The sequence below is a fragment of the Chenopodium album genome, chromosome 14 (genome assembly GCF_948465745.1).
Source record: "Chenopodium album chromosome 14, dcCheAlbu1.1, whole genome shotgun sequence".
Lineage (NCBI taxonomy): Eukaryota > Viridiplantae > Streptophyta > Magnoliopsida > Caryophyllales > Amaranthaceae > Chenopodium > Chenopodium album.
Window position 1 is genome coordinate 14,593,453 of NC_137847.1, and position 72,089 is coordinate 14,665,541.

General features: G+C 36.1%; 3 protein-coding genes and 2 long non-coding RNA genes across 6 annotated transcripts; 2 read left to right on the top strand and 3 right to left on the bottom strand.

Annotated features, from left to right (window-relative positions):
- Positions 1–6,962: 6,962 nt before the first annotated feature.
- LOC145578985 (uncharacterized) lies at positions 6,963–10,029 on the bottom strand. Its single transcript, XR_014098958.1, has 3 exons — positions 9,828–10,029; positions 9,582–9,659; positions 6,963–7,261 (listed from the first exon to the last, which is right to left on the bottom strand). It is a non-coding gene; the product is annotated as an uncharacterized LOC145578985 (long non-coding RNA).
- Positions 10,030–18,202: 8,173 nt separating this feature from the next.
- On the top strand, positions 18,203–29,125 carry LOC145580088 (fatty acid hydroperoxide lyase, chloroplastic-like). The gene is made up of 2 exons (XM_081637429.1): positions 18,203–18,765; positions 28,003–29,125. Exons 1-2 carry the CDS (start codon positions 18,334–18,336, stop codon positions 29,041–29,043), a joined length of 1,473 nt encoding a protein of 490 aa, XP_081493555.1. The 5' UTR covers positions 18,203–18,333; the 3' UTR covers positions 29,044–29,125.
- Positions 29,126–43,625: 14,500 nt separating this feature from the next.
- On the bottom strand, positions 43,626–44,117 carry LOC145577826 (uncharacterized). The gene has a single exon (XM_081635262.1). The coding sequence runs from the start codon at positions 44,115–44,117 to the stop codon at positions 43,626–43,628; it is 492 nt and encodes a 163-aa protein (XP_081491388.1).
- Positions 44,118–47,127: 3,010 nt separating this feature from the next.
- LOC145580089 (uncharacterized) lies at positions 47,128–60,563 on the top strand. Its single transcript, XM_081637430.1, has 3 exons — positions 47,128–48,167; positions 49,611–50,858; positions 59,862–60,563. Exons 1-3 carry the CDS (start codon positions 47,680–47,682, stop codon positions 60,451–60,453), a joined length of 2,328 nt encoding a protein of 775 aa, XP_081493556.1. The 5' UTR covers positions 47,128–47,679; the 3' UTR covers positions 60,454–60,563.
- A 229-nt stretch (positions 60,564–60,792) lies between these two features.
- LOC145580090 (uncharacterized) lies at positions 60,793–61,751 on the bottom strand. Of its 2 annotated transcripts, XR_014099279.1 has the most exons (3): positions 61,407–61,751; positions 61,165–61,250; positions 60,793–61,059 (listed from the first exon to the last, which is right to left on the bottom strand). It is a non-coding gene; the product is annotated as an uncharacterized LOC145580090 (long non-coding RNA). The 2 variants fall into 2 exon arrangements; XR_014099277.1 differs by lacking the exon at positions 61,407–61,751 and having other exon boundaries at positions 61,165–61,400.
- Between the last annotated feature and the right edge of the window lie 10,338 nt (positions 61,752–72,089).

Below are 72,089 nucleotides of genomic sequence, written 5' to 3' on the forward strand. Positions count from 1 at the left end.
AAATAGGTCTTAAAAATTTAGTGAATAATTGCTTTATTTGGGATAACTTTAGGTTACTTTATCTCTCTTTCCTTTGACTTTTAGTAATTAATTTTTTTTTTCAATTTTGATGGAGTTGATCGCTTTTGAATTTTTTTCTTAAATTGATTTTGTTTGTTTTCTGAAAGATATTGGTTTTTTATTTTATTTTATTTTATTTTATTTTTTATTTTTTTTTTATTTTTTATGGTTTTTATTCATTGAAATTTGCTAAAATTAAAATGAAGAGATGTAGAATACTGTTTAATTTTGGAATTCTAATTCCTATTTAGAAAAGAAAAATAAAATTGGAATGCTAATTCAAGTTCCATTGGTTTAATTTTAAAATTTATGTGTAAAAATTGGTGGTAATGATTGATATTCGTTCCAACTATTTTAGGTTGATAATATTAATAAAAAGTGTGCATGGTTAGATTTCCCATAAGTATGGTAACAATTTAGTGAATAATTGTTTTTTAGGATAGTGAAAAGAGCGGGAAATTTTTTAATATCAAGGTGACACCTGGAGCTTTTGCTTGAGTGCCCTCTTTTTTTAGTATAGTTATAGATTTTACAATGAAAAAGTTAATGAAAATTACAAACGAGTGTTAGAACATTCACATTAATAAAAATGCAATAAGATATATATATATATTCCTTATGGATTAGTATACATATAATGTGAAACTTTAGTCAGATAAGGAAAAAAGATCTGATCAAAAAAAAGTTAATTCAAATAAAATAAACAAGAATTAAATAAGGTGAACTAAACAACATAACATTACTCTCTCTCTCTCTCTCTCTCTCTCTCTCTCTCTCTCTCTCTCTCTCTCTCTCTCTCTCTCTCTCTCTCTCTCTCTCTCTGTGTGTCTCTTTTTATATTGGTTTATCCACTTTTTTTTTTTGAACCACCCACTTTCTTTACATACTCTTTCATGCTTTAGGTATTTTTTTTCAGTACACGTTGAAAAGAATGGTGTCCTTCGAACAAGTGTATTATTCCGATAGAAGGTTCAGAATTAATTACGGAGATAATTATTCAGTGAAGTCAAGTGATCGGAGTGACCATCTCTGATCAGTGAGATCAATTATATTAATCTCACAACTTTCCTTTAACTGAACCCAACGGATCACGCCTAAGCGTGCAACTAAACTAAGGCGATGAATTAAGCCTAAGGCCTTAATACATCAAACAAGAGGATACGTAATCTGATGTCGGATTTCGAGCTTAGAGCGTCGAAGATGAACGTCGAGTTAAATTCTAAGAATTAACGAGACGTATAGAATTTAACTCGACGTACAAATAATTCAAACAACAATTAGAAAGCCAAAGTACATAGCCCTTGTGTCACGGCCTGGGATTTTGAGCCCTAAAACGTGCAACCCGCTCTAGCCTTTTGGCGGTAACAACTAGGGCTGAGCAAAACTAACCGAAAAACCGAAAACCCGAAAAACCGATCCGTAACCGTTCCGAAAATTAGGGTACCCGATCCGATAACCATAACGGTTCGGGTACCCGTTTCGATAATTTGTTATCGGGTATGGCTATTGGGTATCATTTTAAAATTAACGGTTACCCGATCCGTTTCGATTAGCATTTTTTTGCTTTTTTCCCTACTTAAATCTATTTTTAAAAAATCTAAACTCTTACTTTACTTTATAATTACTTTATAATATCAATGATTAGTAATATTATTAATAATTTGGTCAAAATCATAAGATATTGTGTGTTAATTAATGGTAAATTATATCATAATAACTACATAATTAAGTTTAATTATCATTATTGGATATCTTATTGGGTACCTGATAACCGATCCGAAAATCCGGGTACCCAAACTTATTGGTTCAGGTTATGGATATCACTTTTAGGAATTTTGGTTATCGGGTACCCGAACTGTTAGTACTAACGGTACAGGTACCCGTCCCATGCTCACCCCTAGTAACAACGCTAGCTTGTGCGGAAGAAGGGCTCGTGAGCACAAAGCAACGCAAGTGGGAAATTAAATGTAATACCCCGTATTTTTATACGTATTTTATTTAAAATAAGTATTTTGAGAAGTATTTAAATAAATTTAAATATTTTATTTAAAGTATTTTAATTATTCCTTTTAATAAATTTAGAAATATTGTATAAAAGGAAAGTTTATTTAATTAATTATTTTATTTAAGTTGGGGTTTAATTTAAGAAAGTTTTATTTTAGTAAAGTTTTATTAGAGAAGGGATTAGGAAAGATTAAAAAGAGAAAGTTTAGGAGGAAGGGTTTCTAGAGAAGGGGTATAAATATTCAACACTTGAAGCAAATCAAACTTTGCCCATAGTGGAAAAAACCCAAGGTAAACTTCTCTCCCTTTTTCCTTATTTTTCTTTTTCTTTTCTTTCTTTTTCCCCCTCCCCTTTTGGCCTAACCCTCACCGCCGGTCACCACCACCACTGGTGGGCCGCCGGCAGCAGGCAGCAGCCGTGGTGGCTGTCGGCTGCCCTTCTTCTTCGAACAAAAAAAAAAAATTTAATCTTTTGTTTTTAAAAACTAATTTAATCCTAGATCTAATTATTAATTATTAGTTTTGTGATTAGATTATGATGTTTGATTATTAGTAGCATGTAATTTAATTTTCAGATTTTAATTTTAATTAAAAAGCCCCAATTTTAAAACCCTAAATTCATAAATTATTAATTATTAAAGGATTATGATATACAATGGTTTAAACCTTTGATTTAAGTGTTTTGAGGCCTAATTACAGCAAGTTTTCATTAAAATATAATGCTGGAATTTTTGGTAGTGCATTAAAAATCAAGTTTCTTTAAGGAATTTTAATTACCCATTAATTGGGATTAAAGTATGGTGTTTTAAATATAATTTCAGCTTATTTTAATTAAATTATGAGGGGTTTAATAACAGTATACATTCTTGGAAATTTGTGTAGAGAGGGTTTTAATACTCTTCTATCATTTTAAATTGTAGGAGACTTTGAAGTGAGTGATTTCTATTAGTCGTGGCGATATTGAGATCGTATTCAAGGTACGTTCGCGTATTTAGCATAATTTGTTGATGTAGTAGCATGCTAAATGGGTTTAATTGATTACAAGTAGTATCATGCTAGATTTGGAATGGAAATTATGACTTGGTTGTTATTGGCGATTGAATATTGAAGCATGAATTATTTGTGATAGATAAATGGTTGGAAAATTATAGTTTGGAATATTGTATATGAACCACACTTTTATTTATGGCATGATAGAGAGCATGTTTAATTAAACTAAATGTTTAATTTGGTTTGGAATATCAAAAGAGAATTTTATTATGGTTCATATAATTTTTATTGATGCTTTAAGCATGGGATAAGAGCTATGTAAGTGTCTATGTACACGAGGAATAAATTGTATGTTGGTGCCTTAGTGCACTTAAGGTGTTTATAACACCGAGGAATAGGATTTTTGGCGCATTAAGCGTTTAAGGTGTCATTGACACTAAGGTAGATTAATAAAGAGTTCAACATTAAATATTATGTAGTCACTAATTATTCAAGAATTATATTAGTATGTTTGATTGTCTGAATAATTATTGTTGATTGAATGGTTATGGTTTGAGAGTCATCACCAAGTTTAATAATATGTAAATAACGTAAAGTGAAAGAGATGACACACCAAAACTCTTGGAACGTATGTACCTTGAGTATGAACATATGGGGGGAGTTATGGGGTTTTATATTTAACAATAACTTCTACTAGAGTACAGGACACAGTACATTCCTTTTATTATTATTATGCGCAGGAATTCCGCCACTTACGAGTGGTTATTGATGCTGGCACGGTTAGCTCCCGTAGTCCCGTGTCAGTAGCCTCATTTATTGGGGGAGGTTAGTTGGAAAACCCGTTCGATGCGTAATCAACGCTAAACAAATTATGTAGTTGTCTAGTTGAAAGGTTTTGTTGAATGTTGTATGCTTGAAAAAAAAAACAGGTGCAACAAGGTAAGTTGAGTATTGATAGGTAAATGCATGTTAGTGTGTTTAGTTACGCTTATGTACTTAGCTTTGCTGATTGTGTGTTTTGTGTGTTTATTGGTCTTGTCTTTACCTTGGCCCTATGATGACCCATTTTTAATGGAGAGTAGTGGAAACAAGTAGAGAAAAGCTTTTCAGGTGATGAAGCATATTCATGATGGGCATAAGCGAAGAGCGAATCATGCTAGTTTTCATAACTTTATGATGTGTTTAATGCTTTAATTATTTATGATATTATTATTCATGAGACTAACGCAAAGTTTTGAAGTTGGTTTGGTTTTAATAAGGGCTTACAATGATTCCAAGTTGTAGGTTGATTTCATTTTACTTTGTTTGACTTTGGTTTTGACTTTACTTTCATGAGTTGACTTGTTAAGTTGGGTCGTTTTAGATTATTTTAAAGGAGAGTCTTCCGCTGTGTGTCTTTGATAGTTGCCTTAGCCGTTTCCACTGTGGCGGTAATATCTTAAATGTTCCTATTTAAAGTTTTAAGCAGGGCAAAACAAGTAATTTAAAATAAAGGAATTTCTAGGGTGTTACATTAAATCTCAAGAGCACTCACGTCTTTTTGGGCGACGGAGTGTGGGTGGTCGGGGCTTGTGACGATCAATACTTCAAGGCAGGCACAAGTGGGTCCGAGCCACTAGTTCTTAGTGTATCAAGTTGGTGTGGAGGGGAGCTAATATGCAAGTAAGACACAATATCTATAAAGGTATAACAACAGACAAGCATAAAAGCAAGGGCACATTTGGTAGAACGTTTAAGATTTCGTTCAATCATTCATCCTCTAAAGAGCTTTAATTCGATTACAAGCAGAATTCCTAGTGAACGCTACACTGACATTAACACAATAATGGGATCTCATGCCTACAAAAACATAAAGTAAACTCTAGAAAAGCGTCTTAAGGGCATCTAATTGTAACACCCCCAAATTTCCCTCTACGGAAATACCAGTATAATACGTATAATTATATCGTAGAGATAGACTTGGGCGTATTACCGCCGTGTGATTACGCAAGGCTACTCAAAACTTACTAAATAAAAACCAATACTTTGCACTTTCAAAGTTCAACCACGAATACACCTTGCAAATAACATAACCATAAGGTTATCACAACATAAACTCAAATCTAATGTGCATGGACTATAAAACTCTTTTAAAATAATACTTTAATACAAAATTATAGCTTATTTGTATTTTAGAAAATTAACCATGTAGAAGATAAAGGATTAGGATTAAAGAGAATTGAATTTTCGTAGGAAAGAATTGGCAGAACTTGCAGAGGCCATAACTCCTTCAATGTAACTCCGAATTGGGTGATTCTTGAGCCTAACCTCAAGAATTTTTCGATAGGAACAATCTTTTGTGAAACATCAATACCCCAAAAACTGACCAGAAGTGCCTGAAAACTGGCTTCAAATGTATACAGGATAATATTTGTATGAAAAGAGGAGAAGAAAAGTATGAAAAGGTTTAGGGAAAAGAAGAATAAGAGAGAAGAAGAGAATTGAGTTTTGGTGTGAAGAATATGAGAGGTATGAAGGGGTATTTATAGGCTAGCTCATGCAAGAATTATGGCAAGAGAATGTGGGAAGAATTATGACAAGTAGGGTTTAAGAGATTACTTGGAGAAGTGAGTAAAAGAATTAAGGAAAGTTTGAATATTAAGGTAATTGTGTATAATTGAATATGGAATGTATGTATGTCATGAAAAATAATAAGGAAATTGGAATTACTTGGGGAATAATTAAGAAGAATGAATGGCAAGAAAATATGATGATTAAATATTAAAAAGATGGAGAAATAGAATTAAGGAAAATAAGAGAATTTAAGGAGATAATTAAAAATATAATTTACCAAAATAAGTCACCCAAAAATCCATCATGGTGGCTTTAGATATTTAGGGAATTAATTTGCTAGTTTTAAGGAATTAAAAATGATTGCGTAAATAATATATTTTGTATAAAATAATTAATTAGGAAAATACCAATTATTCACTAAATAAAATAACTAAGAAAATCAGATTTTCTACACATAGAAAATCCGAAAATCATAGTTAATAATTTAGGAATTTTCGGCCCTTTTAAATAAATAATAAAATATAATTTTGTTTAATAAAATATCCGGAATAATAAAATCCGATTTTTAAAATAAAATAAATGGATAATAAATCTTATCTAAAATCAAAAAATAATAATTCAGTTTTAAAATACTTTTGGCGCCGAAATTCAAATATCATTTTGGCTCTAAAATTCAAATAGTAAAATAAATTACTAAAATACCCTTTTTAAGAGAATACTAATTAAAAAAAACGTTTAAAAAATACGGGGTATTACAGTCTACCCCCCTTAAAAGAAGTTTCATCCTGAAACTTAGCAAAAATAAAAAGAAATCAATTTTAAATTCTTAGACTCATGCACATCCTAACTAGACTCAAGATCATAACTAACTCACACTACTACAAAAAGCGTGTTTTTTGGACGTTTTTTAAGCCTTTTTTCGACGCTAAAAAGCGTCGAAAAATTATTTCTCGACGCTGCAAAAAAGCGTCGCAAATCCATGAGTCGAAAATTTTTCGGGGACACTAAAAAGTGTCGAGATTCTCGACGCTTTTTATTGTCTAAAATAATATACGAAGCGTCGAAAATTACGTATTTCGTGCATTATCCCAAATGTATGTAGTTTTTTAGCGACGCTTTTTCCTGTCCACATAATCAAATTTAGCGACGCTTTTTGTTGTCTTGCGTTTATTCGTGTCAGCCTATGGTATGGCGGGAAAGTCTTTAAAATTTGAAAATGTGCAATTATGTAGACATTAAAAAGCGTCTAGATTTATATTTTAAGCTTTTTTTTTCTTTTATCAAATTATTATCATCATACATACATTATAATTATTTAAATTTATCATAAATTAAATTAATTAATAACAATAAAATAAAAATAAACAAAAATTCTATATAACTAGATTAAAAAAAACAATAATTAATCAACAATAAAAAGAGTACGTAGTTAATTACCAAATTTAGAAAAGAAAACATCAACACAGTACAATCATTAAAAAAAAAAAATGGTCGCATATTATAGTATGTAGCTTGTCCCTAAATAAATACATCACTAATATAAGACTAAAAACCAAAATAGATAGATGATGGCCACATTGATCAATATAGTCGCTTGTTGATGCTCAAGTGTCCCGGCCTATTCTTTTGTTGCACCTACATTGCCTTTTCCAATCTTCAAAAAAAAAAAAAAAATACAAAGTATAAATTAGTCTAAATCATTTTTTACCAGAGCAACCACCATTACACATATGAATAACTTGATCACAATCAGTTTATACTTAATATAGATATATGTACATCAGCTTTGTTAGAATTAATCTCACTTTCATTTTACTTGTCTTATTTATTCATCCATCTTTTATGAGAAATTTTGTATTTTTTTTTTTTTTTTTGTAAAAATTAGAGCAAGTAAAATCATCAGACCTCAACAATCACATAACAAATTCAAAATGGGGGAGGTAACAACCCTAACAACAAAGGCATTTTTATCCCCAAACTTCAGCCATAATAAAGCTCATAGTCAAATTATATTGATGATAGCTAAAAGCAAACAGCAACAACACTTAAGAACAACAAACATCAATGCATCATAGTTGAATGTAAGGTTATTTGTTAGGTTATTTGTGGGGTTGAATGTAAAGCATTATCAAAGGCAATAATGCAATAAGGCAATAATGCAACATATCGCTAGTGTGAATATATAGCAGTAAGACAAAGCATCCCTTCTTCGAAAATAAACGAAGGTACACATTATAGGAGTCACCAACTTAGTCCACCCTTGTCTATGCATTTTTCATGAAATTTTCTGAGAAAAATCAAAGCCATAAGAAGCTCTACACAAGGGCAGAAAAGCAAGCAGAGATAAAAGGATTTTCTTACAACACCATGATAACACTCAACAGTGAAGACATACAGCACTACACACTCACGATAAATAAATTGATTTAACGAAGTCTGACCACGATGAATGTCCTTAAATAAACTTGTACCAAACCCGAGCACAATGGCCAAAAACAGAACACAATAACCAGAACAGAACAACACAGAAGATATCACAACATGCCAAAAATTACAAACAACAAAACAATAACCAGAATTTGCAGCCATTCTAGCAGGTTAAAAGTAATCTATTCTAGCAGGTTGTGTTAGATCATTTTTCTAAATTCTTTTTTTTTTTTTTTTTGAAATGCAACTACTCTAATACATCCTTTGTTGCTGACTCGAACCCTGCGATTCCATGTGTTACATGGCTCAAATTAGTTGTTTGTATGGCTATTTTAGTGAGTGTATGTGCTGCTGTAAATATTAATCCGGTTTGTGTGGCTGTTATAGTGAACGTATGTGTGGCTGTACGTGGCTGGTGTTGCACTTTGCTGCTGCTGCTGCTGTTGTTGTTGTTGCTGCACGATGTATTGGTTCTGCTGCTGCTGATGTCTGCTCTTGATGCTCATTTTGCTCTGCTCTTGCTGATGTATCCTCCTGATGCTGATGTTGCTATGCCCCTGCTATTGTGGTTATGCTCCCATTGTAATTTTTTTTCTTGTATGTTTTATTAAAGTGTAAAACATTATAGCTATTTATTAATGGAAATATCTGAGTTTTTATATGTGCAAGTCTTTGTATTAATTTAATGGAAAAAATGCAAAACTTATTTTATTTTTTGGCGTAAAAGGCACTGGTTCAGAGGCAAAACGGGTACCCTTTACTTCACTTCCATTACTCATCACCAAAGTTTGAGAATCTATTATCAATTGAACACCTTATTAATTCCATTACTCATCACCAAAGTTTGAGAATCAATATCCAATATCAGAAATTTGATATCCAATACATAAATCAAAAGTCACGCAACAACATATTGGTGCTATTATAAAAGCAGCAGGGGAGCAGGACAAGCAGTATAAAAGCAGCAGGGGAGCAGGACAAGCAGTAGCAGGGCGCACACACACACACATCACAAGCAAGCAGGGGAGCAGGATAAGCAGTAGCAGGGGAGCAGGGCACACACACACACACACACATCACAAGCAAGCATTCACACAAGCTCTAAATGTCACCTGATGTTTTGCCTTTCCTAAAAAAAATTATAATTCCAGATTTGATGAATTCGAAGAGCATCTTTCAGTTTAACATAGATATTAAGGACAGAAACGAAAGATTAAGGGATGAAGAAGAACAATCAGATATATAGGTGTATGAATGCTAAGCAATAAGAACCCTAAATTGAAGCAAAACACCCAAAATGTATTTCTCATAGAATACCTCCTATGGTAGAGTTGAGGAATTTTTACAAAAATCAAAAATCGATCCTCAGATCGTTATACAATTAGTTCAATCAGATCTAGGAACTCATAAATCATCAAATTGAATTGCAAATTACAAACAAAAAACCGCAACAATTACAAAGCACAAACATGGAAGAACAACAAATCAAATCAGATCAGAAAATCAGGAAAGAAAATTGAAATCAAAGAAGATCGAAGAAAGCGTACCCGTTCACCAACGAAAGCGCCGGCGATGATGAAGGTGACATAAACGGAGTTAAACTAAAACCAGCGAAATTGGAGTTTCTGGGTAATGGAATGTGAAAATGAGAAATTTGTTTCAGTGGATGAAAATATTGAATATAATAACAAGAAATTCAATGCTATTTCACAACAATCAAATATAACAAATTAGATCTAAACGGTATTTTAGCACGAAATCCTGGAAATTGATGAGGAGAAGAATGAGATTACCTTATATTGAAGAAATTAACAAGGACAGGAAGGAAATTATATCATGGCTTCCACTTAATCCGCTAAATTTCAAGTGATTTAATCTACATATTAACTGAGATCGTATAAAAATGAAGGAAAAAAAACAATTAGGTTTAATTTGTGTTGAAGTACCAAGATCTGACTCATCTGAGTGAGAGAGAGAGAGTGAGTTATGCACTTATGCGTGTGGGACTGTGGGTAATTGGGTATACTCATGGGTATAAGGCGGTTTCTAATACTTGAGTCACGTGCAAATCATATGAAGTTATCGATGCTTTTTAACGCCAAGAAATTTAATCGACACATAAAAGCGTCGAAAAAAAGCGGAAATTTATTTTTACACTACCACCCCATATACAGCGTCAAACCAATAGCGTCCAAAAAGCAAGGGATTTGTAGTAGTGTCAAGAAAGACTCAAATTTACTCATAAATGACTCAAAAAGCAAACGCGCAAAACTCTATCGCCCTCTACCCCCCTTAAAAGGAGTTACGCCCTCGTAACTTCACCAACACATTAACTCATTAAATCAACACTTTTTTAGCAATCATCAATCAAAGTAAGGAAAACTAGCAAGTTTCAAACATCCAAAAGAGCTTAGGTTTTAAAATGGTTTGTTTACAAAAGTAGTGGGAAAACTCGTAAAATATTTGTATGAGTCATTCGAAAAAATTTAAAATACTTACATTAGGAGAAATCATTGAAAACACTATAAAAGTTTCATATATATTTAATTATAAGGTATTAATAGAAATCAAAATACTTAATAGAAGATTTTAAAAGATCTATGAAAGTTTTCAATCTAAACAATTATTTAAAAACAAGGAATACAAAACTTTATTTTGAAAACTGTATATTTGAAAATTCATTTTGCATACTTGTAGTAAAATACTTGTTTCAATTAAAGTCTTACTTTTTCATAAAGAAACTCAATAATCACATAGGTACCAAGCATAAAAGGAACACATCTTATCTTGACCTTCTTATCGGCTATAGATTAGTAACTTGTCTCAAGGTATCCTCCAAAGTATTTACAATTTCCCCAACACATTCATAAATCCTGGTAATAAATCCTTAAATCGTAATCATTAACTCTTGGTTACTTCATAATACTTCGTTTTAAACATTCAAAAACTCGATCATCTTTTTTCATAACTTCAAATTCCTCAATCTGGTTGCTATAGTCCATAACTCATCTTTAAGGCAATTCATTAATATCTCAATGCAATCATTGATTATTCCATCATTAATAACTTCTCTATATCAATTAACTTTGTTGTCAATCCCTTAGAGTAAAATCCTTTAAGTAACCATCCAAACAATCATTCCTTTAACTAACTTCAATAAGTCCCTTCACAAGGTATTATTTCTTTAAAATAAACTTCGATTTAAAACAAATACCTTCATCTCAAATACATCCTTTCACTTGAACTGACTCAAAATCCTCTAACTTTTGTATTAAGTTTCTTCAAGGATTCAACAATCAACAATTTTGCTTTAAATAATCACTACAATACTCATCCTCACACAATATGGAATACTTTCTACCTTTAGATACAAACAATCATGAATTAATGCTAATATCCAATTCGTATCTCCCAAAAATACATACCTTACTCCAACACTTATATAGAACTAATCCAACTCATCATTACCACAAATAATATTTCCTTGCTCAACGTAAATCATATTCCTAAAATTAGGAAAGACTTGATAGCACAAATCCTCCAAATATTCATGATAACAATTCAAAATAACTTCTCATTTATCCCATAGTAATCATCAAATCCTTTAATCTCAAAATAACAACTCAACCATATTGACCACATGTAAAACTCATATGATCCAAATACTTGCCACATATCACATATCCAGATTATACTTCTCATAAAGGGTTAAGGCTAGAGTGACAATTTCAGTTATGAACTCACTAACTGTGACTCCATTATCTTTCAAGTAATGCAAGTTAAAGTAATTCTGTCTCATTTCATCAATCCTTTCCATCTGTTTCACACACACATGCAAAACAATTAATTCAATGCTAAATCACATAAACAATTCAATTCAAAATCCATTTGCAATAAGCAATTCATTTCTCAATCAACCAAGCATAACTCAAGATCACCCAACCACAGGTAATAACCCAAAAATTTCGGACCCTAGACCATACTCTAAGGTGTTTTAACACCAACTTTAATGCACACATAATTGCATACTCAAGTTTCAAATAATTTCAATTGTTTTTATTTTCGAAAATAATAATAATAATGTACTTGAATCAAGATATAGGATGGTCGAGCCCACATCTCCCAGGAAAGTTACCTACGACGTTGAGGCGAGCCTTTCCTAGACAGAGAGTCGTACCCATTATAGGCCTCCGTAGAGAACTCGAGAATCCTTTTCTCCTTCATCTTTCCACAAATAGGAAAATAGTTTTTATGTAAAAATAAAGTTTTTGACTCTCACACAAATGCGAAACTCTATCTATCCTATATGTCCTCTTAAGTCTACCCACAATTTTTATTATTCCCAATTTTAATCTTTTTAGGACCGTTAAAACTGATACCACTTTGTAACATGCCCAAGCCTATCTCTACGGTATAATTATACGTATTATACTAGTATTTCCGCAGAGGGAGATTTAGGGGTGTTACACTAATACATCAAAGAGAGTCGGATTCTAATATCCTACCCCACTTAAGCTGTCAACGACATCGTCGACTTACAAGAGTTACAATCAAAATTAGAAAATCCTAATCTATTTGGAGTCTCTGGTTTGCCGTTGATGCGGTTGGCTTGTTGAATCTTCGTCGACTCTGGATCTGGATCTTTGTTATTTCCGAGGAGCTTGTCCTTGGGGTGGCTCTGTTCGAACAACTTGTTGAGAGATTCATCTCTGAATTTCCTCCTGGGAGCTGTATTTGTGGAGTTCTGGTGGAGAGCTGCTTCCTCGATCATATGTTGGGGAGCTGCTTCCTTGAGATTGTGGCGGTGAGTTTCCAGCTATGGCTGGTGCCTCTTGGGTATCCATTCTCTTTGTGATCCCCTGCACATGACCTCTGTTGTTTGCTCGACCACTGTATTCCCTTTCTCTTGGGAGGTTCCTCTTTTGTGTCTCCTCAGTGACTCTAAGCTCGTCTCTGCTAGCTTCGAGCTGTGTATCTGATTCTAGTTTTGGTAGGGGTGTATGGTGTATCTTTGATGTTGCCGAATCAATAGGCTTCATCTCCCGCTTATCAGGGTCTCTGGTGCGAGCTTGTTTCTTCGATGTTGCATCCTTCTCTGGCTCCATCACTCGCATTGCCGACAAGTGTCGAACTTTTGGTTCTTCCTCGGGCGCTATCATTATTATAGCACCCATTTGGTAATGGAACCCATCTTGGATGTGGGCTCCTCATAGCTTCTGGTCTCTTTGTTTTTCCCTTTCTCCATTAGGGCCTCTTGTACGGACATGGATGGCAATCTCTTCTGAAGCTTGTCGATCTCGTCTTTGTGCTTGCACTCCAACCATTTGTGTGGGCCTCGACAAAGTAGACAGTTGAGAAACTTTGTGTTTGCCAAGGGCACGCCGGCCTTGGAGTTTCCGGAGTTGTAGGAGGGGGTCGATGTTAATCTCTAGGCATCACCTCCTCCACTTCTTCTTTGATATGTATCAACGGTGTTGGACGATACTCGAGAGCCATTCTTCGTACCCTTTGGAGAGCTTGGAGCCTGGCTATCGTAGCGTGTGGATGTCCCACTTGAATCATTTTCGGATTAACGACCCTTCTTGACTGAGTAGCCCATCAATCTCTCAGCTGCACACATGGCAGCAGAAGGGTGTCGATCTAGTTTCTAGCTTAAAATCTCTCGCTGCGCCCATTCCTTTAACCCATTGAAAAAGTTGAACACACGATCTTTCTCATTCATGTCTGTGATGTCCACGTTATCGCCAAGTATTCCTTCACATACTCGCGAAGAGAGCCCTTCTGGCGACACTCTTGCAACTTCATCCGAGGAACAAAGTCAGTGTTGTCGGGGAAGAATTGTTCCTTGAGTTCCTCCTTAAACTCCGCCCATCATGTTTCTATCTTTGTTCTTCTTGATTCGATGTCGGCATGCTTGATGCGCCACAAAAATTTGGCATCATCCGACAATTACATGATGGCCATCCACCTTCTAATCATCACTTAATTGACATAATCAGAAATACTGCTCTGTGTCGAAGAGGAAGTTATCAACTTCTTTTGCATCTCTAGCGCCACTGTAGTCGTGAGGTTTGGGTGGTTTGATTTTTACCGCACTAACACCATGTCTCTGCCTACAGTGTGCATTAGTGCAGCACATTTCTCAAGTGCTTCATCAACGTGTCCTTGAGCAAGGTTCAATTGCTCGCGGAGCCCATCTCGATCATCCATCAATTTCACAATTTGTGCGGCTTACTCGTGCACGATGACTTGGAGCTCGAACCGTTGATTCGCCTTGACCTCGAGCCTAGAAAGCCTTTCTTCTACGAATTCCATCTTTGTGTAGCCCTCCTTGGTGGCTACAAAGGTTCATTGAAATGAGGTTTGGACCTCGGCTCTGATACAAACTATCATGGTCCGAGATTTTGAGTCCCGAAAGGTGCGGCGCGCTCTAGCCTTTTGGCGGCAAGAACGCTAGACTTGTGCGGAAGAGGGGCTTGTGAGCACAAAGCAACACAAGCTGGCAATTAAATCTCAAAAGTACTCACGTCTATTTGGGCGACGGAGTGCGGGTGGTTGGGGCTTGTGAAGGTCGATACTTCAAGGCGGCCACAAGCGGTTTCGAACCACGAGTTCTTAGTTAATCAAGTAGGTGTGGAGGGGAGCTAATATGCAATTAAGACACAATATCTATAAAGGTCTAACAATAAATAAGAATAAAAGCAAGACAACACTTGGTACACGGTTTAAGATTTCATTCAATCATTCACCCTCTAAAGAGCTTTAATTCGATTACAAGGAGAATTCCTATTGAACACTACATTGACAATATCACACTAATGGGATCTCAGGCCTAGAAAACATAAAGTAAACTCTAGATAACATTTAAAGGACATCTAATACATCAAAGGGAGTCGGATTCTAACACTTAGCCTCACAATGGCCTAGCCATGTGAGGGCTAGGTTTGCACATGTTGCCACAAAGCAAGCACTGACCGCAAGCCTAGCTTGGTGTGCGCACGCACTAGCTAGGCCTACTGACCGAGTGCGTGCTGCAAGCTAGCGCTAGCCGCAAGCCCAGTAAGCCATACGCATGGGTGAGCTAGGCACTTTGGCCGAGTGCAGAATGTGCCAGCACAGCCTAGTAAGGCCAACAACTACGTGTGTAGTGTGTGTTGGGCCTCGCTAGCACCTGCTGCAGCTAGCAAGCACTAGCAGCCGGTAAGGGCGTGCGGGCTTGCAATAGCAGCAGCTGCGCCAAGTAATATAGCAAGCCGCATGCTTGCGAGGCTTGCCGAGATGTTCCTAAGCCGGCAGGCCCAACAAAGAGCACAAAGCTTCCAGCAACGGCAGGCCTTGTTGCTTAAGGCAATCCGCCAACTGGGCTGCCACTTGGCCCGCGCATAAGCGATTCGGTTTTGCTTAGGGAGAAAGGAGGGCCTTGTGGTCCTGACCTAACCCTCCCATGTGAGTACCACTTATTGTTTGATTATTTGTTATTTGTTTTTAATTTATTTTAGAATTAAGTTAAATGCATTTATTTTTCAACTTTGTAACGTCCCACATTGTTGAAATATCAAAAAGGAGGGGTTGTTTTTCCTTTGCCTTGGGATCGGAATTGATTGCAAGAGTTGAGCTCTAAAAAAAGGCATCTGCATTGAAAAAACTTTAAACAAGATCCTCTTGTTAATAGTGTTAACATTACCCTAGCCGGTAATATTGACCAAGTTTGGGCGTTTGGGTGGACTACGTTGGAGGAGTCGCGTTTGAGGCTCTAGCTCCGTTCGTGAGTTCGTGTTTGTGCTAAGTGGAAAACACACTTCAAGGGTATGAACATCTTTTCCCTTCTCTCTCTATCTCCCTCCCTCCTCTATGTGTTTATTGCTTTATTAATTATATGCATGTTTTGTTTTAGTCGCTTTAATTTGTGTATCTGGTCCAAGGGCAGATTATGGTTCCGAGTGGTGTTCGCACACCGTAAAACCCAGCACACTTACTCACCCCATCAACTCTCTCTTCTATCTTCTTATTATTTTGTGCAAATTAAAGGGAATTGGTGGTTGTATTAAGGTTAAATGTGATCATGGGCTGGGCCTTGCCTAAAAGCTTCGCCCATTTTAGGCTGGCAAGGCTGAAGTTCAGGCAAAAAAACTTTTGCCCAATGCCCGAGCCCATTGAGATGACCCAAGAATTTCGCTAAGTATTTCAAACCAAACAAATTGGGCTTTTTGGGCTAAAATTTTAATTAGAAATTAGTTTTTCAGGTTGTCTAAACCCGTATATTTTTTTGAAAATCAAGTTAGACTTAGCCTGAATTTCAAGCCAAAAATTCTCCCAACCCCAAGTATTTTCGGGCTAGGAAATCTAATTGACGTGTGCTTTATCATTTTTTTTTTTTTTGGAACATAGAGTGTCTCATTGTATCTCATATGTGATATGCCTATTTACTCCCCATATCCCTTTTTTTTATTACCCCATGGAGTAAAGTTCATTTATTAGAAATAATACAAAAATTATACACATAAGATTGGAAGTGAGGTTGATGAGATGAGAGAGGACATGTGGGTTGTAAGAAATTTAACCAAATAGAGCAATGAAGAAATCTCAAAAGTACACTTCAATATGGGACAAATAAAAAGAAATTGTATGAATTATTGAATACTTGTCGATTGAAATGTAGAGGTTTTTTGTAAATAGGCTGAAGAATGAACTTGGTTGGAGCTCTTAACCTTCACAACTTTTATAGTCTAGTATTTCCAATGGAGACATTTGAGAGTAAAGGGGAAAGATAAGGGAATTTTCACACCCGAGCACTTCACTTAGCAAAATTTAAATCCTAGACCTCAAGAATATCTATGAGCTAGGTAAGAGTTTTTTTTTTTTTTTTTTTTTTTTTTTTTTTTTTTTTTTTTTTTTTTTTTTTTTTTTTTTTTTTTTTTTTTTTTACCAAATGAGCAGATTTTGCTTACTATTGTGCTCCTTTATTTTGCAATAACTTAACTAATGCACCTCTCAGTATTGTCCATTCCTTAATATATTATGCACTCATAAATATAGTAAGGGACCGTTAATATTTTACTTCCTCTATGTTTTTAGATGCATGCATGCATCACTTTCTATAAATGAAAGTTTTAATTAAGATGCATCACTTTCCTTTTACCTAGTTAATTCTCGCCTACCTCACTTAACATTAAGGCTCCATTTAGGCGCTTTTTGGTTCAACTTATTTACTTATATCAGAAGAAATAAGTTCGGATCAAATCATCGTTTTATTCGATATTTTTTATCGCTATAGACAAAATTATGAAAATTACATATTAATACATTACATATTATTACGAATCTAATAAGACCCCACTTGATATATATTTTAATTATACATATAAGTTCAAAGCTTGGTCAAATCAGATAATTAAACCAGATCAGATCAAATCATATAAGTAAAATAAGGTGAACTAAACAAGCCCTTATTTTGAGGAAAAGCATTATCAATGAAATATATATGAATTTATGTGGAAAACATATTTTCAAGGAAAATTACAATTTCAACTTAGTTCGTTTTCTTACTAAAATAATTCAAAGAGAAATTGAATAGAAGGGATTAAAAGGTCAAAATGAATAAAAGGAAAGAAAAAAGAGATGAGGAGAGGGTAGCGAAATGTACTATATCTTCCCTTATTTTGTAAATGAAAATGTTTTACTGTCGAGAGTGTAACTTTTCTCTATTGATAGTATCCACTCCTTCACAAATCAAATGTCATTTTCATCAACAGTGACAATATGACCGGCCATTTTAGGGGTTATTACTTTGTTAATGTTATAGGGTTATTTCGTCAGTATTATAAGGGATACTTTGTTATTTTACAGACAATTTGACTAGTTGCACACAAACGCGTTATTACGTCAACCCATACACGCCCTAGATAATTTAGTAAATTGATTAACTCATTCAATTTTTTTAAAAACTTGTGTTTAATATATTGTGTGAATTATTGCGGAATGGAATGAATAATGAAGAGTAATGAATAATGCAGAGTACAACTCGCGGAAGTACAACTCGCTAGAAAACTTGTAGCTTCCCACGTTCTTGTCCAATCATATCTTTCCATGCCTTATCACTTAAGATCTCATTAACTTAACTCGGACACCTACACATAACATTATTATAACCTATCCCATGCTATGCATATATTCGTGTTACACCATAATACAAATACAAAAAATTAGCCAAAACCCAAAAAACAACAAACTCCACTACTCCTTCACAATAACAAACGATACAACAAGCTAAGCTAAGGCAAACCACCTTAAGGGTCCAAAATGCTGACCATATCAACCATGTCAGCCCCAAACCCAATCCCCACCACCATAACACCAACATCTCCACCGAGTGGTGGCAACCTCACCCTCCGGTCCATCCCCGGAAGCTACGGGTTGCCGCTACTCGGGCCGATTGGTGATAGGCTAAACTACTTTTGGTTCCAAGGGCAAGACACTTTCTTTAAGAAAAAAAGGGAGAAACATAATAGTAGTGTGTTTAGGACAAATATACCTCCTTGCTTCCCTTTCTTTGTTGATGTTAATCCAAAAGTAATTGCTGTCTTAGATGTTCCATCTTTCTCTCATCTATTTGATATGAACATTATTGAAAAGAAGGACATTCTTGTTGGAGATTATATGCCTAGTACAAAGTTTACGGGAGATATGAGGGTTGGTGTTTATCTTGATACAACTGAGGAAAAACATGCTAAGGTATGGAATTAAACTATATTATATGATAATTTACATTTTGTTTCATACTTTATTTTTAATTGTATCATATTATCATCTACTTGATTTACATATTAATTAACTATGTTAGATGAATTGAATTGCGTTTGAACATATTCTTTCAAAAATATAAGCTTGGTTGAAAAGGCTAGTTTTAGAGCTGATAAATAATCAAAACTTAAGATCAAATTTCGTCTACATACATTATACACTGATCTTTATAAACCAAAGACTATGAGGTCTCATGGTCTTAAGATTGCCAAAGTAACTCTTTCATAGTTCTTATTTAAAAGTTATGATTGTGTATGTTGACATGTTGTGAACTTGTGATCAATAGAAAGGTTCTAAATTGAAACTATTGTAAGAACATTTTTTGTTGGTATTATTATATTGCAAATTTACAATCATAATTAATTTCATAATGTTACATCATTATGCAACCGAAAATAAATGGAGTTCTTGGTTTGCTCCATACCTTTGAATAGTTTGAGCTCAAAGACTCAATTTCAAATCTTTAATCATTCCTATGGCTTTAAGTACTTTCCTCCATTCTTTCTAATTAAGATAAAGTACGGCTACATATAATTATATTCACAATAAATTACATGTAAAAAAATCTCCCTTTTCAAATAAAATGCAATTTCTCCTTTAAATAAGAAATATCAAATAAGAATTTGTCTTGTTTGAAATTTTGTCATTTACAGTTCTTCCGTTTTTCAATAATTACATTATTTGAAAACGACTCAAAATTTAAAATAAATAAATAAATAAAAATAAAAGGGAAAATAGGAATTTTTTTTTTCAGTATAAACATTTATTTTGAAAAAAGTAGGAGAAAGCAATAAAACAGTGGTTTAACATTATATTTTAATTTTTCATGCGTACAATATTTCCCTAAAATGAAATTGACCCATTGCAAGGTATGTATCGGAATTTTATCGTAAAAGAGCAACTGATACGGAGTTCTCCATAACGAAAAAAAATAAAAAATAAATATAGTTTTATTTTATTCTATTCAAATAATACGGGGTAATAATAATAACAGGTTTATAAAATATCTGTGGATCACCCCCGGCCACATGCACACACCAACCGATATAATACCTTCATAAAATATCTTGAAATGATTTGTGGAATCCATATTATCTTCATTAAATAATTTGTGGAATTCATATTATCTTCATATTTTTCATTAAATAATTTGTGGAATTCATATTATCTTCATATTTTTCATTAAATAATTTGCGGTATATAAAATAGATATTGAATCATTAAATATCTCAATAATATACATATAGTAGTAGCAAAATCGTGCAAGAAAATCTTGTTACATTTAAAGCTGGAAAAGCACGTTCTTTTCTTTTAACAAGCTAGCTGTCCTAATTGTCTACATTTGAAAAATAATAGAACTGAGATAAATTAGAGTTTATTGATAAATTTGATAGCCACTCTACTGTGCAATAAAACACGAAACACGTTTATGGTCCTCCACTTTCAAGTTTGAACTATCTTTAAAAAAAAAATGTACTCATTCAGTTTTTTTTTTGCTTTTGGAATGTTGCATAAAATTGTTTTATATGGTTAGGTTCCAAATATTTGGTCCCACAAATCTACACACTCCGTTTGCTCTACCTAATCAAAACTTAGATGTATTAAACCCCTACCCAAAATTAAAACTACATCTCCGTTAGAGTATGAGATAGCTCAAGTGCTTACAGTTCATCTTCTGATTTCAAGAGATTTTGGGATCGATTCTCATTATTTGTCCTTGTGTCTCTCTAAGCATCAAAATAAAAAATAAAAAAATAAAAAAACCTCCAAATTTTTTTTTTTTTTTGGTGGTTAATAAGAAATGATGGTAGTTATAAAGATAACAAAAGCAATATGATTTTTTGTACTTATAAAGTGAAATAGCTAGTTTCATATAGAGTATAGAATAGATCACAATTTTTTGGCACTTGACCTTAATACTTTGTGTGTGAATTGAAAATATAGGCGCAAGTACACAGCACATGCACCTATAACTACTCCTTTCATTTATATGAATCACAACTAGAACTGTCAAAAATCGACCCGAACTGGTGAATCCGAACCGTTTCGAACTGTTCCGAAAAGGAACCGAACTGCTATAAACCGGTTATTTTAAAACCGTAAACCGACCCGACTCGACCCGATTATTTAAAACCTGAAACTGAACCGATCCGAATGTTTGAGAACCGTTAATGAACCGTACCCGTTATCAAACCGAACTGATACAACCCGAAACCGAGAACAACCCGAACCGAGTACTTCCGAACCCGATAGCAACCCGACCCATTGTAAACCGAAACCGATTAAACCCAACAAAAACCTGATAAACCCAAATCGTTTACAACTTGTAACTTAAAGACGAACACTATATTGTATTAAAAAAATCTGAATCAAAAGCTAACTCTAGATTTGTTATTATTATTTGATCCTGAAAATCTTTAAACAGAAAAGGGACTTAATTAAAGCAAACAACTAATTCATACTCCGTGTGATCTATTGGAATAACTAATTATAGATTGGTGAGGATATACTAGGATATATACGTTAACGTAACCCGTTTAAAACTGGCAAAACCAGTTGTCAAATCGACTATGTTCAACTCGAGCCAATTATGACCTGAACCGATTACAACCCGACCCGATATGTTTTGACTAAAAACCCGCTTTAAACTGACAAACACCGTTTTTAAACCGACCGACTTTAACTCGAACCGATTATGACCCGAACCAATTATAACCCGACCCGATTAGAATCCGACCCGAAAAGAAACTGTAATAAAAATAAACCTAACCTAACCGAACCGACCCGAAATTATTTAAAACCGATCCGAACTGACCCGATAATAATTCCAACCCGTTAAAAACCGATCCGTTGTAAACCGAAAACCGATAAACCGAACCAAAAACCGAACCGCAAAACCGATTGACACCCCTAATCACAACACTTTTTATTAATGTCCATTACATAATAAATGAACATTTTCTTATTTGGTAATGACCCATTATTATTTTATGAAATATTATTTCTCTCTTCCTCTACTGCACAAATATTTTATTTATGGAATCTCTCTCCTACTAAGTACTAACCTTACTATCCTTCCTTTTTTAAAACTTCGTTCGCTCTTCTTCTAACAATTAAATATATTCTCACCAACTACACATCATATTATAAAAATTTTCATCTGGTCTCAGGTCTCACCTTATAATTTTCCTAAAAGATTGGGCAATACCTAGTGTTTTAAACACTGTAATATACTTTTAAAATAGTTTTGTTATAAAATTTGAGAAAATTGTGTTACGTACTAGGTACTCCATAAGAGCACTCACATCAGTGAGCATTTTTTTGATCATGAGCAAAATTGATGAGCAAAATTGGGTAAAAAGTTACAACATCAATGAGTAAAGTGTAAAATGCTCATGAGCAACTTAGAAATTGCTCATAGGATGAGCAAAATTAAGAATGAATAGTGACAGCGTGGGCCCCACTCATCTTTAGCAACTGACGCCATTTTTTTTGCTTCCCACGCCCCAAAACGACACGTTTTGGGAAGCGAACTGAAGACCCCATCATCAAAATGCGTCGTTTTGATGGTTGAGAAGCAAAAAAAAATTAACTCCCAAAACTGACAGAGGCGCGTCAGTCCAGCCAGTGGGGAGCTGACACGCGTCCCTGTCAGCCACAACACCCAATCACAATAATATTACCGTTTTAAAACGGTAATTAATGTAAACGGCTATTTTGGCCGAGTTATAATTAAAAAAAAATCATCAACGGTTATAATTTTTTTTTTCTCTACAAATAGAGGTCTATTTTGACATATTTTGGTATACTTTCAAAAATCACAAAAACACTCTATATTATTTTTACTCTTAATTCTAGTAAGATTTATTTTATATTTTCTAATATAAAGTTCAAAAAGGTTATCTTTTTTGTTTATTATTGTTGATTAATTTTTTTAGTACTCTAATATTTTTTTAAAACGTTATTAACGATATTTTAATTATAATATCCGTGCTTTTTAAGTATTTATTATTGTTGTTGTTTTATTATACAATTTAATGGATCCCAACAACCCTAATTACTATCAACTTGCTCAGCATTTTTCTGATTTAGGTGATGATTTCATCACTAGTCCCAATTTTCAATTATTCCTAGAAAGATTAGGAAATCCGTCTTCGCAAAATTCTGTTCATCAACAAACTCCACAAATTCCTAATGAAAACACTTATATTGAGCAACAAACTCCTCCCGTTACTGAAGGGAGCAACTCTGAGTATGACGTAAGCCAAGAAGAAATTGTTCCGGAGACACCACAATACCCTCCACCACGCACCTCCAAGGATTCCGATCAATCAACCACTCGCTAAAGCAATTCGCATTTGGTTAGTTGCTGAGGATGAAGCTCTAATTGGGTTATACCTAGAAATAAGTGATGATGCGCTTCGTAGTACAAACCAAAAGGCATCCGAACTTTGGTGAAAAGTTCATGCAGCTTACTGTAAAGTTCAAGCGGAGAAACCGCATATACTCCCGCCAAGACCTATGAAGAGTTTGGAGACACATTGGAGAAGAATGGAAGCTGATTTGCTATAGTGGACTAGTTGCTATGAGGAGGCGGGATAACTTCCTGAAAGTGAAAGTGGTTACAACGAAGCTGATCGAATTAAAAATGCTTCCAAGTTGTTTTATATCTCCTCTAATCCACAACATAATTTTGCATTTCCGCATGGAGTGGAAATGGTTAATAAAGACCCGAAGTGGAGGACAAAACTAAGATGGAGTCTGTCAAAGGAGGAAAGAAAGGGTTGTGGTGCCGATGATGAGGAAGATAGTAGTGGAAGTGGGAAGAGGTCTAGGGCGGAGAGTGAGAATGAAATCCGTACTTTTAGAATTATGTCCGGAGGTCTACCACGACCTGACGGTGTCAAAAAAACGAAGGCTAAGCGCAAGGGAAAAGCAGTTGCTTCCGATAGTGAAATTTTGAGCATCGGTGAATAGATAAAGGCGTGTACTGAAGTTAGAGAAAGGGAGGCAAATTTAAGACAACAACGGTTGGAACTTGATAGAGAAAAGGAAAAGAGGAAACAAAAATAAGTTGATTTAGCAGAGAAGAAGATGAATTTTGATATGCTGCAATCTCTTTTAGGAAGGAAAACACCACTCACTCCTGCTGAAGAGGCCCACAAGGAAGAGTTACTTCAACTAGCCTACGGTAGAAAATGATTGTATGTCTTTAAGTATTGTGATATAATTCTAAATTTAAGTTTTAACTAAAATTTAGGTTTTATTTTAGTGGTGTGTGAAGTTTGTTTTTAATTAGTTGTATTTTGAGGTTAGATTTTTCTAATTTATGTAATGAAAGTTGAATTGTTGTAAGCAAAGACTAGTCATAATCACTTGTGGTCATGTCTCATTCATGTCCCTTGTGTTACTGTATTTTGAGTAGTCATGTGTCATTCATGTCAATTGTCTTGTTGCATTTTGAATAGTCAAGATTCTTTTCTGTCAAAAAGTATATTTAATCACTCATCGAATTGTCATTCACATTTTTGACCTCCCATTGAGAGTTCATGCTTATAAATACTACTGAAACCATTTACACAAACACAATATAATCCAACTGCTCAAAATTATCAAAAATATCATAAGTATCAAGCAAACACAATGTTTTTCATTAGCTCAACCTCCAGCTCATCTGATTCTGATCAATACGTAGAATTTGATCATTTAGTTGACGAATTTTTCAGAACCCATCTACCAACTTTTTTGTATAACCAAACACAAGCCCAACCCGTATCTGAAGTTGAATGTGTTTCGGAGCTTAAAGGGGATACAGATAGAAGAGATAGGGAAAAGGGGCATGTACAATTATTTAATGATTACTTTGCGAGTAGTTTAGTTTATAGCGACAAACAATTTCGGCGTAGATTTCGAATGAAACGACCTATGTTTTGTAGGATTATGAACAAGGTGGTCGAGGGGGATCAATTCTTCCAGCAGCATAGGAATGCAGCTGGAAGGCTTGGGTTAACACCGTTGCAGAAATGCACCACTGCGATTAGAATGTTGGCGTACGGTACCTCTCCGGATGCCGTGGATGAGTATCAGCGCATTGGCGAAACAACCTCTCGGAAGGCATTGCAACATTTTTGTCAAGGGGTTATTACACATTTTGAAGCCGAATATCTCAGAAGTCCCACAGATGAAGATTTAAGGAGAATCTTGTATCAAAATAAAATGCGAGGTTTTCCCGGTATGATAGGTAGCATTGACTGCATGCATTGGGAGTGGAAGAATTGTCCTATGGCTTGGAAAGCGCAATACGCAGGCCAGAATAAAAATGCAACCCTCATTCTGGAGGCCGTTGCAGATCAAGATTTATGGATTTGGCATGCATTCTTTGGAATCCATGGATCTTGTAATGATCTTAATGTCCTTTACCGTTCTTCGGTATTTGATGATGTTCTTCATGGCCGGGCACCTTCAATTCACTTTTCCGTGAACAACTATGAATACAAGTTGGGCTATTACTTAGCAAACGACATTTACCCAAAATGGGCTACTTTTATTCAAGGTATACCACTTCCTCAACTTCAGAAGGATAAATTATTTGCTGATCAACAAGCTGCGGCTCGGAAGGACGTTGAACGAGCTTTTGGGGTTTTACAGGCTAGGTTTGCCATTCTACAACCCTCCCTTGCGTTTAACGAAACATTTTGTGTGACATAATGAAAGCTTGTATCATTATGCACAACATGATTGTCGAAGATGAACGACACAACTATACTCGGGCCGAAGTTTTAAGAAGGTACTATGAACAAGATCGCCCGCAAATTACAAGACCAACTATAATTGCTACAGTTAACAACAACGAGCCTTTTGAATTCAATGTTGGCCGTCCGCTTAACGCTGATTTCGACACGTATGTCCAGAGAAGAATGTCCGTATGTGATAGAAACACTCATGTTCAATTAAAAGCGGTTTAGTGGAACACATTTGGCAAAAATATGGTGATACTAATCAAGTAAATAAAGTATACAATCATTACAAAAAATGCAAATATGCCCAAATTGCTAAAAGATTAAAAGGAAATACATTAATTGAAGAATCGTGACTGGTGACTTGATAGATGATGTGTGTTTAATTGTTTATTTTAATTATGTATGATTAGGGGTTTTTTTTACTCAAACAAGTTAAGAAACTCAATCACATATAGAAAAGTATAGTGACGCTAACCTCTTCACTTCCCAAAAAAAAAAAAAAAAAAAAAAAAAGTTAAGTTTAGTAAAACTTATTTTAGTTTAATATAAATTTCAAAATAAATAATTTTTAATAATGAATAAAATTCAGTAACTTTAAAAAATAAATATCAAAGAGAAAATAAGAATAATTTAAATCCAGTAAAGTTATTTTAATTTAATAAAAATTAATTTCAGTTTAGTATAAATATTTTCATTTAGCAAAAGAAAAAATTCAATGCAGCAAAAATAATTTAAATTCAACAAAAATAAGGTGAATACATAGCCTAATAATTCAACCTCAAATATACTAAAGAATCTATAATTTTCTTAAAAAAAATAAATAACTTCAATAAACTCAAGGATAGTTAGAACATAAATGCTTAGAGAAGTTTGTCACATGATTAGCCATGAGCTTATTTAATATTTGATTGCGAGATAGTGAAGTAAAAGTAGAGAAGATGGATAATTTATACCTTCGTACACCAAAAGAGAGAAATAATCAAATTTACAAGTATATTTTAAAAAGTTCATGAGATAATTACTAATTTGTAAATACTAAGATTGATAAATGAAGATATGATCTTGCCCTTTTTATTCAATATTACAGTACTTGTATAAGCTTAGAAGGATATTAAGATTTTTTTTTTTTTATTTTTTATTTTTTATTTATTTTTTTTTTTTTTAATTGCACACTACAGGCTTATATAATAGAGATAAAATGTGCGACTAAACGAAACTACAAACGTTTCAATTTAAAATTAACGTTGTACGTTGTGTGCATGTTACGTTTTTTTCATGTGGTACAAAATGTTTTGATATGGATTATGGCCAATAAATCAATAATGTTGGGGTGAATGTTACTCCAAAAAATGGGCTGACTTTTCATATGGATGTGGCCCTTGTGTTTTGTTACTATCATGCTTTAGCGAAAAGCTAAAAAGGTATTTGTACTTATTTAAACTTATCTTATTTTATGTGAATTTATTTGAACTTATTTAAATTTATCTGAACTTATCAGATCTTATAAAAAACTTACTTTAATTGTAATTTATACTTGAAATAAATAAAACAGTCTTTTACAATACTAAAAGTTTTTATAAATTTTTTTAACCTGCGGGCCTGTTCACATTTACTTAATTTCAGTTCAGTTCAGCTCTAATCAGTTCAGTTTAGTTCAGCTCCTAATTTCCCTCTTTCATAAAATATTCATTTCAACTCAGTTCAGTTCAGTTCCAATCAGTTCAGTTCAATTCAGCTTCAATCAATTCAATTCAGCTCAGTTCAGTAAATGTGAACATGCCCTACTTTTAATTATGAAAAAAAGATAAACATAGCCCTAAGTGCTATTTATAAGAAGCTAAAAAGGAAATATATTAGGATAAACTAACATTAATTACACCGATCTGCAAGTAATTTTGTCATAATTCCCAACTTAATTCCATTTTAAAAAGTATATTTACTGCTTATATATAACCCGCTATCTTTTATTTATTATTATCCACTCCACATTTTTAATTTAAGTTTCAATATGAATGTATCCACTCCACATTTTTAATTTAAGTTTCAAAATGTTACTCGTGTACGAGAAATATTTAATTTTTTATTTTTATTTTTTTTAATTAAAAAAAAAGAACTATTTAAATAATTTACTACATTCCTTTTTATTTGTTTCATGGCACTCTTTATATATTTATTTATTAAACTCGTGATACAACTTATTAAAGATGTCATCGTATAAACTGAAAATTATAACGAGATATTTGTATCCTTAAGTAGTGAAGTATCTTACTTTGTATTAGTTTAAGTCATTAAAAGTCTAGTTACTACTCCCTTTATGTGATAGCTTTTTGGGTCAAATGGTGTAAACATTAAGAGACAGAGTGATTAACAAATTAAAACATTTACTTACATGTTGCTGATATATTTAATATTTTGTTGATGTGAACAGATTAAGAACTTTACAACAGATATTCTAAGGAAAAGCTCAGGAGTATGGGTGTCTTCACTGTTATCAAACTTAGAAATCATGTGGAACACGGTCGAACAATCGATCTCCAAAGATGGCAATGCCAACGTGTTAAACCCGTTACAGAAGTGCCTATTCAACTTCCTTGCACAAGGAATGCTTAGAGCCGACCCTGCAAACTACTCACCAGAACTCGCCGAAACAGGCCATGTTATGATTGATAAATGGCTTGCTATACAACTCCTTCCGATAGTCAACATAAACTTATTCCAACCTCTTGAAGAAATCTTCTTACATTCTTGGACATACCCTTTTTTCTTGGTTAAAGGGGACTATAACAAGCTCGTAAGCTTCGTGTCTAAGGAAGCGCAAGAAGTTATTCAACGAGGCAAGACGGAGTTTGGGTTGACTGAACAAGAAGCAATACATAACTTGTTATTCATTATAGGGTTTAATGCATTTGGTGGATTTTCGCGGTTTTTACCTGCCTTGGTTAACAATCTAGGGTTAAACAACGGCGAAATTCAAAATACCCTAAGGAAAGAAGTAAGGGAAAAATGTACCTCCCCTTCATTGTTGAGCTTTAGTGCAGTCCAAGACATGCCTAACGTGGCATCATTCGTGTACGAAACACTACGATTTCAGCCACCCGTACCACTACAGTTTGGACGTGCTAGGAAGGATTTTGAATTACAAACATACGATTCAAGGTTCGCGGTTAAGAAGGGTGAGTTACTTTGTGGGTATCAAACGATTGTAATGAGGGATCCGAAGATCTTCGATGACCCGGAAACATTCGTACCGGATCGATTTACGGGTGACAAAGGTGCTGAATTGTTGAACTACTTGTTTTGGTCAAATGGACCACAAACAGGGAAATCTGATGCAAGTAATAAGCAATGTGCTGCTAGAGATTATGTTCCTCTAACAGCATGCCTGTTTTTGGCACACTTTTTCTTACGATACGATTCGATATCGATCGATTCATCGGGCTCGATTACTGGGGTAGAGAAAGCTAAGTGAAAATATAAAAGAACAAAGTATTACATGTGAATTTGGTGTTGGAATCACCAGTATAAATAAGAGCTTCAAAAGTTCAAGCCATGCATAGACAAGTTGTTTTTATTATTGATTTGTAACTTGTAGCACTTCATTTAATGTGTTTGTGTGAAAAAGTGTATTTACCTAGTTGTGAGAATAAGGGGTGAGCATAACTAGTACCCGGTCAAATATCTAGGAAAGGGAACTAGAACTTGAATCGGTCAAATTGGTTCCTAATCTTTAGAATTAAAATGGGTTTAGTATCATATGTATCTGATTATATATTTAATTTGTTCAAAACACATCATTGTATATATTTTAGGCATTTTCATATTGGGACATTTAATAAACGTTTCATTAGGTCATTTAATATGTTATTTTGGACTTTTAGTCATAAATATGCCATCTTAAAAAACAATACTCCGTAGTATTTTGTATTTATCTACCATAGTTATTTTTTTTTTTAAATTATATTTTACTTGCTTTAATTTTTTATTTTTTTTTTACCACTATTTCATAGATAGTTTCAGTTAAGGAAAATTGTTTGTGGGTCCACTCATTACTTTTTTTAAATCTTTCTTGATTTAACGTCAGGAACATTACTTGACTAAAGTTTTAGGGGGTCTTTTGTATACTTGGATCGGGTCATTTTGGGTCAACTATTACTTGGGTTAATTTGGGTCAATATATGATCATGTCGGGTCAGGTCAAGTTTGGGTATAGTTGGATCAATTGGGTCGGGTTAGTTCAAGTCGGGTGAATTTTTGGGTTCATATAGCGGGTCATGTTTGGGTCGGGTCAAGATCGGATCGGGTACAGTTGAGCCAACTTTGGGTATCAAGTCAAGATTGGGTCAAGTCCACTTCGGGTTGGGTAGATTTCAGGTTTTGAGTCAATTTTGGGTCGATTTCGGGTCATAGGTTGGGTCATATATGTTGGGTCATCGGTTTTAGGTTAGGATTGTCTGGTCTAGTATTTTGGCCCTTGAGAATCCAATATAATCTGAGGTCAAAATAACAAATCATCAATCAATTATTCAATCAATCAATCATTGATAACTATGTACTAAAAGATACACCAGCAAAGACATGTGTCATCTTCCGATACGTTCCTTAGTATTTTTTTTTTATTGTTTTTTTGTAATACCTATATAGGAAATAAATCTTATACAAAAGATTTTCCTTTAAAATAAAAAGTTTAAAAAAGATTTAATGTATCCTTCCAAATATATATTGATATCATAACCTCTTAACATAATTTATGACATACATAGACTTACGTACTACTCTACCATTAATAAAACAAAGTTTCTTTTCTTTTTTTTTTTTTTTTTTTTTAAAAAAAAAAAAGATTTATGTATTTAATCATGTATGAAAAGCTTGCAAAGAGAGATGTGAAAAACATATTTTAAGTCAATCGATTATTGAGAAAAAAAAAAGCAACATACATAAGAGAGAATGAATATAATAATAGTGTGCAAAAAAAAAAATCTATTTATGGATTAAATATAAGTTGTTAAGATTTTTATTTAGTTAACAAGAAGAAACGATATCAATTTGTTGGTAAAATATATATAAATATGCATACATACGCATTTTAAAATATCTATTTCGCTAATAATAGACTTTCATAATAAATTCATTAAACAAATTAATAACTTAGCCATATTTAATTTTTTTATAATTAAATATAATGTTAATTAAAGAATAGTTATTTAAAGTTACCGTGCATGGCACGGAACCTAACCTAGTAATTACTAGAAATGAGTCAGTTTCCAAAAAAATACCTTAGTATATGAAATATCTCAATTTGTGTGTCACAATTGTCAATTCAAGAAAATTTCTTAGTTAAGATTTTGGAGTCATTTTGGCTCTTAACAGTCAAATATAAGGTAAATAGACAAAATAAAAATATCGAAAACACTTTAGTACTGAAACTTGGATATACGAACTAGTTAACATATAAGGACTTCTAAGAAGACTACTACAAACTCTTAGAGCATCCACAATGGTGGGGTGGCTCACAACTTTCTCTTCCCTACTTTTTCCCCTCCCATCATATTCCACTATCTTGAGTCACTCCTTTATTTTTCCTACAATGGTGAGTAACCCCATGTAGACACCCAAATGTGTCTCCCCAAAACAAAACCCAGTGATGAATGCTTTTCGCGTCGAATCATAACCGAATGAGGTGAAAGTGTGGAAAGTCTAATGTTGTGGTTAGTTTTTATTAAAAAATCTTTCTTTCTGTTTACAAAAACCTGCTCTATTTTATGAAAATACCCAATCCAGTTTAGTTTGGTCCATGAAAAGGGTCCAATAATGGTGTAGTTGGATTGGACTCGAAAAGAACTTTCAAACGATATATTATAAGCCCAATTCCGATGAGTAATGAGGAAGTTATGGCTAAAATACTAAACTGGGCCCGATTTGGTTCTTATATGCAGCCCAATGATCTAGAGGAGAGCCTATTATGAATTATCATTCCTAATGCAATTAGGATTGATTATAGTCTTCTAGAATCTTCTAGGAGGTTCTTTTGAATCCTAAAGGAATTAGGATTGATAATTATGTTTTATGAGTTTTATTTGGAATAAAAGAAGTGTTTTAAATGAAATTACGATTTTACTCTTCGTACGGATTTTACGACTTGATTTTATCAAAAAATAGATTCGACGTTGAAAACGTGTGGAAAACCTTCTGTATCGCCAAACGACAGTTTCGTCGCCTGGCGACAAGCCCTGTCGTTGGCGACAGAAGCGTGTTTTATTCCTTTTCGAACTCTGATTTGTTTCTATCAATTCCGAACTATTTTCGTATAAATAGGGTCCCTGGACCTCCGTTTTCAATCATCTACAAACAACAATCATTCCTCTCTCTCTCTAAGCTAGAAGCATTCCTTCTCTCTATTCTTTTTTCTAAGCCTTCTCTCAAACACAATTCCTCATACATTAGTTCTAGACACACCTAGCCAAGTTCGAAGTTGCCTTCGCCCTAGACGTGAAAGGTTTGATATTTCTGAGGGTTTGGTCCCAAATCTCTATTTCAATTATTTAATTTAATTGTTTGTTTTAATACTGTACCTTGAAGTTACTAACTTGTGTATTTTGTTATTAGAAAGAGATACGAGGCATCCAAGTAAGTAATTTAATTGTTTAATTGATATTATGATATAGAAATTATGCTTAGATTATTATTTTGATTCCTAGTATCATGTGAGGATGTTTTATTGCTTCCTAGTATCATGTTTAGGGTAATTTCTAATATCAATTATGATTTCTACGGTGCTTCCTATTTTCTTTCTTAATATCATGGTAGTATCATGTTAGGGTTAAAGCTTTGATCTTTGATGTTTAGTGACATGGTAGGGTTTGTTATTAATCTTGTTAGTATCATGCCTAGGATCTTGCTAATATTATAATGCTTTGAGATTGAGATTATGATGATGATTGTTATTATGTTGCTTGATATTATGTTTATATTATTGTTATTGCTTGATCACCCCCTCTCTTGCAAGATTAAAGGGAATTTGTACTTGTAATCGCGCTTAATAAGATAATTAATAATCTTGTTTAGGCTAATATGATTATAATTCAAGTGATCGCCAATAATAGATTTGTTTGTGCATTAATGTTCAACCAACATAGATAAGCAGGTTTAGGGTTAATCTAATGGTTGTATGTTAGTCAGAAAGCGCACATGAATACGAGAAGAATAAAGTAGAGGCTTATTATTAGGGCGAGTTCTTTCTCTTTTAGATTGGATTCGTATCTTCATCCCTGAACTTCCAGTCTTGGTTCCAGACCTATTGGAGTTAACGATCTCCTGGATCGTTAAGGGGTGTAACCTTCACTCTGTGAACGGTTTACAAGTTCCTAAAAATTGTTGGCGACTCTTTTGCTCTAGCTTCCTTCTCTTTGGTCGCCACCATGCTTAAGTGTATGATCATAGTGGGGCTCAAGTGTGGGATGGCTTGAAATATTCCCTACAGTTTTTGGCGACTCCACTGGGGATGATTTCTATTTTAATTCCTGAAATTTATTTTGGCAATGATTTAGAATGAGTGGATGAGACTCGAAAAGTTCTAAGTATTTCATGTGCGTAATTTTGATTGACATTATTGGCATAAGCATAAAAAAGGTTCTCATTGGAAAGATCATCCGTAATGAGTTAAAAACATAAGATTTTTACACGTAGGAAATTTGAGAAATATCTTTCACAACTAGAATCGAAATAATACTGCGAAAACTAGAAAATTCTAAGAACACAAAAAGTTGTTGAGGCATGTAGGAACTAGAGTCTAGAAAACAGAGTGCGTCGCCTGAAAAATGGCCTCGTCGCCTGGCGACAACCTTTTCGTCTGGCGACGGAGTTATTTTCTGGCGACAGACTCTGTTGTCTGGCGCCAAGTTCTTCCAATACCGAGCCAAAACTCTGCCTTCTTGTTTTGACTGGTTCTAGCACTGTTGGCTCGATTCTACTTCCTGATTGAGTTTTTTTCTCTTTTCTGAAACCCATATGTGTTCTACATATGGACATAACCCTCTGGGAATTCATGCTCCATCTACCCGATTGAACGCTCTGAGCAAAAAAGGGTACATCCGAGAATGTTGAATTCACCAAACCATGGAAGCGAGTTTAACTCGGGGGGTCCCATCCACACGCGCCAACCCTTCCAAAGTTAAGGCTTCCGCGCGGTGCATCCGGACTCATAAACATGGACCCTCTTTGACTAACCTATATCCTTGAATTTTAGTGAACTAGAGCCATGGTTAGGTTGCAAACTCATTGCATCATATTGTGACTACTTGACTACTTGTGCATTCTTTGCTGGTGCATAATCTATGTGTGTTTACACTAACTGTTTGTTTGACTTGTGATTAAGACTAAATGAACTAATTAAGGACTAAAAGACTTTGCTTAATTAATTTGAGCTAATAAATATGTCTAAAATTGAGTCATAGTTCCTTTGAGTCAACCCGGAATTTTATTCCCGCATACTGCACAAGGGTCAACTTGTTTTGGTCATAACCGGAGTTCTAGGAAGAGCTACGAGTCGTACAACCTATGGATGTGTAGCCCCGAGTTTTATCTTTAATTTGGCATTGGTTTCGTCCCAATCAGAGTCACAGATCAAGAGTTATGACTAAAATACTACAACCTGTCTAGTTTAATGCACATACATGAGGTTTTAACTTAGTCTTTGTTCGAGTCTAGTCACATGGTCATGATACAAGTCTTAACATGTCACCTACACTCACTATTCTTAGCACACACTTTGTATATGTCACCATGACCATGTCTTAGGTTCATGCATGAGTCGTTTTTCCGTCATTCGAGTGGGGGGTCCAATCTATTCCCATTCTCTTCCACATTCTCTTCCATGATGAACAGAGTTTGAGTCAAAATAAATAAAAATAAAAAAAACTTATCCCTAATTTCCCTTTCCACAGTACTTGGTCAAGGATAGAAGGGCGATTAATCAAGGAAAACACCTTTGTTCAAGTTCAACTTTTTGATAAACCGATTCGTCAAAAGAGAAAAGCTAAGAAGACAATGGCAAGTCAAGAAGAAGTCAATGAGCTTAAGAAGCAAATGGCTAATGTGACTGAGGTGTTGAAGGCTTTAACCCTTCAAATTAATGACCCTGTGAAACAACAACAAATGGAGCTCATGCAAGAAAGCTTGAGCAAAATATCCAATGACTATAGATTCCAGGGCATTAGCTCACAAGGGGTCTCAGTGGACAAGGAGCTTCTTCCGCAGAAGTTCAATGCCAATGACATCCCTAAGTTCCAGCCAACGGACAATCCTTACTTTCACTTAAGGGCCTTTGAAACTATAATGAACATTAAGGGGATTGATAAGAATATTTTTCACTCTTTATTCTCAATGTCTTTAGAAACCGTTTGTCAACATTGGTTCTTTTCTCTTGATAAAGAGAAAACCTCCACTTGGGATGGAATAAAAAACGCTTTCATTGACAGATATAAGTGTAATATTCAAGTCAAAACCGACTATAGAAAACTTGAGATGTTAAGACAAAAAGAGAATGAAGGCTTTACTTCTTTCTTTAATAAGTGGAGGGAAACTTCCGCTAAGATGATTGAGGTGCCCACCGAAAAAGAATCTGTAAGGATGTTTATCAAGAATCTCCAAGAGAAGTATTCGAAGGATTTAAAATATCAACATAATTTGAATACTTTCAAGGCCGTCTATGACATCGGTATCGAAATCGAAGATGACCTCGCAAAGCAAAAAGCTACTAACAATAGTAACCACAGTGGCTGGAAAGGAAAGAAGAACGACAATCCTTCTTCTTCCGAAAACGCCCACTCTAGTAACAATGTTAGTACCTTTGACCATAACGGTGTCTTAGCCATGGGTAATCAAGGATCTAAAAAGAAACCCAAAAGAGAACTCACACCCATTGGAATGACCTATGATGTTGCTTTCGATCATCTCTATGATCGAGGATTAATCAAACCTATTGGCCCTACCAAGGATCCAACACCAGAAAAGCGATTTTCGAGATGGGATCCCAATTCTTATTGCAAGTACCATCAAGGAAATGGTCACACCACTGATGAATGCTACAGGTTTCAAAATCTCATTCAAGACCTCATAAAAGCAAATAAAATCCCATTGCCTCTAGCTAGCAAGAAGACTGGGTGATGATCAAGCAAAAGACACAAGCCGAGCTTCAACAACAAGATCTCGTGACCTCTTTTTCTATCTTTTTTGTTCCTCCTTTCCCCAAATAAGTCTAGCATAGGCACCCTTTGTTTTTCATTAGATTTATTTTGTAGGATCTTTCTTTTCCCTTTAATAAAATGAGCATTTATTTCCTTGCATATGATTATCGCATTGCATTTATTAAAAATAAAAAATAAAAAAAAATAAAAAATAAAATCCATGTCAAACTAAGCACAAGGTATACTTATGATTAGAGGCACCCCTTGTAGCCATATCATATCACCTTTCACCCTTCAAATAAACAATCTTTTCTTGATAAACCACTTTGAGCCTCGTCTAACGATAAACCTTTCTTTCTTCAACCCACATCTACCTAACCTTGGGATGGAACAGTGTGCAACTTATGCAATTTTAAAAGCTTGAGTGACTTCGAAAGATTAAAATAGCAAAAATAACCAAAAAATAAATAAAAGTGTACAAAAGGACAAGTGTTCCAATGTCTTTGACATGAACATGTCCTTGATATGAACATGTCTCAGATTGCGTCTCTTATCGAGTGCTCGGTACCGTGCCTGAGAAACATGAATGCCAAGTGAGTGATAGACCGTATGATCGGGATTGCCCACACTTATCAAAAAAGGTTCAAAATTAAAAAAAAATGCAAAAGCAAAAAAAAGAGAGCAAAAATAAAAAAAGAAAGAGCTCTAAAGTGAGAAACCTCAAGCATAATAATACAAAGATTCAAAAGCAAGGTTGCACACCTTAGGGGCTTATCTAGGGTCTTGAGCCTTTATCCCTTTCTTCTTCAACCTTTAACCTAACCACGTTACAACACTTAAAAGACCTCTTTGAGGTATACACATACTTGTGCGAGGTTCGGCTAGAGCTACGTTCGGCCTGATTCCCAATGGATACGTAGGCAACCTCACAAAGGGGTGCGGCCGTAATAAACATTCATTCATATTCACATTCACACACTCACGCCATGATCATATCAGAGGATCTCCAATGCTCATCCCTATTCATTTAGAGCTAGACTTGGGGGCTTGATCCTTACATTATTAGCCTACCCAGCCTAAGAGTCACCACCATTTGACTCTTTTCAATATATTTTTCCATCGTTAGCCCTTGCGGCCTAACCTTAGTGTTACTTTCACACACATCACAGATACATGACCAAATAGTCCTTCCCTTAGGAACCCTTTGTCATGAAATCTTAACACAACATTGAAGCATACTTTGTCATAACAAAATCACTCATCACTCATCATTGCATCACAAAGTATGAAGTGCTTAGCCTCCGTGCCTAAGTTACCCAAATACTTTCATCATTGAGTCAACAATTGAGATAGCCTAGGATGAGTTAATCCTTACACCTTGAGAGATAGTATCAAACAACATTTGACTAAGCTCATTCAACATGCACCATCAAAAACTTCTTCCTTTTTGCGTCTTTCTTTTTCGGGAGAAAGTCAGTACCCTCCATAAAAATGACGGAAATTTTTGTTTTTCAGCATTTCGAGTCATGTACATATCGAGCTTCATGAGTCAACACTATGCACACACGAGTCACATGAAGTGAGTCATCATTAAGTCAAGTTTATACCTTGAATCGTGTCAAGTCAATGAGTCAAGCAACACTAAGTCTTAGGTCAACCCTAAAGAAAGATAAGCAAAGTCCTATAGTCCAAAATATAAATGCAGGTACATTTTAGTGAGCAAGAACATTCCTGGATTTTTTTTCGAAAAGCCGCGAATGAAAACTTGACTCCAGCATCAGACGACAAGGTTGTCGCCTGGCAACAAAATCTGTCGCTTGACGACAGAGCGAGGACGCGGCGACAGCGGTTTCCAGCGTGCGCCGGAGCAGCAATGAGATACATGGCCCTATATTGGATTATGCAGACCTCATACAGCAATTTCGGGTTCCTTGGTACGCCAGTTAGCCCCTATAAGCAAATTGACATGATTAGTAGTCGGCTCGATTACAATCGCAGTAAGTGATTGACCTGACGACGATCGTCTCACTTAGCTTAAGCGCCTAAGCATTGGCTCATAACAAGCACCAAGACATCGGTTCAAAAGCAAGCACTTATACGACAATTTTTCCAAGATTGGATTGTCATCCCCAACTGACAATATTTCCAAAAGTGGATTATCGCGCATTCATCTTAAACGACAATTTTTCCAAGATTGGATTGTCATCTCTAGAAAAGTTTCCAAGCGTGGATTGTCGTGCTCCTGCTCTGTTTGGCAATTTTTCCAAGATTGTATTGTCATACACATAGTTCCCTATGGAAAAATTTCCCAAAGAATTGTCGTAGGTCTCTACTCATCATAAATTTCGGCAAAGGTTCCTCAACGTGGATTGTCATTCATTTCAGTAAGTGGCAAATTTTCCCGAAGTGGATTGTCGGTCGACTCTTTTTTGCAAATGTTCCAAGACGCGGATTGTCAATAGTAGCAATATTTTCCTAAAAGGATTGTCGCATAGCGTTGGCAAATTTCCAAGGTGGTTTGCTTTCATGAGTTATATTCCAAGATGTGGATTGTCGATCATAGCAAAGTTCTTATGACAGATTGTTACGAAGCATTGGCAACTTTTCCCAAAATTGGATTTTGGCAAATTTTTCGAGATACGGATTGTCGCTTCATCGTAGCAACATTTCCAAGGATGGATTGTTACGTGGCATTGACAACTTTCCCTAAATCGGATTGTCATACATCATACAAGAGTTGTGTTGACAACTGTTCCCGAAGAAAAGAGGATTGTCATCACCCAAAGCATCAACAACAAAATTCAAGCAGCATTAAGGATTGACATGCGTTGATCTTCGGTAATTTTCTTCGGAATATTATCGCAACAACTGAAGATGGCTTCAGGCGGAGCAATCTTCGATCAAGTTCCCTGGCTTGCGGAAGATGGTCATAAGGCTGTAGAAGGTCGTTTCAGGCGAAGCAATCTTCGATAGTGTTCTCTGGCTTGCAGAAGACTATCACAGCAGAAATTGGAGGCAGTTACAGGCGTAGCAGTCTTCAGGCGGTATACCCTAGCTTGAGGAAGATCGTCAAAGCTCTTTGTTCAGAGACACGTGGACATATCAAAGCTCTTTTACTTAGAGACGCGTGGGCATCCTCTAAAGGCTCCATTGTTCAGAGACGACTGAACATCAAAACAAAAAGATGGCGTTCCCTAACTTGTGGAAGGTTGTCACAACAACAATCCAACAACAAAAAATGGTTACTCTAGAGACGTGTGCTCGACTGTGCAAGATACGCATTTCTTAGCTCTTTTATCTATTTTAACTAACGCTAGTTTGCAGGTATCGGCGTTACAAGAATAATTTAGGATTGCCAAAACGTTCTGAATCATTCTCCGTCCCTATCGCTACTTTGACTTTCGTTTTCGAAACATGAGTTTCTCTAAACTCAGTCAAAGTGGGGGCTTCTGTAGACACCCAAATGTGTCTAACCAAAACCAAACCCAGTGATGAATGCTTTTCGCGTCGAATCATAATCGAATGAGGTGAAAGTGTGAAAAGTCTAATGTTGTGGTTAGTTTTTATTAAAAAAATCTTTCTTTCTGTTTTCAAAAAGCTGCTCTATTTTATGAAAATACCCAATCCAGTTTAGTTTGGTCCATGAAAAGGGTCCAATAACGGTGTAGTTGGATTGAATTCGAAAAGAACTTTCAAACGATATATTATAAGCCCAATTCCGATGAGTAATGAGGAAGTTATGGCCAAAATACTAAACTGGGCCTGGTTTGGTTCTTATATGCGGCCCAATGATCTAGAGGAGGGCCTATTAAGAATTATCATTCCGAATGCAATTAGGATTGATTATAGTCTTCTAGAATCTTCTAGGAGGTTCTTTTGAATCCTAAAGGAATTAGGATTGATAATTATGTTTTATGAGTTTTATTTGGAATAAAAGAAGTGTTTTAAATGAAATTACGATTTTACTCTTTGTACGGATTTTACGACTTGATTTTATCGAAAAATAGATTCCGCGTTGAAAACGCGTGGAAAACCTTCTGCATCGCCAAACGACAGTTTCGTCGCCTGGCGACGAAGCCTGTCGCCTGGCGACAGAAGCGTGTTTTATTCCTTTTCAAACTCTGATTTGTTTCTATCAATTCCGGACTTTTTTCTTATAAATAGGGTCCCTGGACCTCCGTTGTCAATCATCTACAAACAACAATCATTCCTCTCTCTCTCTAAGCTAGAAGCATTCCTTCTCTCTATTCTTTTTTCTAAGCCTTCTCTCAAACACAATTCCTCATACATTAGTTCTAGACACACCTAGCCAAGTTCGAAGTTGCCTTCGCCCTAGACGTGAAAGGTTTGATATTTCTGAGGGTTTGGTCCCAAATCTCTATTTCAATTATTTAATTTAATTGTTTGTTTTAATACTGTACCTTGAAGTTACTAACGTGTGTATTTTGTTATTAGAAAGAGATACGAGGCATCCAAGTAAGTAATTTAATTGTTTAATTGATATTATGATATAGAAATTATGCTTAGATTATTATTTTGATTCCTAGTATCATGTGAGGATGTTTTATTGCTTCCTAGTATCATGTTTAGGGTAATTTCTAATATCAATTATGATTTCTACGGTGCTTCCTATTTTCTTTCTTAATATCATGGTAGTATCATGTTAGGGTTAAAGCTTTGATCTTTGATGTTTAGTGACATGGTAGGGTTTGTTATTAATCTTGTTAGTATCATGCCTAGGATCTTGCTAATATTATAATGCTTTGAGATTGAGATTATGATGATGATTGTTATTATGTTGCTTGATATTATGTTTATATTATTGTTATTGCTTAATCACCCCCTCTCTTGCAAGATTAAAGGGAATTTGTACTTGTAATCGCGCTTAATAAGATAATTAATAATCTTGTTTAGGCTAATATGATTATAATTCAAGTGATCGCCAATAATAGATTTGTTTGTGCATTAATGTTCAACCAACATAGATAAGCAGGTTTAGGGTTAATCTAATGGTTGTATGTTAGTCAGAAAGCGCACATGAATACGAGAAGAATAAAGTAGAGGCTTATTATTAGGGCGAGTTCTTTCTCTTTTAGATTGGATTCGTACCTTCATCCCCGAACTTCCAGTCTTGGTTCCAGACCTATTGGAGTTAACGATCTCCTGGATCGTTAAGGGGTGTAACCTTCACTCTGTGAACGGTTTACAAGTTCCTAAAACTTGTTGGCGACTCTTTTGCTCTAGCTTCCTTCCCTTTGGACGCCACCATGCTTAAGTGTATGATCACAGTGGGGCTCAAGTGTGGGATGGCTTGAAATATTCCCTACACCCCACCATTCTCTCTCCTACTTTTATCAATACCCCATCCATGTTTTCTCTCTCCTACCAATAAAGTTTATGTTTAATTATTCTTCTAATAAACATATTAGTCGAACTAATGACATCTATAAGTTCTTGAATTTGTCATTAATTTAGTTTATGTAATAATTATTTGTACTAATTATCAAAGTATTCGTAATAATGACATGATTAATGTAAATATTATTAAAAAAAAAATATTGAAGCTTAACTATTATTACTCTTAAAATAACAATATCACATTTAATTCATAGATGGAACTGAAAAGAGGTTTCACAACACGGGAAAACATTACAATGAAAAAAGCATTAGATAAGAAAATAATTATCTAACTACTTTATATCGTTATTCATTACTAAAACGACGTACTCCATACGTGCTCAACCAAGTCTTTTTTCAATGACACATGACATTATTTCTGTTTGCCATGTAACCCGCTAAACTGAGATTACGTAGTCGTCCTTCTCTCACAGTGAATGGTTGGTTAATATCTTAGTTTGAAGATCCGGCTATATTTTGAGGTTGATCAGTGATAAATTCAGATACATCGTAATGCAAATAGTTTTCTCGTTCATCTCCAACAATCATATTGTGCATGATAATGCATGTCATTATAATTTTCCATAGGATTTCTGTCGACCATGCGAGAGCTGGTTGCCGTATTATTGCGAATCGAGCTTGTAACACTCCGAAGGCACGTTCAACATCTTTTCGATAACTTTCTTGCATCCTGTAAATAATCTTTGCTTAGCTGTTTGTGGAAGCTTGATGGCTGGGATAAATGCTGCCCATTTTGGATATATACCATCTGTAAGGTAGTATCCCATATTGTATCTATTTCCATTCACATTAAAACTCACCTCTGGGGCTTGACCTTCACAAATATCATCGAACATTGGCGACCGTTGGAGGACATTTATATCATTCAGTGAACCAGGTGTGCCAAAAAAAGCATGCCATATTCACAAGTCTTTGGAAGCAGCAGCTTCTAAAATTATGGTCGCAGTTTTATTTCTTCCTTGGTACATTCCTTTCCATGCACGTGGACAATTTTTCCACTCCCAATGCATGCAATCAATGCTCCCCAACATACCGGGGAATCCATGAACATTACTTTCACGAAGAAGTCGCTCTACATTTGCGGGTGTTGCCCTCCTCAGGTACTCTTGTCCAAATTTAGAGATAACCCCTTCAACAAAGTGTTGGAGACAATCTCTTACTGTACTTGTCGCGATTTTGAGGTATTCATTAACTGCATCGGCTGCTGTACCATAAGCCAACATCCTCATTGCCGCAGTGTATTTTTGGAAAGCGGAAGCACCAAATCTTCCAGTGGCATCAGGCCTTTATCGAAAGTACTCGTTACATTCACTTAGCTCCTCAACAATGCGCGTGAAAACGTGTTTACGCATGCAAAATATTCGACGAAACATATCGTCATTATAAAGTGGTTTGGGACTGAAGTAGTCGTTATATAACCGTGTATCAGCATCTTCACGATCTCTTGGTACCTACCACCTTTGTTTCTCAGGACCGGGAGTGAATGGGACCTGAAAAGTAGAGGTGACAAGGGGGACAACAGCTAAATTAATCGGTTCCTCAATTAATTCCTCTTCCTTACGCCTCTGAGTAATTGATTCATGCCACTCAACATAGTCGTTCACCATATAATTAAAAATACCAGAATTTGATGAACTAGATGAATTTGAATCAGAATTCATTTTTGGGTATATATGTTAAGAGTAGTGTTTAGTGTGAGACTGTTTTTGTGAGGAAGGGTATTTTTGTTTTTGTATTGAACTACAAAGTGAAAAGGCGTTATATAGAAATTTGTAAATGATTTAAAAACAATTATGGATGATATAATGTATGGGCACAAAACTGTAGAAGATGAGATTTTTGATAAGGTTTGCAGATTTCCATCCAATTACAAAACAATGCATGTATTGGCACACAACTCTAGATGATGAGATTTCTAATGATATATCCAGATTTCAATCCAATTACGAATTATTATATAGGCACGCAATTTTAGAAGATGAGATTTCTGATAAGGTTTGCAGATTTCCATCCAATTGCAAACCAATGTTTGTTCACACATCTCTAGAAGATGAGATTAAAGAGTTTCTTCATTGACAAGTCAATGACTTCAATTATATTTAAACAACATTAATAAAAACAAGTTTTACATATGCTCAGAAAACAATTGTAAAAGCATACCAAATGAACAACAACATAAATTAAGACAAACGTTGAAGAAGCTTAAACTAACTTAAAATAATATCAAACTAACAACAAAAATAACTAGCCTAAAAGGTGGAATGAACTCCTCTTTCAATTTCCAAAACAATTTTTGGTCATCTACAGAGAGGTTTGGTTTTGCAAGTAGAACACTAAATAACTTGAACCTCTTTTCCTCCTCTTTCCTCTGTCTCTTGATGACATCTTGCTCCTTTTGATAATCCAACATTTGTTGCGATACATCAGCTCGCTTCTCATCAACACTTTTGTATTACTCCTTCATAACATTCATCTCTGATAGGGCTTGAGTAAATGAGTCTAAACTATTAAATCTAGAACTAGCTACATATTTACCTTTTCTTTTTGCCTTTTTCACCCCATCTGGACGTCCAAACCTACCTAATTCCATTGGAGTATCTGAATCTGATCTTTTGGAGCTATCACTTTCACTGGTATTCGACACTTGCTTGTTTGTTGGCCTCCATTTATCAGATTTTCTCAACACTTCCCATATACTGATTAAAGTGAACCGGGCTCCATTACATGATGCACTATACATTTCTTGAGCTTCAGTCATGACATTGTAAGTGTTGGTACCACTTGCATTTCTACGTTGTGCTGCAGCATAGCACCCAACCCATAGGTTTACATCTTTGTTTATTCTACCCCAACGACCTTTCATAGCTCTCAAGGTTCTAGGGCGGATAGTGGAAGGATTGTCTTCCCTAGCTTGTTCATACAACTCATATATGGATTTCCACATATAGTCAAACTCTAATCAGTTACTGTCTCCGGATCTTCAATTGCACATTCTATCCAAGCTGAGACAAGTGCGTCGTCTTCTTGTGCACCCCACTTTGCATTTGACGAGGTGGTGTTGCTATCTTGCAGATCTTCACCATCAACGTCATCATCGTCATTTTCATCATCATTGGCATTTCTTTTAGGAGGAGTTTTGTTACTACTTCCATCCCCCCCAGGAGTTGTTGGACTATTCTCCACTTGGTTTCCAACGTGTTGAGACATTGGGAACATTAAACCAGAAGAAAATTTTTGGGGAATTTGATTCATGAATTGTTGTTGGAATTGGTTAGGAAACTGTTGTTGAAACTGGTTAGGAAACTGTTGATTAAGATTTATTATTGGTCGGTTAGGAATGTTATAACATAACATTCTTTGAACATTTGGATTAGCAAGACCATTTGGATAAAAGTGGAGATTAGCTTGAAAACTAGCTTAAAGCCCGTGCCATGCACGGTAAATCTAGTTTTTGTAAGAATATCCAACAAATAAAATTTTGATAAAACATACACATCAAATATAGAAATTATAATGTCATAATCTATCCATATTAATAAGCAAGCGAAAAATTAAACAAAAATGAATTTTTTAGGCTGCCTAAACCCGAGTATTTTTTTCAGGCGAGGCTTGGCTAGATCTAGTCTAGCTAGTGGCTATATTATTAAATACTTATTTATAAATAAATTTTTAATAAACATAAAAAATTAATCAAACAACATATGATGTTTTACCTTTTCCTATAATTAGACTACAATTAATTGACATTTTACCTTTTTCCTACAATTAGACATATGTAGACTTGGCGATTCTAATCCATACCCGATGACCCGACCCGAATGACCCGAAATCGACCAAAAAACAGTGACTCGAAATTGAACCAAAACCCGAATCAACCTGACTCGACCCATACCCGACCCGAAGTGGAATTGACCCGACCATAACCCGAAACCCGAATTGACCCGACCCAATACGATCCAACCCGAGATGACCCGACCCGAAGTTGAGCCGAGATCCGAAATGACCCAACCTGAGACCTGTAGTTGACCCGATACCCAAAGTGACCCGACCTTTAACTTGAATTAATTGACCCAAATAGATTCGAAATCCAAAGTAACCCGAACCAAAATTATCTTATACCTTAGATGACCAGAATCTATTTAAGCTAAATAAAGACTTGACCTGAGCAAACCGAAATAGAAAAAAACCGCAATCAAACTGACTTAATTTTTTTTTTATTAATTTGTAATGTGTAACAGTGTAAGTAATTTACATATTTTGAGCATTACTTTTCTCGATTTCTTCGGCCTTTATCTCTATAAGTTATTAAAAATTCGTAAAAAGATTGAAATTTAACGACTATTCTACGGAGTTTGTCCATAAGGTTAAAAAAATTAACTAAAGCTCGAAATAAAAGTCACAATTCTCACAAGTCTACAAAAAAAAAAAAAATAGTACAATAATAATGCGTACATAACATAATGTTCAATACTAAATGAAATTACAAAATAATCTAAAGTCAAACAATTATTGTATTCCATGAAAAAAGTAGCCTTAATAAATATAGTTAGTTTCTCGTCAAAAAATATATAAATATATATAAAGAGTTGAATTTAACCCAATGCTTCGACCCAAATATGACCCGACCCGAAGTTGACCCGAAAATTGGACCCGAAGATTGACCCGACCCAAACTTGACCCAACCAGAACTCGACCTGAAACTCGACCCCACCCGATTATCAGTTGACCTGAAATCAGCCCGAAACCCGAAATGACTCGACCCGACCCGAACTTGACCTGATAACCTCTTGACCCGATCCATACCTGACCCGAATGACCCATTTGCCAGGTCTAGACATATAATTGTCAAACCCAAAATTTATTTTATAGTTATACTATAATTTATAAGTCCTTAATTTGTAATAATATATACGCAGTAGTAAAATCTCAGAAACAAAATTATAATTAATTTGAATTTATAGTCATATTGAAATTGAAATAAAATATTAGCTTGAGGAATTGGAAAAAAACATAAAATATTTTATAAAGTAATTTCTTTAACACCTTATATGAATCAATTTATTATTATTTTTTTGCAAAATTTAATAATACTCCATTTGAAAGACAATTAAAAAGGATTTTGTATAAAAAAAATTATGAACACCAAGTAAAATAAAGGAATATATTTGTCATAAAGACAACATAAAAGATTTTGAATGGTACTATTATAGAAACAAAATAAAATATTAACAAAAAAAATAGTCATATAAATAACATAAAATATTTGGAATGATATTATTATAGAATCAAATGTTAACAAAAAAATAAAAAAAAAGTTAAAAAGAAAAGGGAGTTTTGGAGGGAAAAAAAGCACCAGGATGTGACACGTGTCACTCTCGATGTCTGTTTTAGAATTAAGTTATTGATTGATTTGGAAAATTGGAATTAATTTGGTAATTTGGGTTATGTTGGGTGTAGAATTATTTCCTTGATTATTAGGAATATTAGGATCCATAATTAAGACTAATATTATTTTTTTGGGTTTAGATAATATATAACTTAGCTTTTGTGGGTTAGTAGAGGGATGGTAAAAAATTTAAGTGAGAAAAACATTGGCAATATTGGTCTCTTTTTATAGGCAAAAATATAAAAAAAGTCGTTGGTAATTTTTTTTTTTTTAAAATTCATAGCAGATTTTTTTTTTTTTTTTTTTATTTATTTACACCGTTGAAAGTTTTTTAAGAGACAAAAATCAATTGAAAATATAATCCCCAACAGCTATAAAATCAATGGCTTAAAATGAATCAACACTCCATTTAGTGGGACATATGGCGAAATGACGCGCGTCGGAATTTCAGTCAATTTTCTTTTTTTATTTTTTAAATCAAAATGGTACCGTTTAAATCACAATATGGCCAAAAGAAAAAAAAAATAAATAAAACGCTGCGTCAGTTTTCACGTGGACCGAGGTAAGAGGTGACCCGCCAAAGAGGGCATCCCCATCAAATGGGTTACCCATGAGTCACCTCCTACAATGGTGATGTAGCTCAAATGGAGGAGAGAGAGAGAGAGTTGTGGGGAGGGTGCTCCCCACCATTGTGAGTGCTCTTGACATTATGTAAACAGGTCCACACAAGATTATTCGGCAAATTACAAGTATGTAGTTTATTATAACAATATCTTAACATAAATTATACCAAATGTATTATTCTCCCAATAATATCAATATGGAAAACACATTATTATGAATTAGTTCAGATCAGATCAGATTAAACCAAATCAAATAAGTTCAGATAAGCAAATATAAGGTAAACTAAGGGCATGTTCTAATTTACTGAACTAAATTGAAATGAAATGAATATTTTATAAGAGAAAGAAATTATAAAATAAAATAAAGTGAAGAAGAGAACAGTCCTTAAATCAGTCCTGAACTCTGATAAATTCAACCCTCTTTGTGAGAAGGCAAACCGCACAGATACAAGTACGAGGAGCCAACAAACAGAAGAACAAAAGTAGAAACCAAAAAAATGGAACCAAAGCAAACAACAATACCCAAAGCTCGCAAGAAGCAGCCATGGCATAACAACCCCAACATCATCACCCTCTTCTCCATAACTCTAGCTTCCCTCAAAACCCCATTAAACCCTTTATCCAAATCCTTAATCCTCAATTCCTCAAACAAACTCCTCCGTTTTCTACACCCCAATTCACCCTTTACCTCAAATTCACCCCTTCTCAATCCAATTCTCTCTCTTCTACCTCTCATGCTCCACTCAAGTGACCAAGAAATCATTCACACGGCCGTGAAGATTGTTGGGGCGGTATCGCTTGTTTCGATTGAGGCCAATGAGATGATTGCCGGGGATTCAGGGATTGTAAAGGGTTTGGTGTTGAATATTTTGAGGTTTGAAATGATGGAAACTAAGAAACTTGTTTGTAATGCTATTTTGGATCTTTCTATCACTTCTTTGGGGTGTCAAAGATTGTTGGATGTTTCTGGTTTGAATTATATTATGTAAGTTTCTCCTCCTTTTTAAAATTTCTGTTGTTGTTGTTGTTGTTGTTTTTTTTTTTTTTTTTTTTTTTTTTTTTTATTTATTTTATTTATTTAATTTGGTTTATTTGGATGTTAATATGTATTGCACATTATGTTATTGTACCATATACATTTCATGAGCTAATAATAAGGATTTTTTTCAGTATTGGTAATTGTGGTATAGGTACTAAAACAGAAATTTAACTAGCTAAGGGTTTGAGTTTTGACATTCGAATACAGTAGACAATTTTGTGAGCTGATGTTTCAAATAGTGCATGAATAGCAAGTCTATGTTTCAAATAGTGTATAAGTTTCGGGAGCCAAGGTTTAAATATTGTACTCTAGTAAGTAGTAACAAACTAACATAGCTGTGAGCCTGTGAATGAGTGCTCCTTCGTGTCATGTAGTCGTGGTCTATTGTTAGGCAAATTTTAAGGAGGTTTTCTATGACGAGTTCAAAGAATAGAGGAGCAATGGAGGCATGGCTGTTGAAGCTGAGATCATATGCAATAGAATGGCGGGAATCGGCTTTAAAATTTTGCTAATAAGATGTCATGGCTGCATCTTATTGCTCATCTAGCATGACTTCATGACCACTAATTTGTAATGTATTTCTGAAGCTAGAAGCAAGCTGGCTATAAACCATATTTTCACTTGAGAACCATCCGAAATATTTAGGCTCTTACATTGGCCTTAGTATGTGCCTATGTGGCTTCTTTTACACTTTGTTCGGATAGCATTATCATAGAGAGAAAGGGAGGAAAGGGAAGGAGAAGGAAGGGAAGGGAAGAAGTGAGCTTATAAATTAAAATGTCCTTCCAAAATTTTCCCAAACTTTCATACTGTACAAGGGAGAATTAGTCCCTCGTTTTCTCATCCCTTTCCTTTCCCTCTGAATTGCCAATTTGGACACCCTGTAATTGAATTTGTTTGGTGTAGTATTGCTTTGTCATCATGTCATAAATTCGTAATTGGCTATTGATATTCTCTAGCAAGGATCCTTTGAACCAAGCTGGCGGGTTTGGCTAATTTTGCCTCCTGTTTTGTAATAATTAAAATTATCCTTTATGTACAAATCATCCTAAATAAAGGAACTACATGGCTATCTCAAAAAAAAAAAAAAAAAAAAAAAAAGAAAAAAAAATAAAGGAACTATATGGCTTAAAGTTGCAAATTATTTGATTTGCTGAGAAAACAACATTGATTCAATTGACAAGAATATGCCGACATTTGAGATATATAATATTTCTGATCTTTCACAATCTTGTAACCAATTGTTTCCTGGATGGATTGTTAATAAAACCTTCAGGTATTCATGTGCTTTTTAACTTTTCTGTCACTCTTTTTCTTTTGAAATTAACTTTTTACTCGTACTTAAAATTATGTATGCCAATATTTATGATATGGTATAATATGTTTTAGGCTTGGGTTCCTTCAGGTTCAAAAATCCCTGGTGTCTCCCCTGTATATAAATCTCGTCGAAAACGAGGGTGATTTTTTCCTAGGAGTTCAACATAAACAAGAAAAAATTCCATTGCTACTACTCAATGCTGCTGCTACTCTTATCAACTTCTGCAACTCCGAACAGCTCAAAAGCATTCCAAGGAAGCTAAAAGAAGCAAGCTTTCCTTATTTGGGAGAAATATGGTTTAAAGTACGTGCAAAATTGTTAGCTTCTGAAATTCTGAATGTCTCTAAAGTAAAATGCTGCTACAAGAGCAACCTTACAGCTAAGAGCTTGGCAGAAAGCATTTTTAGGCTGTCAATGGATGCCCTTGCTGTTATTAACTCCATGTCTTCAGAAGTTGTCATGGGACACATATTTGGGCCTTCGTCAACGAGTTTTACAAACTTCATGTTGGAGCACTGGGAATCATCACCTTTTCTGATTAGGAATCAACCAAAATATCTGGAGGCACCACATGCCATTTTCAGCTCAATTATGCATTCACTTACATCTGAAGAAGAATTGCCTAAATGTCTTTCTTCTATCCTACGAGGAATGGTTTCCTGTCCCCCTGTAGCTTTAAACGAAATAGACTGCTTGAGTTTACTTAATGATGTAAGGGACACACTTGGTTCCCCAATAATATATCAGCAGGACATACGTGTGGTAAAGACTAGCATGCATTCTAAACTTGAGGAGCATTACTTTCAGGAATATTTAAGAAATGACATTGAAGGTCCAAGGACTTTTTCTGCGGAGGACATCTTAAAGTGTGAGGGAGCATACAGGGAGGGTTATACTACAGCTGTACGTGGTATGGAGTTCCGCAATAGTGATATTGCTGCAGTCACACGAGAAATTGCTTCTATGTTTGGTCAACCATCAGTAGGTGCTAATCTATATGTTACACCACCTAATTCTCAAGGTTTATCCTGCCATTATGATGATCATTGTGTCTTTGTCTGTCAACTTTATGGAGCTAAACAGTGGACAGTCTATCCAAAACCAATTATCGAATTACCTAGACTATATGAGTGTCTTGAGGTTCCTCAGGAGTTACTGGTGCAAAGCAGACAAATTTTGCTTGATGAAGGTGATGTCCTTTATCTTCCAAGGGGTTTTGCTCATGAAGCATGCACAGTTGCAGATCTCGGTGAAAGCAGCAAGGTTCATGAGTCCTCTGTACATCTTACTCTTGCGATTGAGGTTGAGCCTCCTTTTGAGTAAGTCACTGAACTTCCTTCTGACAATGTAGAACTTGATTATTGCTGATTTTACATTATCTCTATAAACAATGATCAATGTTTTATCTTGTGTGTGTAAAAAATTAGTAAAAGAATTCTCTTAAAATCAAAGGCCTATGTGATGATTGCTTATTTTGAATAAGTGCTGTGCAATTACTTTACAGCATAATTATTTTGTGGTGAATTATGCTTTTAGATATTGGAGCCAGGAATCTACAACAATTTTTTCAATTAATGCTGGTTTTTCTACATTAAACTTCAATATAAGATATTGAGAGCATAAGTCTAGTGTGATTTAAGGGGGCCAATATGAAGGCTCTAAATCTATGTGATGATTTGTTTACTGTTTGTTGTGTTCTCTGGGGACTCATTTTGGTGTTGATAACTGGCACATATGGTGATGGTGATGGAAGCAATGTGAGAGCTGTCCAGAGACTTTCCTCTAATATTTAATGAATCAGCCATAGGATGTGCATAATGTTAATCAGAAATGAAAAATGAATCAGTTAGGAAGCATGAGAAAAAAAAAAAAAAAAAAAAGGCTGGAATCAAGTTATAGGGAAAGGGGAATTCAGAAGTCTGTATAAACAGAGGAAGTTAGGAAGAGAAGAATTATGACAAGTTTATTTTAGCTTAATTTATTAAGCTTTGAGAGAGCGTCCAGTCTCTCAAATATTTTACATTTTTCTTCAAGTTCTTGTGATAGTCACCTTGGGTAGCTTCTTCCAAGCAGCTCTGGATTCCCTTGTGCATTGTCTTAAGAGTGATAAAAATCAATATTAGGTAAATTCCCTTGAGCTGAAAAGATTAGAAAGTAAGGAAGTACTAAAGGTTACACAATTTGTTATATTTCTGGTTTAATTAAGGGTTAATTGAAGAATAAAAAATAGGCACCAAGCCACAAATGACAATTACTAAGCCATATTCAAAGTGATAGATTGACTATGTCAATTTTCTCCATGTTGCTGCAAAAGAAATCAATGCCAAGGGCAATCTGAGATTAAGATTTTGGCTGACTCTGTTCCCTAGCAAGCTAGCACTACCCTCTTAAATCAGCTTGAGAAGTGAATTTACACTGTCTACAGTCCGGAAACCATAGCTAACTGAATCATACATTGATGCATGTCCTGTACTTTGGGTGATGGGCTTTGTAGTGTGGGGCCAAATGTGCTTGGAATATCTGTCATAGAACTCGTCAATTAGCCTTTTAATTGAGTACTAAAGCATGTTGCACTTGTCGTTGCAGCTCTATTTATCGACCTTGCCTAGGATCTTCTAGTTCTCTAGTTTCTTTAATAATGTTAGCATATTATGGTCTGAGTAGACTTGGTTATTGGGTAGGATAGCCCAATGATAATAGTGTCAGGCCAAGCTCAAAGGACTTTTAATGGATAGAGCCCTTATTGGGTAGGGTCAATATAGGGCCAAAATGTTTTTCCAATTTAATAAGAAAATAGATAACAAAAATAATTACATAGATAAATTTGTATTCATATAAACTTAATAATGACTTTGTCCAACAATATTTTAATTGACATTTTGTTGGACCGCCCATTATCAACCCGTGACCCGCATTGACCCGACCCGATATTGACCCTTTAAAATGTGAACCTCTTTGACCCTATTTGCAAATGAACCACACCGACCCTAACCTAACCTGCCCAATAACCAGGTCTGAGGAGTTCACTACAATGTTCTATCTTGCTTTAGTGGTAAATAGTGCAGTTTTGCAAAGTACAGCTGCTTCACTACCTAGCTTGGTTCCTACTCCATGCTTATAGGGTTTGAGGATGCTAATATGTTCACAATCTTATCCTCACAAGTAGAAATGCAATTTGCAATGAATTATTACAGAACTACCTGTTTAGTGCTGAAGAGAAAATTAAAAGAAGTTAAAATAATAATAATAATAAAAAATTCTTTTCCTCAAATAAATTTTCTTACAAAGTTTTTTTTTTTTTTTTTTTTTTTTTTTTTTTTTTTTTTTTTTTTTTTTTTTTCCTTTAAGCCAAGCAAGGTTTGGTCTGTGACTTCGGTCATGAGATCGAAATCCACTAGTAGCTCTTCGGCGGTGGGGATTCTCTCTCACTCCTAATTAGTCTGACTCGTAATGATTGACTGGATTTACCTATGTGAGGGTAATTGTTTAATAGGGTCCTTCTTCCTTACCTTCTTAATAAAAACCCTCTTGTTTGTCATTTAACTGTAACGAACCAATCAAGGCCGCCTATTGTGCACACTTACCACAGGAGAAAGCAGCCAACGCAGGAGGGCACAAGCAACACAATCAACCCAAGCACACAGCAAGACAAACAACAACAACAGCTAGAAGCAGGGGACAAGTAATCAGAACGGAGAATCAGTTTTTCAGAGTTACAATTGGCTCCAAGGCTAGAAGACAAAATTAGTTGTTAGTAGTAATTAAAGCTTGTCACAGGTAGTATGTAACAAGATAGTTAAATAGTTAGAGGAGGGGAAGGAAAAATATTTCATTCAGAAAGTAGTTTGTAATAGCCTAGTAGTAATTTTAGTGCTGTAGAACTCTTCAAGCCTTTGGCTCTTAATCCAAACTTCTGTCTTCTGCCTATTTCTGCTTGTTCTTCGTGATTTATCTTGTGAGAAGCGCTCTTCGTTGCATTTGGTATCAGAGCAGGAATGCCGGCGTCAGGAACAAACACCCAAACACCCAGAGAATCGAGGCCTTGGAGGGGCACTTGATAGATGTGGTGGCTAAGGTGGGTGATGGGGAAAACTCCATTCAAGCCATTCTTTCCGGAACAATCACGGAAAGCATGTCCAAAAGACGCTGGCGGAGCAATTTACCAAGCAGCAAGGCACCGAGGCTAGGCGTTTGGAGTTGCGGTTCAATCAGCTCCGGGACGAGAACGTCCAGCAGGTGGCTTTGGTGAGGCGTGACCAGGAACGATTCATTGAGGAAATTCGCGGAGTGGTAGACACCATCCGTGACAAGGTAAGAACAGCGGCGACAGTGGAGGATGAGGCCGAAGTTTCCGGGGCCGGAAACATCCCTAGAGGGGTTTTTGGGGCGGAGAACGGCGGAGGTCAGAGCAGGGAGCCACCCATTCAGCCGTTTAGAGGGCACGACCAGGGGGAAAATTTCGGAAGTAGGGGGAATTGGAAGTTCCGGAAGTTAGACATGCCCATATTTTCCGGTGAAGACCCCGATGGGTGGCTGTTGAAGGCGGAGCAGTATATCCAATACTACCAACTGTCGGAGCAGGAACAACTCCAGGCTGCCATGGTGTCGATGGAGGGGGACGGTTTGAGGTGGTATCAATGGGAGAGTCGTCGGCGGCCGCTGCGAAGGTGGGAAGATCTGAAACATCGCATACTCACGCAATTCCGGCCGACCAACGTGGGGTCTCTGCACGAGCAGTGGTTGGCGGTGGAGCACACCTCAACCGTGGCGGAGTACCGAAGAGAGTTCATCGAGAAAGCCGCGCCACTCTCCGATGTGCCAGAAAGTCTGATGAAAGGGCATTTTGTGAACCGTTTGAGGGAGGACATTCGTGCAGAGGTACGGATGTTAAATCCATTCACCTTAGAGCAGGCCATGGACTTGGCTACTAGGGTGGAGGAAAGAAACCGTGTTCAAGGGTCCAAGAAACCAAGTGGGGTTTTTTCTAAGCCCAGCCCATATTCACTTTTCAACAGAAGTCCAGCTAACACAATCCTTGGAGTTAGTGGGCCGACCCAACCTACTATTTCTCACACTAACCCATCAGTAAGTAAGGCTTCCCAAAGCTCCGTTGGGTCAGTTGGATCCACGGGATCAACCCCAAACAAAATCACTCCGAGTTACTCCAAATTTTCTGGTGGTGTGAGGAGATTAACAGAGAGGGAGATTCAAGACAAAAAGGCTAGAGGCATATGTTTCAAGTGTGACGGAAAGTGGGACTTCAATCACGTGTGCCGAGCGAAGGAGTTTAGTGTGTTATTAGTAGAGGAGGAGGAGGATACGGAGGAAGGTCACGAGTTTGCCACCATTGAGACTCCTCACGTTGAAGAGGTCGAAGTACCCGCTTCCATTTCGATGCATTCTCTAGTAGGGATCACCAACCCGAAAACAATGAAGTTGACCGGAGAGATTAATGGCGAGAAGGTGGTAGTGATGATAGACCCGGGAGCAACTCACAACTTTATTTCGTTGCAAACGCTTGAGAAGTTGGGAATTTTGGTAGAAGGGAGCGGAGTATTTGGGGTGTCATTAGGAAACGGTGAAACCGTAAGAGGGCAAGGCACTTGTGTAGGAGTACATCTCAAGTTGAGTGACCAAGTAGAAATCATTGAGAATTTTTTGCCACTACAATTGGGAAATGCGGAGGTCATACTTGGTGTGCAATGGCTAGAAAAATTGGGTACGGTTCTCACCAATTGGAAGACTCAAGAGATGAGTTTCACCTTGAATGGCCGAACAGCGAGTATTAGGGGGGATCCCTCCTTGGCGCGCACCGGAGTCACTCTCAAGGCCATGGTTAGAACCTTGCGCAAGGAAGGAGGGGGATTTTTGGTGGAGTGTAGCCACTTAGAGGGCGTGGGCAGTGAGGAAGAAGAAGAAATTCCAGATTTTTTGAGGGCCGAAATTGAGCAGTTTGCTGAAATTTTTGAGACTCCAAAGGGGTTGCCTCCAAGCCGAGAGCGAGATCATGCGATTGTACTTAAAGATGGTAGTAACCCGGTGAGTGTTCGGCCCTATCGATATCCTCAATTTCAAAAGGACGAGATAGAGAAACTTATTGGGGAAATGTTGACCGCCGGAATCATTAGACCATCCACTAGTCCCTTCTCAAGTCCGGTGCTCTTGGTCAAGAAAAAGGATGGTTCGTGGAGGTTTTGTGTTGATTATAGAGCCCTCAACAAGGAGACCGTGCCGGACAAATATCCCATTCCGGTGATTGATGAACTTCTAGATGAGCTCCATGGGGCACAAGTATTTTCCAAACTTGATCTCAAAGCCGGATATCATCAAATTTTGGTGAAACCCGAAGATACCCACAAGACGGCTTTTCGCACATATGAGGGTCATTATGAATTTTTGGTGATGCCGTTTGGCCTCACAAATGCTCCGGCGACCTTCCAATCGCTTATGAACGAGGTATTCCGTCCTTACTTGAGAAAATTCGTACTTGTCTTTTTTGATGACATTCTTGTGTATAGTCCTAGCAAGGAAGATCATGTCAAGCATCTTAGGATTGTATTAGCCACATTGAAGGAGCATACTCTATTTGCTAACAAGAAGAAATGTGAATTTGGAAAGGGGGAAGTAGCTTACATAGGCCATATAATCTCTAAGTGTGGGGTGGCAGTAGATCAAGAAAAAGTGAAGTCCATGCTTACTTGGCCCATCCCAAAAACATTAAGAGAGTTGAGAGGATTTTTGGGCCTAACGGGCTATTATAGGAAATTTATTTGTCAATATGCTCATATAGCCCACCCACTCACAGACCAACTTAAAAAAGATAATTTTAAGTGGTCGGAAGCAGCTACTCAGGCTTTCACAAAGCTCAAGCACGCCATGGCAGAAGCTCCTGTGTTGGCGATGCCCGACTTCCACAAAGAATTTGTGGTGGAAACCGACGCTTCGGGGTTTGGCCTCGGCGCCGTTTTGATGCAGGAAGGCCGACCAATTGCGTTCTACAGCAAGGTTTTGGGGCCAACTAGTAGGGGAAAGTCGGTCTACGAGAAGGAATTAATGGCGGTTTGCCTTGCGGTTCAAAAATGGAAACATTATTTGTTGGGTCGTCGATTTGTAGTACGAAGTGATCAGCAGAGTTTGAGATTCATTACCCAACAACATGAGGTGGCGATGGAGCATCAAAAATGGATCCGCAAGCTAATTGGGTTTGATTTTGATTTACAATACAAGCCCGGCACCGCGAATCGGGTTGCGGATGCCCTCTCTAGGCGGGGTGAAGATGAATTAGAGTGCCACGCGTTGGTCAACACACAAGGGGTTAATTGGGCTTCCTTAGAATCAGAAATTGAAAAGGATGCAGTGTTAAATTCGATCAGAGAAGGGATTGTGGCCGGAACAGGGGAAACGACGGGGTTTCACATTGAAGGAGGGAGGTTGCTATATAAGGGACGAGTGGTAATTCCGAGAAACTCCGGCATCAAAACCACCTTGTTGCGGGCTTACCACGACTCGGTGGAAGGAGGGCACGCCGGGGAGACAAAAACCTTTCTCCGAGTGGCGGGGGAGTGGTTTTGGCAGGGTATGAGGCGCGATATCTCTGATTATGTGAAGGCGTGTGTCGTCTGCCAAAGAAACAAGCATTCGCAGCAAAGTCCGGCCGGCTTGCTGCAACCGCTGCCGATTCCGGGAGAGGTTTGGGAAGACATAACCATGGATTTCATAGAAGGTCTTCCGCGGTCGAAGGGTGTTGACACAATTCTTGTGGTGGTGGATAGACTCTCGAAATATGCTCACTTTATTGGGTTGCGCCACCCATTCTCGGCTTTGACGGTGGCGGAAGCTTTTGTAAGGGAGGTGGTTCGGTTGCATGGATTTCCTGGGAGTATTGTGTCCGACAGGGATCGAGTATTTTTGAGTTCATTTTGGAGAGAATTGTTTAGGTTGCAGGGCACGGATTTGAAGCGAAGCACTTCGTATCACCCCCAGACCGACGGCCAGACGGAGGTGGTCAACAAAGGGCTTGAGACTTACCTACGGTGTTTTGTTGGCGATCATCCTAAGGCATGGGCTAAGTGGTTACCATGGGCCGAATTCTCCTATAACACGGCCATTCATTCTTCCACATTGATGTCTCCTTTTCGGGTGCTGTATGGTAGAGATCCCCCAAAGCTTGTCAAGGTGAACACGAGTGGCTCTCAGGTGGGCTCGTTGGATGAATTTTTGAAGGAGCGTGACTTAATGCTTGATGAGCTGAAATTGAATTTGATTCGGGCTCAATTTAAGATGAAGAAGTATGCAGATATGAAGAGGAGGGAAGAAGAATTTCAGTTGGGTGATTTTGTGTTTCTAAAACTAAGGCCCTACAGACAACGTTCGTTGGCCAAGAAGCCTTTTGAGAAGCTTGCTGCTCGCTTCTATGGGCCTTTTGAAGTCGTTCAACGCGTGGGTAAAGTGGCATATAAGTTAGCCTTACCAGATCAGTGTCGAATTCATCCTGTTTTCCATGTGTCGCAACTGAAACGCGCAGTCGGCAGCAATCCGAGCTCTCCTACTATCCCTGATCAGATCACACCCGAGTTGGAATTGGAAGTCGAGCCTGAGAGTATACTTGACAGTAGGCTGATACAAGGGAAATCAGTCGTGCAAGAAGTGCTAGTGAAGTGGAGTGGACTACCTGACTTTGAGGCCACGTGGGAGGAGGCTAATTCGATCATTGATCGTTTTCCCGACTTCCACCTTGAGGACAAGGTGGTTCTTTGGGGGGGGAGTATTGTAACGAACCAATCAAGGCCGCCTATTGTGCACACTTACCACAGGAGAAAGCAGCCAACGCAGGAGGGCACAAGCAACACAATCAACCCAAGCACACAGCAAGACAAACAACAACAACAGCTAGAAGCAGGGGACAAGTAATCAGAACGGAGAATCAGTTTTTCAGAGTTACAATTGGCTCCAAGGCTAGAAGACAAAATTAGTTGTTAGTAGTAATTAAAGCTTGTCACAGGTAGTATGTAACAAGATAGTTAAATAGCTAGAGGAGGGGAAGGAAAAATATTTCATTCAGAAAGTAGTTTGTAATAGCCTAGTAGTAATTTTAGTGCTGTAGAACTCTTCAAGCCTTTGGCTCTTAATCCAAACTTCTGTCTTCTGCCTATTTCTGCTTGTTCTTCGTGTTTTATCTTGTGAGAAGCGCTCTTCGTTGCATTAACATAATGATAAAAAAAGGAATCTTTAACTCCTTTTCCAAAGTTTTTAAAACTGTCAATCTTTTTTATCTTCTATTTTATATTCATAGAAGTGAAGTACTACAATGATTCTAGTGCGATGGTGATGGGAATCATGAGACAGGGGTCGTTCTTGGTAGAAAATATCTTTGTTAGATTTATCCTAAGACATGTGCCAAAAGACTATAACTTGATAACTTTTAGAAAGACAATGATTAAAAGTGATTACAAAATAGTTTGATTTCCAAAAAAAAATGTTTACTTTTTTCAATGTCAGAGATGCAATTAATACGAAGTGGAAATAAGGCTAATGATGCATTATATTATGTCAAATCAAAACTATATGATTGATAAACAATTACAATTTGCAAAAAGAGGCCCCCTGCCTAGGATCACTAAGTGAGCCCTAGAAGGTCTCTAAATCGCATCATGTCTTCTTTTTTAGCCATAAGTGTATGATAAACATCCCAATTCTTCTACACTGTTCCCATTCCATTTGTAATCCTTTGTTATGATCTTTCTATGCTATGAAGATCCTTTGTTATGATCTTACGATTTTAGTTTCTTCCCTAATGTATCAAACCAACTGCATTTCTGGTGTTAACTTGTAGAGCTATAACCGCCAGTGGACGTTACTTCATTACATATCTGATTAATTCTTTGTTCATTCTATTTTTTGTGTCTATAGATCTAACTTCTTGTCCTCGTTTTGAGATTAATATGACAGTATCTTATTCATGCAGTATAGAGTATAGACACAGTTATTGGTCAATATCTTTACCCTCAAACAATGTTGGTTTTATAACCACATATTTAGTTTTGAGTCCAATTCTAATCATCTTGTTACAAAACCCAAATGAGGTGCTCCACCATTTCGAGGCAGCAGGTCCTGCACTCATGCAATCTTTTATTTCTTTGTTTTTGCTATATTACATCCTGGATATCATTCTCAGCATTCATTGATTGAATTCATTAACATTTTTGTCTTCTATTGGGTATGAAATTCTTCTGGTTTAGATCAAACCACCAAATATCCATCTTAAATTAGTGTTAACAAGTTTACTGATTGCCTTTTCGGCTACTCAAATTTGATGATACCAGGTGGGAAGGATTTGCCCATATTGCCCTTTATCTGTGGAGCCGGAAAACAGGATCTGATACTTTTGCCCATGATGCTTCTGGGATGCTATCTATTTCTGTGGATATCTTGCATATCGCAATGAGGCTTCTTAGCAGTACTGAGCCCATATTTCGAAAAGCTTGCTTGGCTGCTGCTAGTTCTTTGCCTATTGACACTATAGAATGGCATGAAAGAAACCAGAGAGCCACTTTCAAATTAGTAAGTGATATAATCAATGAGCTATGCAGCTTCACAGATTCTATCGAATATCTGCAAAAGGCAGTTGAAAGAGATGATGATCCTTTTCATTGGCTTAGATGGCTTGAGCATCTCAATGGGAGAGAAGTATATGTACAGAATTTTTGTAACTTTAATTCAGATCGAATTTGTAACATTTTATCATTTATTAATCAACACAAGGATGATGCTGAAGCTGCATTTGCCCATGTTAAGTCAACCTTTTGTAATGAAGATCTCTTTGACGATGCAAAAGAGAGCTTTAAGACTTTGCATGCCTTGTACAAGGAGGCCCGGATGCGATATATGAATGGAATGCTTTCCTTACATTATTAATCAACCATATTACTTAACAAACCATTTTATTTTTTTCGAATTTTGGTTTCACCATTACCTGTCAGACTGATGTGTATCTCTATTTATGCTTATTTGTCTTCTCTACAAGCTCTGATCAACAAAGCTTTATTCTGATTGTGGTAACTTACCCTTTTCAACATAAACTTGGCTATGAGCATTGAGCACTGATATTTTGCAGAAGGATTCATTTTCTTACACTGCTATTGTGCATGCTATATTGCTAAGATTTCAGTCTTGCATAAGGTGTTGAATACAGAAGAAGTGACATGATTGAGGCTTTTGAGGTATGCAATGATCTGTAATTTTTTACATAAAGAATAGGCTAATATTGTTCGATGTAAAAAGAAAATAACAGCATTGATTATCTATATCATGTTACATGTATTCAATATAGTTGATGACAACCTGATGACTGTTCTATGGTTTTCCATGTTTAGGATTTGGACCAGGATGGGTTGTCACGCCATGATAATCTATATGATAGACTAATTCATCTTCACCATCATCACTGGCGTGGCCATTCTTCAGGGGCTCTTCTCTTCTGTATGGTTCTTGGTGAGGTGAGTGCTTCGTTGCATCCAAAACCTGCATGTTTATTATGATGCCGATAATTTATACTGTCTTGTGAATGATAGTATGATATGAACTTGATGATTGTATATAAAATGTGAAAATTATTCATAAGCTCACCTTGACTGCTCTTGATTCATGTTGAGTGAGATGTCTGCTCAAAGCTCTCCTTGATGCTAGTCCTTGTAGATCGTTTGTAGGAGACGCTACAGAAAATAGAGGCGATGAGGATAGGCTTGTGTATTTGGTGAATAAACAGAAAGTTATAATAATGATGAAGTATAAAATTATGCCAGAATGTTTCATTCTGATAGATGGGTGGGTGGCTATGAGTTTTGAATTAAAAGAATCGGATAGAATACCTTATAAAGAGGTGTCCGTTATTCAATTCTATTTGCCTCCTTCCTTCTCTCTACCCCCCTTTATGTATGTCTACAAGTTTGAGTAGAAATTATTAGATAGCTTAGGACCACCACATTAATCATGGTTTCAACTATATATGAATTTGACATACATTAGTTTTCACTGTCTATCATAGATTTGCTTCTGTGGTAATCTATTGAATTGACGTGCAATTTGTTATTGATTTATCTAGTGGTTGAGGAGACGGAAAATCAGGCGAGGATTAGGTTGAACTAGGGGTGATAAAAAGAGCCTCACCCTAGAAGTCAGCCTGAACTCGGGCTCGGAAAGCCCGACCCTGAAACCCGTGAAGTGAATGACAGAAAATTACAAGGACGGACCATTGAAAAGTGTCTGAAGGCAGATCACTTTCAAATCTTTGACGAGTCTAGTGGGTGGTGCATGATTAGAAATTTGGAGGTATATTGAGAGAGTGGGGCTTAATAGTAATGGAGCCATTATTTGGTAAGTAGACGTGTATGGTGATCATATATTGGACACTATTTTTCATTACATTAAAAGTCTCACATGGTGGGAGACTATCTGTCTATTCTCAATCTGTTAAAGACCAGAGATTTGTTGTTTTTGCAATTTGCATGATATAAAGCTGGATTGGGGCTATTTGTTGCATAATTCATTTTAGATTTGGTAACTGTGAACTTGATTCTTTACATCATTGATAAATTATTGAATTCTCACCAACTTTGAACTTCACTACTTCAAGCTAATTTCATCACAGTATTCACTACTGCTTAGTAGTTTGTGCTTGGAAGTTGGATGCTTATGTTTAGAGTTGTGCATGAGCCGAGTTGACATAAGGTTATGCCTGACATGAAAATGGGCCAACTCGACACGTTTCACGACCACATGACACAGGAGGCACGCCAATGAGCCATGTGTGCATAAAAATCATTTTTCAAATATTTGGCACATGCATAAGCCTGTATTGAGCATGGTGGGCTGACCTGCATATTTTTGACCAATTTACCAAAAATCTAAAAAATAATCAAGGGGCTCGTTGATACAAAATATACTGGAATGACATGACATGAATTGAGTCGTGCACAAGTTTCGTTTATGAAAGATCAACACAAGCATAACCCAATATGACTTTATCTTGGCTTATACCAGATACAACCCGTTTGGTCACTAGGTATATTGATACGACACAACACGAGGGCTTACACGACTTAGCATGATCCTAGCTTTACCTTCGGTCTTACTATGCAAGGTTTGCATTATTTCCCCCACCCTATTAGATTTGGGTCAGTTTGGTTTGGGCCATCTTTGGTCTTGTTGGGTTGATGAAGGCTTCAAAAAAGTTATGTGATAGGTGCTGTGTCGACTAGGCTCTTGGCCTCTTGGGTGATATTCCCAGTGGGTGATGAAAGATGAGCCATCTGGTTGTGACCTGCTCGTATTTGGGTCTATGTTCAGTCTATTATGAGAAAAGAGATTAATTGTAGTTGTAGTAATTTAAGTTTCAAGCTGATTTAGGCATTATGGGGTTGTGTAGTTTTTGGTGCAGTTCAAGTCTAATCAAATTTGATGTTGAGCCGAGCTGGTATTTGGCAATATCATATCCAGTTGGTCTGTCCATGGTTAAGGCTGGCAGTATGGACCAACCCATCATCATGAGTTTATTTTGGTGATTTTTCGAGCGTTTTGTAGCTTGACTTCTCTACTTGTAAAGTGATTGTTCTCCCGAACCTCTGTATATTATAAGCCTGTATTTGACGTAAGCCTCAGGGTCATTAACTCATTATATTGTCCATGATACGATTGAACTGGAAATTTTGTTAAAATAATTTCAGTTTAATAAAAATAAGTTAATTTTAGTAAAAAATTAGTTAAGTTCGTAAAAATAAATTAAAGTAATACAGCGTTATAATAATAATGATACTTCGTAATAATTTTCATTTCACTTGAAGTCATTCAACTCAACTTAGCACTATCGAAACATCACTCAACTTTGATCATATGACTATGATGTTTTAAGTGCGGATAATCCCTCAGCTCTCTTGCAAAACCCAATTTTTTTTTTTTTTATCGAGTTTACAACCCTCACAAGCAGTCCACTCCATGGGATGGCTGCGGCACACCAAACCCAGCCACAGGTGGATTGTGGAGCCCCCTGCCGCATCACTCCTCAGTTGCTACTGCCTCCCCAGCTCGCCACACAGCTCCTCACTATCCCGAGCGTGTTGCCGCAGCAATTCCAGCGCGCCAGGTAGCTTCCTCCACACTGGGGCAGTTGCCGCTGGTATTCAGGCAGCCTTACTTGACCACAGTAACACAGTCAGTTGCACATAGGCTACTCCTCCCTCACCTAACACTTGCTAAAAATAACAAATAAGCTCTATCAGATCCCAATTGAAATGTCGCGATGCGTGATGAATATAATGCTTTAATTGAAACGGGGACTTGGGAATTGGTGCCTAGGCCAACAAGGGTGAATATTGTTAGTTGCATGTGGTTATTTTGTCACAAATTGAATGCTAATGGTGATCTAGAACGACACAAAGCTCGTCTTGTTTGTGATGGAGAATCTCAAGTTGAAGGTGTTAATTATGATGAAACATTCAGTCTGGTTGTTAAACCGGCTACCATTCGCACGGTGCTGAATTTGGCTATGACTCGTAAGTGGTCTATTCACCAACTTGATGTTAAAAAAGCTTTTTACATGGTGACTTGAATGAGTGTGTGTATATGCATCAACTCTCGGTCGGGTTTGTTGACAAGAGGTTCCCAGGCTATGTTTGCAAGCTCCGTCAGGCTCTCTATTGTCTAAAACAAGCTCCAAGGGCTTGGTCGTATTAGTGGTTTGCTAACTATCTTTTGCTAATGGGGTTTGTCATTGCTAAGAGTGACACTTCTTTACTCATTTTTCGGCATGGGAATGATATGGCATATACTATTATATGTTGATAATATTGTGTTGGTTACATCCTCAGATATGTTACGTGAGCGCATTATCTCTCACTTACGTACAAGATTTCCAAAGACTGATTTAGGTCATCTAAATTTGTGGCCATTGCTGTTACTCGTACTCTTTTGCAAATGAGGTTTGTCATTGCTAAGAGTGACACTTCTTTACTCATTTTCCGACATGGGAATGACATGGCATATACTATTATGATGATATTGTGTCACTAGGTGAAAAAAGAACATTGGCACCGAGCTAAGGCCACCGGTTTTTTAAAATCGGTGGGGAAAATATGGGGAAAAATAGGCGGGATTTTGAAGGAAGGTTTTTGCCACTGGTTCAAACCAAACCGGTGCCATTTCATTTAAAAAAAAAACGCCCCCCATATAAACCCTAACCCTACCCTCATTTCACTCACCGGCCTCCCTCCTTCTCACTCCTCTCCCTCTCTCTCTTGCTCTCTCGTCTCACCACTACCACCACCACCGCAATCCTCTTCTCTCTCCTCTCCTCTCTTTCGTCTCTCCTTCTCTCTCCTCTCCCTCTCTCTCGTCTCCCCTTCTCTCACCTCTCCCTCTACCGCTACTGACCACCCACCAAAAAACACCACCCACCTAAAACCACCACCACCGCTACTAACCAACCTTGCCACCAAGACTGACAACCCTCAAAGCCCTCCGATAACACCACCGTCGCCCTCCTCGTGATGAAAATATAGGTTTTCAGGTCAAATTCGACCATGAAAACTCTAAATCTAGAGTTTTCATGGTCGAATTTGGCCTCGTAAACCCGATTTCAATGTTTTGTGTGGTCGAATGAAGGTATATGTATTTTTTTATTTTATTTTTTGATTTTTTCTGTTTTTGTTAATTTTTGGGTTGTTATTTGCAGAGGCGGTGGTTTTAGGTGGGTGGTGTGGTGGTTTTAGGTGGGTGTTGGGGTGGTTTGGTCATTTTAGGTGGCTAGTGGGAAGTTTCGGTCGTTTTAGGTGGGTGGTGGGGTGGTTTTAGGTAGGTGGTGGGGTGGTTCATGGGTCGTGGGTTCTGGGTGGTGGGTGGTGGGTTGTGGGTGGTTTTTTTTGTTTTAATTTTTTAGATTTAATTTCTTTTTTTGTTAATTTACAATTTTGTTTTAATTTTTTGTAATTTTTTACAGATTCAAGAACAATTCAAATTCTGTCAAAAAAAGAACAATTCAAAGAGCGAATTTTTATTTTTTTTTAAATTGTAAATTAACAATTTATTAATGAATATATATATGTGTGATTTATGTATATTTTGATTATATGTATTTGTATCCTGATTTTTAAGTGAAAAAAATGAAAAAAAATTGTTTTTTTATTGTATAATTGCCATCGGTTAACCGGTGGCTTTAAATTTTATTCCCACCGGTTAACCGGTGGCAATAATGGTTTTTGCCACCGGTTTTGAACCGGTGGCTTTTTGATGGAGAATTGCCACCCCTCAAATGCCCAGCGGTTTTGAACCGGTGGCTTTTTGATGGAGAATTTGCATAAGGGGGTTTTGAACCGGTGGGAATTTGTCTTTTTCTACTAGTGTGTTGGTTATATCCTCAGATCTGTTACGTGAGCGCATCATCTCTCACTTACGTACAAGATTTCCAATGACTGATTAAGGTCATCTGAATTTGTGGCCATTGCTGTTACTCGTACTCCATCATTTTTGTTTTTGTCTCATCATAATTACGCATTGGAAATTTAAGAGCACGCAGGTATGGCTAGTTGTAAACCTGCGACAACTCTTGTGGATACTCAATCCAAGTTTAGTGCAAAGACAGAGCCTAAATTTCATTATCCAACACTTTATCGTAGTCTTACAGGTTCATTACAATACCTTACTTTTACTCGCGCTGATGTACCTTATGCAGTTCAACAAGTTTGTTTATTCATGCATGACCATAGAGAGGGTCATTATGATGCATTGAAATGCACCTTGCATTATATTTAGGGCTCTATTGAATACAGGTTACATTTATATCCGTCATCGCTTATGAATTTGATCACATATACTGATGCAGATTTGGGCGGGTGTCCTGACACTCGTTGTTCGATTTTAGGATATTGTTGCTTTCTAGAGGACAATCTTATTTCCTGGTCTTCTAAGTGTTAGACTACTCTTTCTAGATCAAGTGCTGAGGCAGGATACTGGGGCGTCACGAATGTTGTTGCCGAGGCTTATAAGTTTCATAACCTTCTTTTAGAGTAGGTTACTATTATTTATTATGATGATGTCAGTACAATTTATTTATCTCATAATTCTGTAAAGCACCAACGCATCAAGCACGTCGAAATGGATATTCATTTCGATCTAGAAAAAGTGGCGTTGGGGCAAGTATGGGTCCTGCACGTTCCAACTCGATATTAGTTTGCAGAATTCTTCACGAAAGGCCTACCTTGGCAACTGTTCTTGGATTTCAGATCTAGTCTTAGCGTTCATCTTCCTCCCGTTATGATTGCGGGGGTGTGATAGAGTATATGATAAATATTCTAGATGTTATGTAATAGAAGGATATACTTTTGTGAATATTCTATAAATATCTTCTGAGACTTCTTAACATGATTAGGTGTATCTTTGTAACCCTTATATTATGAATAAATGGAATACACTCTAATTTGAGGAGGTTTATAAAATCTTACATGTAATGTAATTATCATATACTCACTCATTAACTCATCCTTGTCGTTGGTATTTGCAAGTGGTACTACATTGCGGTAGTAGTTTTTATTCATAAAGGGTACAACTAACAATATCCAGAAAATTCTTAAACATGAAACTACAAAATTAAAAAATATATTAAGCATGAAACAAGAAAAATCTTCTCATGTGAGAAGTGAAAACTTGTAGGCAAACTCTAAATATGTATATCAACTACTAATGTCTTGCACTGTGTTTCACAGTTCCTGATGACCTCCAGGCTGACCAACAGAACTTGGTTCATCAGCAGGTAGGTCAATACCACGGTTGTACCGAGGCAATATGGGTCGTAAAGAAGGCCAGTTGTTAGGAAGGATTTTCTTGACCCCGCCAATAATATAGTCATTTGTTGAACCAGGAGCGAAGTTTATGAGTGCATATGAGTCTCCTTTAAACAGGTAGGCCTCTTTATGGTTGTAGTGTGAAGCAAAGGCTGCATCGAATCCGCTTTCAAAGATGGTGTTTCTCAAACCAACAAAGCCCTGCGATATAGGACGGCTGGCAATAAGACGAGGTGGTGAATTAGAACCACCATTATTGTAGTTTATAAGAGCATATTGATCACCTTTAAAGAGATAAGCTTCATATTTAGTTGATGACTCAAATGCGGCATCTACTCCGTTTTCGAAGACCGTCTTTCTAAAGAACGAGAACATCCTAGTGATAATCATAGGACCATCAATTATATAGTCGTCTGTAGTGCCCGGAGCAAAGTTTATCCGGGCACAGAATTTTCCGGAGAAGATGAAAGACTCATTCTTATTATGAGACCCAAAAGCACAGTCTATTCCATACTCTGCAAAGGGGGTACCCTTTAGTGAAGGGAACCCATCATGTATAAGAAGCGGTTCATTAACTACTCTGTCATTTGTTGACCCGGGTGCATAATTCAGTAGCAAATACTCATTCTTCATGAATAGGTATGCTTCATTTTTCCGCGAGGAACGGAATGCAGCATCAACATAACTCTCTAAGTTACCCACCCCATCCATGTACCAATCTATGACGGAGGTGGTTCTTAGATCCCTCTTTTGAAGGGAAGTGTTGTTATAGGTGCCATCGTTTGGATGATATCTGCTAATGCTTAGACTTCTCCTTGCGCCATTTTCATCTATATAATAACTTATTGGCCTTTGAATGCTGATCTGCCTTTCCGGATGGGACTGTGGGCTGAAATTCGAGTTTATAATTAATACATTGTCCACTCTTTCTCGTCTTGTATACCTGGATCAAATTAAAAAAATTTCGTAAATATTTTTAACCCTCTATCTATACTATAGAGTGCTTTTCTTCTCTCTCACTCTCTCACTCTCTCACACACACACAAAACACTTTGAACTTGGCTCGCACTTGTTTATGAGATGTATAATACTATAATGTGTATGTTCTCCCTCTGTTAAATTTATTCTGATTCATTCAAAGAATTTTAGTTCAAACAAAATTAATTATGCTTCCTTAATTCACTAATAATTGCACAATTAATCACTATTTTATCATGAATATTTCTAATTATACAATAATAAAATCTACATAATAATGTACATTGAAATGAGTCAAATGACTATGTGCACAATATTATTAAAGATGACATTATTGGAACGAGGCATAATATAACCTAGAGGCAAACCTAGTTGATATCCTATATCAACAAACTTTGTTAATATCACCAATTTTTCCTCCAAAATAAACGTACAATACAGTCTTTTTCCTCCACCACCACCAATCTTTCCTTTTCTTTCCTCCCCTCCCATGGCTATGCCGGTGATGGGCCACTGTGGCGACTATAAATTGGCCAGCCGACCAAACAAAAGACACCCTACTTGTAAAGCAGGTAAAGCAGGCTCATATTAACCTTTTAGGAAAAGGAATTTGCTTGTGAAATGACGTGCGGGTGGTGGTTATTGTCATTATGTAGTGACGGTGATGATCTACGGTGGTGCATGAGGAGACAGGAAGGGTGCAATAGTGTAGATAGAGGAGAGAAAGGGGATATTGACTGTGAATTTATAACATTACCCTTGTTAATATAGGATATCAACCTGTATTTTCTATATAACCCAACATGAAAAAAATACATTACTTTTCAGCATTTGTTAAGTCTTGGGTTAGGTTGGGCCATATACTTCGAAACATCGTGACATATTAACGCCAATTAATATGCTACACCTTGGATTAGCTAAAACGGGTTGGTCCAGGCCCTTGATATTTGTTACATTAAAGATAAACATGTGGAACAAAATGAACGGTTAGTACTTTATAGATAAACAAGATTATTATTATCAAAATGAACATAAACATTCAATTTACAGGTTCATATATAAACAAGTTATATTCCCAAACAAATAGACAATGCCTCGGATTGGTGACGATAAAATTTTAAAATAAAAATAATTAGCTTGAATGTTAAACCTTATCACATACGGAATACAGTCAATACACTATAAAAGGCATACACAAATTATTAGGTCAGTCAAGTCTGATCAAACATTTCGTCAGTCCAACTATTATTTGTACGGCAATACAAACTTCTCACACCCTCATTTTCACTCACCATCACCAACAATACTCCCACTCAATCCTACTTCATTTTCTCTCTCCTTCACCTTTAACCCACCCCTATTTTCTGTCTCTTCAACTTTCTGCTAAATTCCTCTGTTTTATTTGTCCATGATTTATGCTTGAATTAAAGAGCATGGAGAGGAGAGCGAAAATAAAGATTGTTGATTATATTTATCCATCATTTATGCTTGAATTGGCTTGATAATTGATTGAAATTCTCAGATTTTTCGAAAAATGCCCAAAAAAATCGATTTAGGGCTTTCTTGTGATGTATAATTGTTGAAATTGATTGTCATATGTGCTTGTATGTTGAATTGTGAGTATTTTGATAACAAATGCATGTATTTTGGTTGAAAAATGAGCATGTTATGTTATACCCATGAGCTTAGTACGGGACCTTCAATGGTGGTTCCTCCATTGTTGACCTTTTAATTATTTTTATAAAATAAATTCTATTATGTACGTAGATTATATCATCTATAAGTTGGATGATATCCTCCATAAGTTCAATGATATCATGTATTGTGTCTATATTATATTTATGATGGATGATATCTCCTCTATTGCCTCGGCGATAAATTAAAGGGAAATGTTACAACTTCACTAGGTGAATTGCATGGAAGAGGTAAGGGGAGAAACCCAACAAGTTATGCCACACATACGTCCCTTCATCAAGGTAGTGTATGTGCCCAACGGCATGTCCATGTCAAGGGATCAAGCAACCTTTTTTTATTGAGAAGGTTTAGCGTGAGACTGTTTCACATGAGTCCCGGATTATAATGCATACACCCATCCCCCTCCCATTTCATCGTCGTCTCCACCAATCTCCACCTTCTCGGCCACCACCACCACCTTCGCCCCCATCGTTTCATGCCCTTTTCCGTCATCGACAAAACCTAGCAACCCGAATTTAAACCTGAACAACCCATCAATGAAAGACCCAAATTCCTACCTCTAAGGTTCAGTTCTTCGAGGGAAAGAACCAAGGATATTCTCAGGTTGTTGCGTCGCTTCTCAGTGTTTCATTCCCTTCTCTTTTGTTGCTGGGCTAAAAATTTGTTCATTTCCAGTCTCGAGGCTTGTTGTTGGAATACTAATTTGTCTTTTGAAATTACAGTTGCTTTGTATTTGCATCATATTTGAGGGCTACTGTATGTATATTTAACGTTATACTTAGTTTACCGGGATGATTTTAATTTGCGTGGTGATTATGTATAGTCATTGAAATTGATGTGGTAATGGGTTCCATTAGCTGTTTTTTTTCCTTCCTGTAAATTTGATCTCAGGTCCCGTGCTCCATGCTCATTTCCAGTTTAGTTCTCTAGCTATTGTTTTCATATTTTTAGTATGATAAATATTGTCTAATATCTGATACTTATAAATCAATATCTGACTATTATAATATAATTTCTGACATTTTTAATCTAATACCTGATAATTATAATCTAGTTTCTGACCATTACAATCTAAAATATGATAATTATAATATAATATTTGACTATTATAATCTAATTTCTGACAATTAAAACCCGAAAAAAACACCAATGGTATTTTTTTTATCAGAAATAAGATTTTGTTAGTCAAGAATAAGTTAATTTTCGTCAGGAATTAGATATATTTAGTCAGGAATAAGTTAATTTTCGTCAAGAATTAGATATTTTTTTTGTTTTATGATCGGACTCACATGAGTCCGTTCTACACAATACTTTTACGTTTTTTATTTTTATTAATTAAAAAAAATACTATATCAATTCCCCTTCAAAATAAAATCCTCTTTTTTCAATATTTTTTTAATATTTTTTAAATTAATTAACTTTGTATTTTTGGGTTGTATCAAATAATAGATATCATCTAACAAAATTTACATATCCTCTATCAAATAATATATATCATCTAACAAATTATACATAAATATCCTCAATCAAATAATAAATTGTACATACCATCCATTAAATAATACATATCCTCTAACAAATTGTACATGTCCTCTATCAAATAAAATATATAATTTAATAAATTGTACATATCTTCTATCATATACTACATATTCTATAACAAACTGTTCATATCCTCTATCAAATAATACATATCCTTCAACAAACTGTACATACTCTCTATTAAACAATACATATCATATATAAATTGTGCATATCCTCCCTCAAATAATATATAACCTTCAACAAATTGTATGTATCCTCTATCAAATAACACATATCCTCCAATAAGTTATACATATTCTCTATTAAATACCACATATTATCAACAAATTGTACCTATCCTCTATCAAGTAATACATATCCTCTAATAGATTGTACATATCCTCCATCAAATACTACGTACATATCATCTAACAAACTATACATATCCTTCATCAAATAATACATATCATCCAACAAATTGTACATATCCTCCATTAAATAATACATATCCTCCATCAAATAATT

Bases quoted from the DNA above. Each gene is read 5' to 3' on its own strand.
- LOC145580088 (XM_081637429.1), top strand. From the start codon at position 18,334: ATGCTGACCATATCAACCATGTCAGCCCCAAACCCAATCCCCACCACC. The intron at 18,766-28,002 runs GTATGGAATTAA...TGATGTGAACAG, and splicing joins CTGAGGAAAAACATGCTAAG to ATTAAGAACTTTACAACAGA.
- LOC145577826 (XM_081635262.1), bottom strand. From the start codon at position 44,117: ATGTGGAAATCCATATATGAGTTGTATGAACAAGCTAGGGAAGACAAT.
- LOC145580089 (XM_081637430.1), top strand. From the start codon at position 47,680: ATGGAACCAAAGCAAACAACAATACCCAAAGCTCGCAAGAAGCAGCCA. The intron at 48,168-49,610 runs GTAAGTTTCTCC...AATATGTTTTAG, and splicing joins TCTGGTTTGAATTATATTAT to GCTTGGGTTCCTTCAGGTTC. The intron at 50,859-59,861 runs GTAAGTCACTGA...TGATGATACCAG, and splicing joins GAGGTTGAGCCTCCTTTTGA to GTGGGAAGGATTTGCCCATA.